The sequence below is a fragment of the Xyrauchen texanus genome, chromosome 46 (assembly GCF_025860055.1).
Source record: "Xyrauchen texanus isolate HMW12.3.18 chromosome 46, RBS_HiC_50CHRs, whole genome shotgun sequence".
Classification (NCBI taxonomy): domain Eukaryota; kingdom Metazoa; phylum Chordata; class Actinopteri; order Cypriniformes; family Catostomidae; genus Xyrauchen; species Xyrauchen texanus.
The window spans coordinates 20,723,915-20,795,404 of record NC_068321.1 but is presented as its reverse complement, the minus strand read 5'-3'; the positions used below and the strand labels follow the sequence as shown (position 1 = coordinate 20,795,404).

The window sequence follows — 71,490 nt, the reverse complement described above, 5'->3', positions numbered from 1 at the left end:
TGTTTGTGTGTGCTAATTCTTGTGTGTCTGCTCAGGTGCTTCCCCCATTACGAGATGTCAAAAACCGACCCGAGGTTGGTCATGCCCTGCGAAACAAGCTGGTGCGTCTAATGACCCACATAGACACAGACGTGAAGCACTGTGCCGCTGAGTTCCTGTTTGTGCTGTGCAAAGAGAGCGGTATGCTAAATTTCAATAAAATAAAATATTCGGTTTGGAAAGTTCACCCAAAAATGAAAGTTATCTCATCATTTACCCTCATTCCATAACAGATGTGCAGGGGTGTAGCAGTCATTTTAAAAGTGTGTGTGTGTGTGTGTGTGTGTGGGAGGGGGGCACAGTTGTCAGTAGGTGGTTCGCACAGACCCAACATTTACAGTGCAGTATTAATACATTACAGTATATATTAATATATATGTATTATTTTTATATATATATATATATATATATATATATATAGATATAGATATATATATGTATTATTTACTTTTAATATTTGTAGTATTTTAAAGATTGAAGTGTTGCGAAATCTGCTGCAAAATAAAGGGCAGCTTTCACACATAACAATAAAATACTGAGCACAACCTGGTCCTGAATAAATTATTTAATCAATTACAATAATGACAATTGTGCATGTGCACAATTTTATTTTTTACTCTGTGCTTGTGCATTGTGGGATTTAAATGTGTGTAGTGTTTTGACTACATTCACCAAAATTCGTTCAGATCCATTTAATTATACAGTGACCATTTCTGGTGATGCCAGAAAGTGGTGAAAAATGAGCATCTTGTGTGGAATTAGTTAGTCACTAAATCAACGATCAAACAGACTTACAAAGAGACTTTAGTAGAGGTTTTAAGTATTATAAGAACAAAGCAAATCTATCATATCCCTACAGTTAGTACAAACATAGAGGTAAAAAAACAGGATCTGATATTAAAAATAGCTTTACATATTTACCACGGATCTAGTAGTCTGCTTAAATTGGCAAAAACAACCAATCAAACTATTACCTCACAAACAATGTAAAAAGCATAACTTAATGAAGACTCATGTGCTGATATAAATTCCACTTACAATGTATGCTTAAAAGAAGGATTGTCCCTTGTTTGTTTTCTGCAGTGCATTTCACGTAATACGCAAGATCGATATGCAGATAAATAACTCTTGTTTGTGTTTCTCATCTCTAGATTATTAATTTAGATCAACATCAATGCAGATAATTTTTTTATAAATAAGCATTGTTGAAAGTAACTTTGTAGAAATGAATGGATTCTAACTAACGGCCTATTATGTAAGGGTTGTTTTGGCTCATGAAACTCACCTATGATTGGCTGGATTGTCTCTCAATCAGCCCAAAGTAACAAAACGCAAAGAATACTGTATACACCATTTGGACTCGTATGGGTTTAGCTTGGAAAAGTGTGGGGGACAAAAAGCATCTTTTTAAAGAGTGCGGGGGACGTGTCCTGCGGCTGCTATGCCCTTGCTGATGTGTATGACTTCTTTCTTCTGCTGAAGTCAAATGACATTTTTTTGAAAATATGATAGGTGTGGGTGAGAAACAGATCAATAACTTTTTCCCAATAAATCTCACATTCACATTCTTCTTTTGTTTTTGGCAATTCACGATCTTCGTGTATATCGCCACCTACTGGGCAGGGAGGAGAATGTTTAGTAAAAAAGGACTTAAATATTGATCTGTTTCTCACCCACATCTATCATACCGATTCAGAAGATTTGGATTTAAACACTGGAGTCATTTGGATTACTTTTATGTGGCCTTTATGTGCTTCTTGGACCTTCAAAGTTTTGGCAACCATTCACTTGCATTGTATGGGCCTTCACAGTTGAGATATTCTTCTAAAAATATGTTTGTGTTAAGCAGAAGAAAAAAAGTCATACATGGATGGCATGAGGGTGAGAAAATGATGAGAGAATTTTCATTTTGGGTAGAACTATTCCTTTAAAGGTGACATGTGTAATTTTTACATTCGAATAATGAATTAGAGCATATATAATTGCGTACTAGGAATTTTCAAGGAAGGTGGAGGTTCATAATGGCTCTCTGTTCTGTCATGTATCAGTTTCCAGGTTTATCAAGTATACAGGTTACGGTAACGCGGCAGGGCTGCTAGCCGCTCGTGGCCTGATGCGAGGGGGTCGAGACCCCGGACACTACTCCGAGGACGAGGACAGCGATACTGAGGAGTACAGAGAGGCGAAGCCTCAGTACGTCACAACCAATAAGATGAAAGTGTAAAACAGTATTTCCTGAAGTATTTTATTGATACAAAATTTACAAGATTAGCAGCATCCATTGAGAGCTACTTAAAGGAATAGTTCACCCAAAAATATAAATTCTCTCATGATTGACTCACCTTTAAGCCATCCCAGATGTGTGTGTCTTTCCTTCTTCAGCAGAAGCAAATTGAAGATTTTTATGTCCATACAATAAAAGTGAATGGGTGCCATGAGGCTGCTGGCTGTTTGACGGTCTAAAACACATATTTATGCAGCTTAAAAGTAATCCACATGACTCCAGTCAATCAATTAATGCCTTCGATAGGTTTGACCAAATCGATAGGTTTGTGTAAAAAATAAATCGAAAATTACAATTATTAACTTTTAAAAAAACGCTTCCTGGTATCAGTCGACCCATCACCGAGCTGCCGTGTGACCAAACATTCAAGGGTATGTAAACTTTTGATCAGGACCATTTGGGTGATTTCTGTTAGCATTATGATTTAAAAAGGAGCCAAACAACTATGTGATAATAAATGGCTTCATATTATCACTATCCTTAAATAAAGGAAATTATTTTTTTGCATGATCAGTTTATTTTCAGAATCAATGCAGGATGTGCATATATAAAATATTATATACTCTGTTACATTCTCTAAACATAACTAGATAGCAGCTTGTCCTCATGCAAGATTGTAGGATGCAGTAATGGCCACCTGCAAATGTAATGTAAGAGATGTTTGTTCTTTGTGCTGTACAGTATCAATCCTGTAACCGGACGTGTGGAGGAAGAGCAGCCCAACCCTATGGAGGGAATGACTGAAGAACAGAAAGAGTCCGAGGCCATGAAACTAGTCAACATGTTCGACAAACTCTCCAGGTTACTATTTTGGAAAACCTAAACATTACAAGCAGGAATTCTAACACATGTATTAACAGTATAATGTCAGCTGTCCAAACAAGTAATTGTAAAAATTGTTTTTTTAGGGAGCAAGTCATCCAGCCAATGATAATTGGAGCTGATGGTAAAATGACCTCATTGGAACCACAAGAACTCCAATTTTTAGCCCAACAACAGTTTGGAGAGCCCAATAATTCTGAAAGCGACAGCGATACAAACTAATGGGGTGTACCAGAATTACTATGATAGGATATTTGGAATGTTGCAGTTCAGTAACGAGCACTTGAGTCCTTTTACAGGACAGATTATTTAATGCTTATTTAAACGTTAACAAAAACTCTTGGTGAATCATATTAAAGAATCAAATCTTTTGACACAACTTCTTGATTTGTACTCATGATGAAAACACCTGGTGATGTTTTTCTCAGTTCATTTGAGGTTTATAGTGTTGGTCTGTTTTTAGGTAATATATTCTGTACAAGGACACTGAAAACGTGGTTTGGTTGTACAGCGCTAGAGTTAATTTACAGTAATGAAACTACCACCATATGATGTCATGGAAGCAAAAAAAGACAGAAAAAAATAAAGAATGTGGCCTAAGAATAATGTTACAAGATGATAATGATAATAATATTAATGATGACAAAGACAAAGCACTGCTATTTATTTATTTATTGGTTTAAGGATGAACCGAACTGAGCATGGAAATACTTAAAGTTACGATAAATAAAATAAACAGAGTTTACAAGATATATCATATTTTATGAGAATCATTCTTCCTTTTAACTTAAACATTTAGATTTTTAGGCCTCCTGTGTTCAATTCTGTTCTGTGGCAAGATTGTCATTATTGGATCAACTCAATTCAACATAAATAGTGATTTTTGATGGTAAATGTTTTCTGGAGTTGCTCTATATTTTTGTAGATGGCCATAGTGGTCCATTGGTAAAGATGTCTGTGTAGTATGTATGAAAAACTGAGAGGAATGTTGTATTTAAAATTATTTGGATCATAATTCAGTTTCATCTGGGCAAATGTGTATTTTGTAACGATGGATGGATGGATGGATGGATGGATGGATGGATGGATGGATGGATGGATGGATGGATGGATGGATGGATGGATAGATAGATAGATAGATAGATAGATAGATAGATAGATAGATAGATAGATAGATAGATAGATAGATAGATAGATAGATAGATAGATAGAGCAAGCGAGCGGCCGTGTCTTTCCTCCGTTCCTCTAGGTGACGGTAGCGCTCAGTTCTCCTCTGCGTGTCAATTGGTGAAGAAGATCGAATCGTGACAGCAGCGAGAGCTTCATTCTTCTGTTTAAAGACTCAAACATCCACTTTCAAGATGAAAGATGTCATCGGATACCTCAAACAACAACAGAGCAAGAGTCCGACGCCTGAGATGGCCTCGGAATGGCACTCACTGGATGATCTTTACAACAGAAAGTATGAAATATGCGTGTTTATTCAGTGAATGTGGGCTAGCTGAGTCATTTAGCATGCTAAGCTAAAGCAGTCTTACTTCACATATACTAATTATTATAATCAGCTTTGTGCACTTTAAAATACGTTTTTAGATAGTTAAAGCCCTTTTATTGTATAATGTTTATATGTTGTAGTTATTTGAAAATTATCGCTAGTATGTTTATAATCTACTGCTTTAAAAAAAACGTTTTGTTTTGTTGTTTTGAAGGGTGAAAATAGTAAACCCAAAAATGAAAATTCTCTCATAATTTAGTCGCCCTCATGCCATCCCATATGTTTGTGTATATCTTCTGCTGAACACAAACTAAGGTTTTTAGAAGAATATCTATGCATTTTATGGAGCTCTGTAGATCCATTCAATGTAAATTAATGGTGATCAGGCCATTGAAGCTCCAAAACACACAAAGTCAGCATAAAAGTAATCCATAACACTCCAGTGGTTTAGTCAATGTCTTCTGATGTGACATTGCAGTCATTAGGCACAATCATGATTTCAAGGTCTATTACACTTCCTAGCGTTTGATGCATGAGTGTTAGATGGTGTTAAAGGAAGTTTAATCAAGCTTGAAATCATGATCGCCACGAAGAATACTGTCAAAAACAGATAAAAAAAAAAGTGGTTATATTTTGGTCTGTTCTCGCCCAAAAGCAACTGGATTGCTTCAGAAGACATTGACTAAACCACTGGAGACTTATGGATGTTTATACATATCATACACATCTCAGATGGCACGAGGGTGAGTAAATTTTGAGATCATTTTAATGTTTTGGTGAACTATTCCTTTAAGAGGTTAAAATAGCAACCATACAGTTGATATCTGGAAAGATAGATATATAGACACTCTTAAACCAATCAGAACAATTGCAGAAAAGTTTGACAGAATATGACACAGTTTGTTCTTGCTGATGTGAATGTCTGTTTATTGAACACTTGTTTCCTCTCTCCTTTGAAAGATTGTGGCATCAGTTGACCCTGAAGTTGACCGTCTTCGTTCAGGACCCGTATTTCGCCAAAGGGGACGGTCTCATTCAGGTATGATATCGGATCAGAATTTGGCTGGATCTGTACACTTCATACATTTGATCAGAAATGCTTTAAACATCTGATTCTAATTTGTTTTCCACAGCTCTATGAAAACTTCATCAGTGATTTTGAACACAGGTAAGACGCTTTTCTGATAATGAGACATACCTCTGTTACTATGACTCTGAAACAACTCCGTAAGTGTATAACCAGTAGAGTTCGACCGGCATGTTTTTTTTTTTTTTTCTATTTCTTTATGGCTGATGCTGATATCCAGAGAGCAGGTTGGCCGATATAATGCCGATATATCACACGATTTAATATAAAAGTGAATTACATGTACATGAATTGCCAAAAACAACATTGCACACAGTAGTCCAACAACCACAAACAGGATGTGTGCATTAGCAATTGCATTTTCTCCAAAAAAGAAACATTTTACATACAGTTTGTATGACATTTTCATATAGTGCATGTGAAGCGCCTATACTTTGAAGTTGCTCCATCGCACCTGTGCGGATCTAGAGCAAACTTCTGTCTGCTTCCGGTTTATTTGGCCTGGATTGCCTGCATTAAGTGTCATGGACTGATAGTCACGTAACATTCTTGAGTCAGTGGGACACAGTTTTGATCCAGGCTATTATAAAACAGGCTTGAAAGGAATATTTGCGAACGCTCCACAGGAGAAATAACAGATTTGCGCAAGTTTTGTAAGGTTTATGAATTTAATCAGTTTTAAACTGATTGGAAAAACTAATCGGAAAACGGGAAAATGTATCTGCCAATGCTGAAAATGTAACAATTCTTAATATTGGCCTATTTTTGTTTGACCACTGATAATCAGTGATCATGTACATGGGCCTTAAAGGTATAGTTCACCCAAAAATGAAAATTCTAATTATTTACTCAACCTCATGACATTCCATATGTGTATGACTTTTTTCTTCTGCAGAACACAATCTCAGCTCTGTAGGTGCTTCAATGTTGGCTAGAAATTTAAAAGTTCAAAAAGCATAAAAAGGCATCATACAAGTAATCCATATCCCCTCCAGTGGTTTAATCCATGTCTTCAGAATCGATAGGATAGGTGTGAGTGAGAAACAGATCAATATTTAAGTCCTTTTGTACCTCACATTCTTCTTTTGTTTTTGCCGATTCACATTCTTTATGCATCTCGCCACCTACTGGGCAGGGAGGATAATTTAAAAAGGACTTAAATATTTATCTGTTTCTCACCCACACCTATAATATTACTTCTGGAGATATTCAATTTAACCAATAGTGTCCTATGAATTACTTTAGGCTGCCTTAATGTCCTTTTGGAGCTTCAAAGTTCTGAACACCATTCTCTTGCATTGTATGGACCTTTAGAGCTGAGATATTTTTCTAAAAATCTTTGTTTGAGTTTAGCGGAAGAAAGTCATACACATCTGGGATGGCATGAGGGGGACTAAATAATGAGAGAATTTAAATTTTTGGGTGAACTGTACCTTTAAGTATTTTCCTGCAACTCTAAAGCAATTGATCACTTTAGAACATCAGCTCATTGTAATAGTTTCATATTTCTGAAAAGCTATTACGTAATATATATATTGAATACAATTTAAAAAATGTAATATATTCATGTCTTTGTTTTGACAGAATCAACCCACTGTCCTTAGTAGAAATCATCCTTCATGTTGCTAGACAAATGACAGGTAACAGCTGTTAGCTAGAGATCTTTGCGTTAATTTTATGATAAATCCATGTATGAGTGACTGTTCGGTTCATTCTTTTGTGTAGCACATAACAACAAAAATAGTGCTAGTATTCGTAACAGTAAACTTTTTTATAATTATATAATAATAATTAATATCTGCCTTGTTTTATCAACAGATCCAAATACTGCCATCACCTTTCTTGAGAAAACAAAGGAGAAAGTAGGAAGTTATTTCACTGTCTGAGATTTATTGTCAAGCTCTTATTAGAAAAGAGTTGAAGACTAGATTTGCACCGTATTGAAATTATTGTTTGTTGATTTACCCAATCAGGTGAAGGCCAGTGATGAGGCTGTCATTCTCTGCAAAACCTCAATTGGTAGTCTCAAGCTTGACATCAACGATCTCACAGCAACAAAGGTCATTTAATTTTTTTAGTTTACAAATTTGTATCTATTATTTTAATAAGTACTATAGAGTTCTTCTCTTACACGATTCCCACTTTTATGTGATACTTGGGAAAAGAGAGAGATCTGCACATTTGTTTAATGTTCAAAAAGTCTTATTTATAATATTTTTAATAATTTTGCAGAAATTAATAGAAGAAGCAGAAGAGATGCTGAACAATCTACCAGGTGTGACATCAGTGCACGGGAGATTTTACGACCTGTCAAGCAAATATTACCGCATCATTGGCAACCATGCCCTGTACTATAAGGATGCCTTGCGGTACTTGGGTTGCGTGGAAGCAAAAGACTTGCCAGGTAAACATTCTAACTTCTGTTAGATGTTTACATTCTAGTGACTTACTTAGGAAAGCATCGCCCTCTAGTGGCAGCTCGACATTTTTACAGAAATCAATATATAGTATTGTAGGTGTCATTACAGGTGAAAATATATAAAGATGCTTGTACAATTAAAATTTTGGTTAAAATTTCACTATCACATTGTGATTATTTCACAACAGAAGCAGAGCAGCAAGAAAGAGCTTTCACATTGGGTCTGGCAGGCCTACTCGGAGAGGGTGTGTACAACTTTGGCGAATTGGTAAGTGCCTACAATTCACTGTTTGTATTGCAGTGTTTCCCTTAGAATTTGTTACAGCACGGTGCTTTTGTGCATGTCAGACCCATATTAACGTGTGTTGGTTAAATAATACCTTGATGCGGGGTGTCAATTTCAGCCTGGGCCACATTAGGGTTTATTTGTGCCCTCAAAAGTCCTGTTGAAAATGTAGCACCAGCACCTGCTTTGGTAGCACCCTTGCAATTACCAATCATATTACATGTTATGTGCATTTAAATGCACATTTGACAGTACAGCATTGATTTTGAGGCTGGGATGCAGATATTAACAGTGGTAACATCTGTGGGAAAAATCAACACCTAATTTTATATGGTTAAATTGAAATATTCTGACAGTGTGACTAAGTTGGGTCTACTTTACAGATTCCTTTGATCAGGCTCCTACTGATAAAACTACAGCCATGTCTTGGAATTTCTGAAGGCAAACAAAACATCTTACATTTTACTACAACCAGAGAGCATTAGAAAAGGACAGATTTTACACCGATGGAAAACTGATAGCTTGGTCCATAATTATGAAAGTGCACCATAGTTCTTCCATAGTATCCATAGTTCTAACAATGATATTTCATGGTAACATAGGCAAAACCATGCATGGCTCTTCACTACCATGATTAGTACTGTGGGTTCTATATAGCCTTGCATCTCACTGGTTCACATACGCATAATCTGTGTGGTTGAGACCAGTCCGCAAATTACCACACCTGCTCTGCGCTCGTGCTGCTTTATCCATGATTGAGCCGTGTTGATAACTGACCCATGTAGTGCAGTTTCATTCAGAGTTTTAAGCGACCAAAATGCACTCAAAACTTACAGATGGGAAGCAAGGCTCATTAATATTCCAGAGGAAAGCGCTAATTGATTGTAAAGTGAAACATTGCGATCCCCTGCCATCCTACGTTTCAGAAATTGGCTCGCTGGCCACTTGAAATGAAACGAGTTTGAGTTATGCGGTGACGTCACTGTAAGTGGATGTATTTGTGTGTGTGTGGTGGGGTGACTTTCGCAGTGTAGAAAGCGCACATCTGACTGGGGCTGACAAGTGTTATGTTGTGTAAAGAATATTAAATGAACCATGTGAAATCCCATTATTTGTGCGGAACCTCTGCAAAATGCATATAGGGAAAACTCTGAACTGGATGTCATTTTATAGTCAACTGTACTTGGACTGAAGCAAACTGACTGCCTGGCACAGTAGATGATTTTGTATGTTGTAACAACATGAATTCGATATTCACAGCTGATGCATCCTGTCCTGGAGTCATTGAGGAACACAGACAAACAGTGGCTGATAGACACGCTCTACGCATTTAACGCGGGCATTGTGGAGCAGTTCCAAGCCCTGAAGACTGCCTGGGGTCAACAGGTGAGCAAACAAGTTGTTATATTGGAAGCATCATAATTAGGCTCAGCATTTAAGATATGAAGTTGTTTTCCACTGCATATGTATTCAAGAGGATTCCAAGTACAATGGAATTGTACATTCTGCATGACTTTATATTGTGTTAACAATGCATTTTGTTTCTCTCCAAAGCCTGATCTTGCAGCTAAAGAGGCCAATCTAATGCAGAAGATACAGTTACTCTGTGTAATGGAGGTATAAATGTTACACGTCTGAAATACATTTTGTAATTGGCTCCAAATGGTTATATGGTCATCGAGTTAATTGGTACATAATTATGCGTTAATGTAAAAATGGTAGAAAAGTTACTATTAATGTAAACGACTATACTAAAAAATCCTAATGATTGATTGTCTTCATTCGTAGATGACTTTCACAAGGCCGGCCAATCACAGGCAGCTGACTTTCCAGGAAATTGCTAAGAGTGCCAAAATCCAAGAGAATGAGGTTTGTTTTTTTCCCCTCTTTTAACCCTTTAAGCTCAGATTGGCCTGCCGGCAAAAAACACAATTATCAAAATATTAATAACTTTAAAGCTGTACTTTACAATGCATGTAGGCATTATAACCAAATTTAAACAAGTGCTTTGAAATTTGCTGACAAATCTGAAGTGTTCCATTTTGATAATTTATTAATTTTGCATTGTACATATTATTGTAATCTGTAAAAACATCAAACTGATCAAATAGCCATGTGTCATATGGTGTTGAAAAGCTATCAAAGAGTAGAATACAACCAGCCTATTTGTTTTACTCAAAGACAAAAATATAGCAAGTATTAGCTAAGTATATGGTTTTGACATACATGTAAGCAAGTGTTGCTTATATACCATTACTTAGAGGAGGTGATTATCTTTAAAACAAGACCACACACAATGTAATCGGATACATGGATCATTAGGTTATCCACACAAAGCCCAATGCGCACATGGCACATATTGTGCTATCTGGCTAAAATCAGGTTTGCTTTCATGGATCAGATGGCTTCATTGGAAATTATGTAGTATATTGTCCAGCATCATTGAATGCTAAACCAGTCATATTAGGATTCAGATCATTGCAACCAGAGATGGAAGTCATCCAAATATGGGCAGAGAGGATAATTTACTCTAATTACATATGGCCTCCAGGAGATGGCGCCAAGTATGTGGCACAGACTATAATGGCTCAAATGACACAAAATGAATCTGAATGAGATCTTGTTACTCATGATATCAAACACTTGACCCTTCTTGTTTTTTTTTTAGTTATAAGCCTTACATTTTGGATATGCCACTGAAACAGGATATTTTAAAACAACCTCAGAACTTAAAAGGTTTTTGTTTTATTTCTTAATTTTTTTTTTAAATGAACATTTTTATGTCATATTCATATTGGATTTGTGTGCATTAGTGACTTCCAATTAAAAGGTTTTCTTTTTTTTATCGCTTCTGAAGAGTTGTTACTTCTTTGGCTAATCTTGTTTTCTCCTCAAACAACCAGTTTTCCAGACATCGATTACACCTGTTATTAATGATGGATTTTCAGTCACCAGTGATCCTGGGCTAGTCTTAATCTATGTCTGGGAAAGCTATCCAGACATTCCAGTGATTATCCTCTTCCTCAGGTGGAGCTGTTGGTGATGAAGGCTCTCTCTGCTGGACTGATCAAGGGAAGCATTGACGAGGTGGACCAAAAAGTTCACATGACCTGGGTTCAACCCAGAGTACTAGACTTGCAGCAGGTACTTCTTGCCTTAAAGGACTTGTGGAGTAGTATTTTAGTGTTATTGGGTTTTTAGTAATTTTAATATTTAGAGTTTACCAAGTTTTCTTTCCCATCTCCACAGATTAAGGGCATGAAGGATCGTCTGGACTCCTGGTGTGGAGATGTTAAGAACATGGCCATGCTGGTGGAACACCAGGCGCAGGATGTCCTCACTTAGAAATGCTCTGTACACTGACCCAACCAAAAAGTCCCTTATATTGCATTCTCTCCGATTCTCCAGTTCTTTGCGTGATACATGTCAGTATCTTTAATATGTCATTAAAGCAACTTGTTTTCACAACTTGTTTTTATTTTTTGTGTGCATTGGGAAAAGTCTGACTTTTTCTCTGCCCTACTGATATCAACTTTGCAAATGTAACAATTTTACAAAAGGCTTGTGAGCACAACTATGAATGATTAATATGACTCATATGAATGATTAATGAGAAATGTGTGTTATTTGTGTATCGGCGGCTTAATTCACCAGCATTACAGAAAAGCCAGAATATGGTTTGGTTCTGAGAAGAGTGTCAAAAAATTACTTTTCCTTTCAAGGGCATGCTTTACCTTTTATAAAGGAACACATTTTCTAAAATAATTTTTTATTCTTTTATTAACATTTTACAATAAATGTATTTATTATCTTATGTCATGCAAAATGTATATCTAGGCCTAAAATAGAATATTAAGAAATATATCTGATACTATAAATACAGAAGAACACATTATGATGGCTTTTTTGCCCCACATTTCGAATTTTTGTCCCTTTACATTTGGTGGCATTTTTGCCCCAAGCCCCCATTATTTTCTGACCCTGGTTCAGAACTTTTTGGAATATATGACCTTGCTGATTTCTGAAATCTTATTTAAAATGCAGTTACTCCCATGCACAGGAATTACAGTGCCCACTTCCTGTCCTGAAACAATGCAACTCGCAGTACGAACTCTCAGTTTTCTAAGACTAAAATGAAACTATGCTTTTATCCATAGGCCTACTATTGCACCGGCCAAATATATTTGTCTTGGTCAAAGCTTTCTGCGGGTATTTTTCTGGTTAGCTTTGATATATCTGATTCGTCTTTGTATCTTTAATGTCTTTCGATTGTCTCCGAAGAGAGGTCAGTTTGGGGTAATGAGCTACCAATCTGTTGTCTAATAATATTGGATTACAGTATCAAAGCACTTAAGACTTTAAAGTCTTATCATTTCTTGTATTGTAGGATCATCTGATGTTGTATTATGAGACCAACGTTACCTAATTTTGTTTTTAGTAAAATTAACACAGGAACTATTTTAGGAATGGATGCCATCACTCAAGTGCATGACATAAATGTCCTCCTTTACATAATTTGGGTGAAATATGGCTACTATAATGCAACTGAATTTGAAGGTGTTTACTGAAATGCTGACCTACTGCATAGTTGTGCATTTATTGGAGGCTTTTTTATTTTGTCTAGATCTAAATATTTTACTTCTTAAAGGTGCACTCAGTAACTTTGTGGCATCTTGGACTTACACTGACACCTAGCGGCTTGAATGCAGCATCATTTAAAATCAAAAGTTTTCAGTTTCAGATGCTGTTATAAAAATGTTATAACAGGCTAGATATTTTCATTATTTCTATTTTATATTTTCATTTTCACCAATTGAGGCATTTATACACACTCATTTTAATTATCAAATGTTAAATAGGCTCCATAAGGAGGAATGCTCAGAGACAGACATGTTATTCTTCAGCAGCACCAGGAAACATGGTCATCAGCATGATAACTTGCTCCTGCATCAAGATCACAAGGCAAATCATGAGCTTTTGAACTGTATTAGTCAATAATGGACTTGCATAAGAATGCATAAAACTTCAAACTTGTTTGTTAAAGAGGAACTTGAATGGGATTTATTTGTAGCACTTTACAATAAGGTTCCATTGGTTAACATTAGTTAAAGCATTTAGGTATCATGGGCAAAGGATGAAGGGTAATATTTTTAAAGCATTTATTAATCTTTGTTAATGTTAGTTAATAAAAATACAATTGTTCATTGTTAGTTAATGTAAGTTCATTAGTAATGTTAACATATATAACAGATAATTTTGATTTAAAAATTGTATTAGTAGATGTTGAAATTAACTTCTTCACCTCAAATTGCCAAAAATGGATCCCTCAAAGATATAGATATTCATATTTTGTAATTTTCAGATTGTGCACCACACCCATTGTTTCATGGAATATATCGGCATCAGAGTGGACTAGAAGCTCAATGGTGTCATTAGGCATCATTAGAAAGCTGAGATCCTCATTGTTGCTATGATTTATACTATCATCAATAGTCAGTAACATATATTTCCAATTTATATATAAATACTGTATGTATATATATATATATATATATATATATATATATATATATATAAATATATGGATTATTCAAGCAAGCTCACAGACAAGTAAGAAATGGCTAATTTCTTTGAAAACTGCCTCAGGTAAAATCAGATATAACGTTTTTAGCTATTTGGGGCTTAAAGCAGCAGTGATTGGTGCATAAAATAGATGTTTGCATTTTATTATATTTCACTTAGAGATTCTTTTGAAAATCTTTCAAACTGATATAAGAGCAACAAAATAGACTTTTGCATTCCTGAGAATGAGAGCTTTCATTTGATATTTAAGTGTTACTTAAAAGACTTTTATATTCATATTAATATTTCTACCACATAACTTCTAGGTGGCGCTGCTTTTTTCAACGTGAATTTTGTCAGGCCTCATTTTGTTATTTTATGTAACATTCATTCATAATTGATGGTTATTTATAAAATGTATTTTCAAATGATACCCCAAATGCCTGACTTATGTATTCTGAGACTTGAACATTTTAAGTGTAAAATTTTGTCGTGACATAGCGCCCCCTTTTGCACCCACCAGCAGGTCTGCAGAGTTGAAAAGATGAATTAATGCTGTAGAAGTATTGTTCATTGTTAGTTCATGTTAACTAATGTTAACAAATGGAACCTTATTGTAAAGTGTTGCCGATTTATTTTACTAGCAAACATGATGGCATTGACTTTATCAACACTGACCATTTAAATTATGTAATATTAATCTGTGATGCCATTAAATAAAATATAGCAAAGACAAGCATATTTAAATTTAATTGAAAGCATTTATTTTACATTTTTGAGTTTATTTGAAGATACATACAATTGCTTCATGAGGAGATAAAAAACAAAGCAACAGGCTGTAAGATACACATGATGTTCGTATTATTGCTTTTCCAAACTACCTTTTTCTCCTGATTTCCACACTTATAAAATATATTGCATTTAAAGCAAAATAGCATAAGATGGTTGCATTTTTGGTGCATTTTCCCCTATGGATACACTGCAATTTTAATCCGTGCACAATGTAGTAGTGCAGAACTATGTGACTTTATTTGGCCACAACAGGGTCATTAATTCTGTTCTCCAGAAAGATCTACTTAAGCCGAGAGGGCACAAAGAATAGATATAAACAACTTTAATTAAAAACTATCAAATTGATTTCCCCAATTGTATTGGTCTATATGAATCTTTTAATAGGCTATGACAGGAAAATTCCTCACTGTAGCCTACTTGAGAGCGCAAACACGTTCAGTGGCGTTAATAATAATTGAGCATTACTTCTAGCTCAATTATGCTTCCTTGCATTTGAGGCATGTACAGAGTGCTAGTTGTGCTAAAGGAAGTGTAATTGAGCTTGAAATTATGATCGCCAGGACAAGACTGCTGTTGTCAATATTTCTAGTGAAAAAGGAGTTATAATTTGGTCTGTTCTCACACAAAACCAAATGGATTGTTTCAGAAGACATTGATTAAACCAGTCTTCAGGATTTTATGCTGACTTTACTTCCTTTACAGAGCTTTTGGAGTTCTGGTCACCATTCACATTCATTGTATGGACCTACAGAGCTGAGATATTCTTCATAAAAATATTTGTTTCGGTTCTGCATAAGAAAGTCACACATCTGGGTTGGCACGAGTGAGTAAATTATGAGAGAAATTTCATTTTTGGGGTGAACTATTCCTTTAACCCACACATAAAAAATAAATAAATGTATGAATGCATTAGATATCAATGTATCAATCAAAGTGAGATCTGCATACAAATGATGCTGTAGATGTTTTCTCAGAACTAACATCTCTTTTCAAGTAATTTTTGCTGGTCCCAACACCATATCAAAAGATGTATAACGTCAGTTCCCCTCAAGTTTAGAGAAATGCCCTAGCAGATTAACCACAGGTGTAGATTATACTGTAACTATTGACATGTTCCTCTAAATTTCACAACCAGTAAGTATAAAAATACATCTTTCTTTTGAACAGAATATCTATTGATTTAGAAGTGTGCTCATTCTATCCTTCTTAATAATTAATGCCATGATGCAAGAAAGTTGTGTAACTCTGAAGAAGTGAAACTATCTTCTGGCTAAAAGCACGGGGACAATCAAAGTATTTGCTTACTTTGCAGGTCAGTTTTGAGTCTGGGTCCTCACTCACTGTAATAAAATCTGTCAAGTCATGTGAGATAGTAAATTCCACTGTTATACTAAGGACATACTGTGGGAAAGTATTGGCATAAAGTTTTAATTGAACACTGTACAGTAGTACATGTGTATGTGATGGGAGGGAAACCATTTCTCTATGAGTAGATACCACATTTGGCTCACATGACCTGATCTCTCATTTTGCAGCTGTTGGACTATGGCAGAGAGGAAGAGGCATTTAAGGTCATAATGAAATATCTCAGTTGCCTTGTCTGAAATGTCTATGTACAAGCAATGACCACTTTTGTTTAACTAAAAGTGTAAAGCAACTGAAATTAATCTATGAGCAAAATATAACTATATATAACTATATATATATATATATATATATATATATATATATATATATATATATATATATATATGTATATATATATAACTATATATATATATATATGTGTGTGTGTGTGTGTTACGATCCCTTGTTGTCCGCCCCGTGTTTCACTGTCCTTGTATAAACTACACTTCCCTTCATTCCCGATCCTCTTCACTGCCGCCTCTGTGTTATTGTCCGCACCTGTTTGTTATTTTGTCATTATCGTGTTGTTATGTATACCCTGTCTTGTTCCACTGTTGCCCTTTTGTTTACCATTTTTGTCACTTTTGTACTCCTTAGTTTTCACTTTTGTCCCTTTTGTAGCTCCACAGTCTTGTTTTCCCTCGTGTTCATTGTTTTCACCTGCCCTTGTTAATTTGCCTTTGGTTTCTGTTAATCTCCTTGTTATCTTGTTTGAGTCCTGTTTGTTCATTGGCCCCTTTGTCCCACATTTATGTTGTGTTCCCTGCCTGAGTTCTCTGTTTGTGTTCATCGTGTTTAGTTTTCAGTTTTATGTTTTATTTCCCCATTGAGGGTTGTTCCTTTGTGTTTACTTGTTTGATATTTAATAAATTCTTAACTGCATTTGGATCCGCATCTCCTCGTCTGCCTCTCTGCTCAAGCGTTACAGAACGACTGACCCAACAATGGATCCAGCGGTTCTCCGGGCAAGCTGCCGCCTCCTGGACCTGAAGCAAGGAAGCCGCCCGGTGGAGGATCACATTAGGGACTTCCTGTACCTGGCGGGCGCCACCGACTTTCCTGACTCCTCCCTGGTGGTGTTTTTCCAGGCTAGCCTGACCGGTTCGCTCCAAGAGCGGTTGCCCACGACGACGCGTGGCTGGACGCTCGGCGAGTTCATGGAGGAGACACTTCTGGTATGCGGCTCGCTGCTTACTGTGGGTGTGGTTGAGGATCCTGCCTCTACTCCCACGGCGGTGACCCTCCAGTCGTCCTTGGCTCGTCCTCTTCCACCTGCCCCACCAGTCAGCGAGCTCGCCCCCACGCCTGTCGTCGTCCATGAGCCAGCACGGTCAACTTCGTCCGCCCAGAGGAGGAAAAGAAGACGGGTTTCCGCCTCCCGGCCCACGCCTGCCCCGGTCTGCGAGCCAGAGCCCACGCCTGCCCCGGTCTGCGAGCCAGAGCCTACGCCTGCCCCGGTCTGCGAGCCAGAGCCTACGCCTGTCACCGTGAGCGAGCCAGAGCCTACGCCTGTCACCGTGAGCGAGCCAGAGCCTACGCATGTCACGGTGAGCGAGCCTGCGCCCACGCCAGCCACGGCCAGCGAGCCTGAGGCCACGCTGACCAGGAACAGTGTCCCAGCTTCGCCAGTCGCATCAGCCCGGACGAAGAGGAGAAGGGGAAAGGTCTCTGCTCTCCAGCCTCCGCCTGCCGCAGCCCCGTGCCCTAAACCCCTCTTGGCTCTGCTCTCAGCGCCCAGCGAACCCAAACTGGCGCATACCACGGTAACCCAGCCAGTGCCTGTCACCTCAGAGGTCAGTGAGCCAGTGCCTGTCGCCTCAGAGGTCAGTGAGCCAGCACCTGTAGCCTCAAACGTCAATGAGCCAGCGCCTGTAGCCTCGACCGTCCAAGAGCCAGCGCCAGTAGCCGTGACCGTCCAAGAGCCAGCGCCAGTGGCCGTGACCGTCCAAGAGCCAGCGCCAGTAGCCAGGACCGTCCTAGAGCCAGCGCCTCTCGAGCCTTCCAGGGCTCCTCCTCCCGAGTCTTCCAGAGCCCCGCCTTCCGAGTTACCCGAGCTTTCCAGAGCTCCGCCTTCCGAGTTACCCGAGCTTTCCAGAGCTCCGCCTTCCGAGCTTTCCAGAGCTCCGCCTTCCGGGCTTTCCAGAGCTCCGCCTTCCGAGTTACCCGAGCTTTCCAGAGCTCCGCCTTCCGAGTTACCCGAGCTTTCCAGAGCTCCGCCTTCCGAGTTACCCAAGCTTTCCAGAGCTCCGCCTTCCGAGCTTTCCAGAGCTCTGCCTTCCGGGCTTTCCAGAGCCCGCCTTCCGAGCTTCCTGAGCTTTCCAGGGCTCCGCCCCTCAAGCCTCTCGAGCCTTCCAGGGCTCCGCCCCTCAAGCCTCTCGAGCCTTCCAGGGCTCAGCCCCCCGAGCCTCCTACGGCTCTGTTCCCAGAGACCCCAGAGCCTTCTAGGGCTCCGCCTCTGAAACCTCCTACGGCGCCACCCCCTTCGGCCCCGCCTCCAGAAACTTCCAGGTCTCCGCCTCTTCAGCCTCTTACGGCGCCACCTTCCTCGGCCCCGCCTCCTGGGCCTCCTGAGCCAACCCCGGCTGCGCCTTCCTCAGCCCCGTCTCCTAGCTCTTCCAGGGCTCCGCCTCCAGAAGCTCCCGAGCCTCCCACGGCTCCGCCTCCCGAGCCTCCTTCAGCTCAGCCTCCTGCGGCTCTTCTCCTCGAGCCTCCCACGGCTCTGCCTCCCGAGCCTCCCACGGCTCTGCCTCCCGAGCCTCCTACGGCTCTGCCTCCCGAGCCTCCTACGGCTCCACCTCCAGAGCCCCCTACGGCTCTGCCCCCAGAGACTCCAGAGCCTCCTACGGCTCCACCTCCAGAGCCTCTTAAGCCTCCTACGGCTCCGCCTCCAGAACCTCCCACGGCTCCACCTCCAGAGACCCCAGAACCTTCCAGGTCTTCGCTCCTAAAGCCTCCTACGGCGCCGCCTACCTCGGATCCGCCTCCTGAGCCTCCCTCAGCTCCGCCTTCTGAGCCTTCTAAGCCATCACCTCCCTCGGCTTTGCCTCCCGAGCCTCCCTCGCCTCCGCCTCAGAGGTCCTCCTTGGCTCCGCCGGCCTCCCCAGTGGCCACTCCTCCTCCCAGGCCCCCTGAACCGGCCCTTGCCCCACGGCCATCTCCTAGGCCACCAAAACCGGCCTCTATCCTGTGGCCCCCTCCCAGGTCCCCTGAACCGGCCCTTGCCTTATGGCCAGCCCCCGGGCCATCTAAACCTGTCCCTGCCCGGTCAATACCACCCCAGCCTCCTAAACCTGTCCCTTTGTGCCCCCGTGGACTGCCTAATTGCCCCTTGTGCCCCCATGGACCGTCTCATCTCCCTTTGTGCCCCCGTGGACTGTCTCATTTCCCCTCGTGGCCCCCTTGGACTTCCTGCCTGCCCTTTGTGCCCCCTTGGACTTCCTGCCTGCCCTCTGTGCCCCTTGGACTGCCTCCTTGTTCTTGTGCCCCCCCTGGTCTGTCTGTCTGCCCCCGGTGCCATCATTTTGTTCTCTGTGGGTTTTCTGTCTTTTGTCTTGGGTTTTTAGGATCGTCTGGAAGCCGATCCTTTGAGGGGGGGCTCTGTTATGTATACCCTGTCTTGTTCCACTGTTGCCCTTTTGTTTACCATTTTTGTCACTTTTGTACTCCTTAGTTTTCACTTTTGTCCCTTTTGTAGCTCCACAGTCTTGTTTTCCCTCGTGTTCATTGTTTTCACCTGCCCTTGTTAATTTGCCTTTGGTTTCTGTTAATCTCCTTGTTATCTTGTTTGAGTCCTGTTTGTTCATTGGCCCCTTTGTCCCACATTTATGTATTTAAACCCTGTCTGTTTGTTCAGTCTCTGTCAGTCGTTGTTTGTTAATGGAGGTATGTTGTTAGCCTGGTATGTGTTCCCTGCCTGAGTTCTCTGTTTGTGTTCATCGTGTTTAGTTTTCAGTTTTATGTTTTATTTTCCCATTGAGGGTTGTTCCTTTGTGTTTACTTGTTTGTTTATTTAATAAATTCTTAACTGCATTTGGATCCGCATCTCCTCGTCTGCCTCTCTGCTCAAGCGTTACACGTGTCTGTTTATTTAAACCCTGCTGTTTTCCCTTTGCTTTGTCGATCGTTAACGTTTCATGTTCTTTGACGATGTTCCTTGTTGTTCCTGTCTTCCACTCGTGTTCGTTCGAGGTAATCTTGCCCTTCGTGGATGTTTAACCAACCTGTGTTCTTCTGTGTGTCATTTTGTGTTTGAGTTTAGTTTTTTCCCATCGTGGACTTTTCCTTTGTTAATGTGTTTTGTTTACTTTGCTTGTTAATAAAGTGCCGCGCTTAGATCCAAACCTCCCGTCTGCCTTCTCCTGCATCCTACACTATCATAACAATATATATATATATATATATATATATATATATATATATATATGACACCCAAAACATGTGATATGGTTCTCAGAAAGCATGTTAACATATCTGGTCAAACCAGAGAATTATTTATTACTTTAATTTATTAATCATGACCGACACTGTCGAATTAACACACAGAAATTATGTACATGAACTTGAACCAAAAAAGCAGTATAGTTGATAGAAATTATCCGATGCTATCTAAACAGTAGACATCCTTACACAGCATACAAAAAACTAATTTCTTTTCCCCCAAATATCTGACATAAATAGATTTATTTTGAATTTAAGACATTACCTAATATGCCACACTGTACACAGACGCCCTACTCCAGCTAATGGAAAACAAAGTTCTGTGTTGTGAACATCCCTGATGGTTTCCTTGCATTCAACAAATTCAGTTTTTGAAACCCTGAAAACACAAAGTCAAGATTAAGGAAGGCAAACTGAATCAACTCAAAAACTTACTTTAACAACAATTTCACACAATAAGGTATAATAGGTTATTGATTCACACCTTTTAGAACTGCATACCAGCTTTTCAACCCTGAATTAGATATTATGTCATCAATGTCAGGGACATACCGTCTTCCATCTAGGAAAAAAGAAACAGTACATTCAATCCGAATATAACCTGGATGACAACAAAAAAAACTAGACACATGTATCACATACATGCATTTTTATTTGTATTTATAATGCTCTATAATCCAATCACGGTTACATGGTTACAACACACTGAAGATAAGCATTAAGAGGCTATTGATTTGATTACTCTAAATGTATTAAGGAAGCCAGACAAAACTCACGTTTTCCCTTTAGGTAAAGCATTGACTGTGGTCCCCAGTTCTTAGACAATGTGGTCTGTTATTACAAGACATTTACAGTACATGCATAAGAAAAAAGGTTTCAAGGTAAATATGTGAGGTAGTCACTACTGAAAAAAATTACCTTTTGAATGCAATGACACTCAAGGACCAGTAGAAATAGCACAACTGAGAAAGTCCATAAAATCCACATTCTTGATATCTATATGCAAAAGGGAAGTATAAGTATGGATAGATACAAAATTATCTAGCACTTCTTATGCTAATGTATGCTAAACACAAAGTAATATGAATATGCATATTTACCATTTTCATCTGATCAAGAATCGTTTATGATCAGAAGAATTCAACGATCTGACCGGTCCAGTTATCTTCTTCTCTATATATTATGTCCTTCTTCAACAACAGGACCCAAGGTTCAATAAACCCCCCTGCGAGAGACATCGCTTGCTTGTACCTTCTCCTATCATGGGAACTCTCTCTACATTAACCTTCACAAATGCTTGACGTCAAGAGCACCACTGCCATAATGAAGATGAGGTTTTCCTGACAACTGTCTCTAAATTCGGCACATGAGGAAAACACTCTATTTTCTATCAACCTTAAAACTGAAATGACATAACTTGCTTGACTTAAAGGTGATGCAAAATGTACCTTTTTATTGAATAAAATAAGATTTTAAAAATAGGGCAGGATGTGAATCTATTTATATAACAACATACGGTAACATTTATGTAGAAATACAGCAAATGTCACTTGATGCATAACAATGTAACAGCTCTATTAAAGAAAAACAACAAACAACTAAATAAAAAAATTTAATACATGAACTGTGAGTAAAATAAAAGAGGAATGAATGACACTGACAGAAATTCCCTTAGAAATGCTGTTACTTGAATGTCACATGAAAGTCACATTTCTGCACAACAAAAACATTCCAGAACAAGTATTAATAAATGTGGAAAAAAACATGTAAACATTGTCCCTGGACAAATGCTTAATGTTTGAAGTTGTCAAAATTACAGCTTTTTAAGGATGTAGAGAATATAATATATACTCAAAAATATATTCTATAAATAAGCAATCAAATAATACACAAACATTGGTGGGAACAGATATGAATAAATATTAAATAAATAAAATGTGCAGTCAAACTCTTGACAAAGTGGTTGTAAATGTGCAATGTAAATTCGAGCCTCTTTTAAAACAACTTTTAAAACTGAACTTCGAATGAAATGAAAACAGAATCACTTGCTGATAAACTGTATGGTAAACATTTTAAAGTAAATTTGGATCTCTACTCTAAGCATGTTGTTCCCAAGCTACAACTGCACATTAAACTGCACATTAGCTGATTTGAATATCGATCGGACAATTTGCGTCAAGCACTGACCGAACTCCTCCAAAATCATTCTCTCAGCATGAGGCAAAATGTACCCTTCCTTCTCAGCCTCTTCAGCCTGGGCGAGAAGACAGCCACATGTGGCTTCCACTACATCAGGCGTGATGCACGCTAGAGGACACCTATCACAGGAGACACCCTCAGTGACCAAAGGAATAACAAAACCCTACTGCTCTCATTTACTAGCATTTGAAAATAACAAACAAAGCACTGCAGAAACAGCAGCCTGTAACCTCAGTCTTGTTGGACAACATCAGGAATAGTATAAAATGTTGACATAAATGTACAATAGCAATCTTATAAATCCATATTCAATTTGCCTTTAAAGTGAAACATTGACGATTCACATGATCGAACACGATCTATGGAGATCTTGAAAGACTTAAGCACTTATTTTTGCAGTTTAAACATAATCAATATAGCAATCAGCTGCCATATCACGAGGGTTCCATCACTGCCATGACTAACACTAATTACATACATGTATGTGCTTGCAGTGTCACACTGGCCATGCAGAACGAGTGGTGGTTGAAGGGAAATGCCTACTAAATGAGAAATTGGTTACGGGATTTAAAAGTAGTAAGGTTAACCAATATATTGCTTGTTTACACTCTTTAAAAATACCACTTGAGGATAGAAGCTGTTTGTGTGATGAAAGAGACCATACATTTAGAAGTGTTCATGCTATTTACATTCTGTTTAGTTAAGTCATACAAACTGTGGCCAGAACAACATTCTTTCAGACCTGATTTAACTGAAAGAATGCTCATCTGCAACATGGGGCAAAACGTTTTGTCCAATGCAGAGATCAATTTAATGGTCTTTAGTCAGAGTAACACTGTGTTCTAAACAGAAATTAGATGCAACAAGCAAAGAGGGACAGTAAAATTGTATAAATTGCTAGGTTTCTATTTCTACGGCATGTGTATTACAGAACAGTGTGTATGTTAGTGAATTCAAACATTTGTAAATACTGTGGCCATTCAAAAGAAAAGTGAGGAACTTATGGTCATTGCATGTTCTTGCTGTCATTGGATATTCTTTTGTTAATCAAAGCGTCCAAGAGGTCAAGAAAAATGATTTGTCATGAAGCTTGGGTGCAAAAAAAAAAAAAGGCACAAGCCTGCCATTAGGAGCAACTTCAGTGTCTTGCCCAAGGACACTTCGGCATGTAGAGTCATGTGAAAATGTGGACCGGGAATCGAACCACCAACACTGCGATTCGTGGCTGACCACTAATGAGAAGTTGTATCATTACCTATAAATGTATATATTGATGGTATGTGTGAACAGAGCCATACGATTACCAGTTTCAGTTTGTACGAGGTCAGGACATGATGACATAAGAAAGTTCTGATGGAGATGACACAATTACTTCGGGTCGTAACACCGGTGAATTGGAAGTAAGGAAAATGTCAACAAATTTGTAAGATAACTGAAACTAGAGCACTTCTCTTCATCTGAACGGAACAAATTTTCCAACAGCTTAAAGGAACAGTAAGCATTTCAACGATTTTCCTGTAATTTACCTGGTTGCATGGTTGAAAGGGGCTAGTTATATACTTCCCTTGATACAGGAAGAATCTTCAGAGAAATGAACATGATGCCTGAAGTCTTTGACCGAAACATTGTAATCTAATAAAGATTTGTAAGCTGCTACAGTGTGCAGGGCTATTTCTATTCTTTCTGTTGAATTATGTATGCACCTGCCCACGACATATGTTTATTTATAGATTGATACATATACTGAACTATTGAAATCTAAATTATATAGCTCATATCAAATGAAGAAATTGTCAAACCAGTCAAGTTAGAGGGTATTTATTTTTTAGAGAAAATCAAACACAAACTACTTCCCACGACCTTTTCGCCCCATGCCAAGCACTTTTTCTGGAAGCAGAGTTGGGAACAAACTACAGAATACTTTGAAGAAATAAATGCAAGCATCAAAGATTAATATATGCTATTTATTAAGGTTAATTTCACTCATTCAATTATTAGTACACAAAAAACTTTCAGATGTCTTACGCATGCTTAACACATGTTCAGATGCAAAATTTGTTCTGCTCGTGTTTCATGAGTGAGGCCCGTTGTATGCATTAAAAAAACATGCAATTAAAATTGTATGGTGACTGAGGCTAACAGTCATCTCCTTTTGTGTTGTTCCACAGAAGAAAGAAAGTAATTAAGGTTTAGAACAACATGAGGGTGAGTAAATTACAGAATTAAATTTTTGAGTGAACTATCCATTGCATCATTCTGGTGGTAAGTCAAACATGCATGTGATCATTTTTACTTAAACATATTATACCATAAAACCCTAACATTTCTAGTGTGGTGGCCTTACTTTGCTGGAAAAGTAAGCGCAGAGTAGTTCTAGTGAGAAGACTAGCATTTCTGTTTTATATTCATCAAATAAAAGTAATCTTAAATTTCACTCAAGTCTGCGAGTCTTCCTGATATAACTTGTCACTTTTTTTTTCACCAATGAAAGAAAATAGAGCTTAAACACTTTTAATTATTCATAATTATTTGCATACGGTTTCACATTATTACCGTGTCTTAATGGTCTCACATGTACCTGGTTGGGTAGTAGATGCTGGATTCAGGGCTGCGCCATGCAGTGCTATTCTTCTGAGGACTTCTCTCATAGTTCCGACAGCCCACACACTTACAGGTGGAAGTGCACATGATTTGGGCCTGTTTGGGGTTGCAGTGTAGGGTGAACCCAAGTAACTCACACTTCTCCAAACATGTAATTGGTAACACCGTACAATAATGTTCCATTTGTTAACATTAGTAAATTAATTAGTTATCATGAATTAACAATTAACAATATATTATAATATAATATATTTGTTACAGAATGTATTAATCTTTGTTCATTTGAGTTAATAAAAATACTACTGTTAATTTTTTGTTAATGTTAGTTCATAGTGCATTAACTAATGTTATCTAATACAACTTTTGATTAAAAATGCATTAGTATGTTAAAATTAACATAAACTAAGATTAATACATTCTTAATAAGTATTGTTTATTGTTACTTCATGTTAATTGATGTAGTTAACTAATGTTAACAAATGGAACCTTATTGTAAAGTGTAATTTAACAAAGACCAGCTGAAATAAAACAGCATAGCCTAGTTACCTCATAACACTCGCAGTAGTTCTTCAGGCAGCCCGAGCGCTTGCAGTTGCAGCCTTTTGTGTGACAACTCTTAACATTCCCTTGTTTCCTTTTGCCGATCTTAGGTCGAAAAGCCCCTGGATTCCTTTCCAGACAGACCTTAGGAACAATGAAAATACACTGATAAGAAATGTATGCCTGTGTTTTTATATATATATATATATATATATATATATATATATATATATATATATATATATATAGGATGGGATATATTAAATTGCCAAGATGCTACAGTATATATACAGTATATAAAGTTTTATGTGTTGTAGTTCACCTTAATAGCATGGCACCTCTCTGATTCATGCTCAGTATTATTGAAGCAGTTAGTGCATTTGCAGTTACTGCATACCTCCCCATTGGCAAAACATTCACAGTAACTGCCAGAGAAATTGTTTGGTAAGAGCTAACACAGTTGGTTTCATTGTTCAGAATTATCAGTCATTATGACAAATGCAAGCAAAATCTGACATGGTGCTAAATAAAGATAATGCTGAATAACACAACCATGACTCAACAGAGGTCACATTTATCCAACAAAAAGCCACATTTATTTACTCCAAAAAAATATAAAATAATAATAATAATAATACAAAAAAAGTACTTACAGTTTTAGACATTGAGATTTTGTGCAGTTGCAGGGTCGCTTTGATTTTTCCAAGTTCACATTACTAAAGAAAGATCAGATAATTTATAGTCAAAATTGTTGGATTGTCAAAACATGTACAGGAGAGCTATGAGGTTTTACTGAAATGATACTCATACTAGGGATGGGCATTTCAAGTGTTTTTTTAGTCGAGTACTCTAACATGTATAAAAAAAAAAAAATAATAATAAAAAAAAGAGTAATCGATTATTTACAATTTTGAATTTAAGTTGAACCTTTAACTTTTTGTTAAATCTGTTTTTCTTAGGAAAAAATGTGCACTATGCATAAACAAGATCTAGATTAAAAAATGAATCCCAAAAAAAGCATTTACACTCACACATAGAAACACATACAATCATGACAGAATTTTCATTTTGGGAGAACTAACAGCAATATTTAGGTGAGAGAAGCAGTTTTCATGTTGCCCACGGCAGGCAAAGGCCCAAAGGAAAATCAAATTGCAATATTCATGTAGTGTTTTACTGTTTGAATATTTAAAGCTGAATGAGTACTCAATTAATCGATTACTTCTGCACATCTCTGACTCATACCGCTCACTGCCTTTGGTCTGACCTTCCTCTTCCTGCCCAACAGTCTGAGGTTGTGTAGGGCAAATTGTCTGATGGAGCTGAAAAGGTAAAAAAAAAAAAATTAAATTAAATACTAAAATAAATGTTTAGATGTTTGACTTTAAATAACATTGTAAAGAATGGAATTGCCAAATCTTGAACAAATTACAATTCACATACTTTTTGACCAATTCATTTCTATTCATTTTTCATGACCTTAATATTGACCTTAACCACTCAATATTGAGTTCCCGGGGCTAAAACTTTACCTGTGAAGCATAAGGTCCTGGCATGAGGTTAAACGTGACACCTGGGGATTGCAGGTGTGTCTGAGAGGGTCCAGGTGACACTGTTTTCACTCTATGTCCTGCATCTGATGGCAGACCGGAGCCAGAGTGATGATATGAACCAAACCTATTTCACTTACCACTTACACTTTGAAATGATCAGTTATCAAATGAAGCACACATGTTCATCCATAATGACAGATATGTATGTATTACATATTTATGTATTCAAGCTATGTATTTTATGCATTCCCTGGAAATCAAACCTGTGACCTTTATGTTCCTTGAACCATGCTCTTCCAGTTGAGCAAGTAGAACCACAAGCAATCTATGTGTCAGAATGTGTTCAGAATTTAAAGGTTAATAGCTAATAGTTTACCTAAAAATGACAATTGACCCTTCGCTAAGCTCTCCCCCCTTGGTTAAGGTCGCTCGCTCTGACAAGCTCTGCACAACTCGCCATAGGCATGAATGCGAGATTGTTGTGAATGGCACGGTTTTTAGCAAAATAGTCTCATAAACGGAATGGACAACATTCTTAAGTGGGCTGGAATGAAGAGTGACATTGTAAGGCATATTTATCTAACGTTGTTTGTAACAGAAATCATTAAAATACACAGTAATTTGATTGAAAACTGTAGAGACTGTGAATCTGAATAAAGAAATCAATTATCAGTCATTTGAAAGTGATTACATACCTGATAACATTAATGTAAGTGAACAGAACTGTTCATAACATCTCATAACACACTCATTATGTTGTGAATTGTTTATTTACTATAGCTTTTACTATAACATGAATAAATACATAAATTAATTCAGTTATTATCTTTAATTTACCTTGTAAAAAATCTAGGTGTCCCCGCTGATGTTATTCATGCTCATTTGGCAATGAAGACTGACAGTTTAATCAATTGTATGCTCTTCTTGACATTTATTTAACTATTTTGTTTTTACCTCATACTCTCTGGAGACCTCATGTCACTATTTCAAGTGACCCAGCTACATTGTGCTTTACATTTTTTGGATCATTTTGATAAAATCCCTCTCAAAACTACTCAAACACACATTACTCCCGAAGGCTCTCATAGGAAAATAGAAAACATGTGTAAGATTAATGGCAGCCCCGGCAACAGTTGGTAAGACAGTACTGGTCAGAAACGGGGCCTAGCAAAGGGTCACTTCTGTCATCATTTACTCACCCACATGTCGCTGTTTCTCACTAAAATATACTGTATGCCTTCAGAGCGAAGACTTAATATGTGATATATGCAATACTTCTACTACACTTTTGGGCCATTTTTTAGCTTTAAAGTGAGGCTATAAATGATCATTATATGGAAATCTTCAAATACTTCCTTTTGTGTTCAGCAGAAGAAAAAAGGTAAGGGTTAGTAAATGATGACAGAATTGTCATTTTTGGGTGAACTATTTCTTTAAAGCTATTCAAAGGTATTAGAGTATTTTTCACCTTTGCCATGGGGTGGGCGGGTCTCTGTAGAGCAGCTCTGGACTAATGGGTGTGGCAGAGACTCTGTGCTGTGATCTGACATCATTTGATGTGGACCACAGTGGTTCAACATGACGACCTGCCCTTCACCGTTCACATCACACACAACCTACACAGACAATTTCATGTCACTGAAATGGGTTGAAAACCACTGGCCTGTATATGTTTAAGAGTTTGCAGGTCAGTGTATCAAACTGGTTTAACTGCGCAAATGTAACTTCTAGAAATGATTATGCAATTTCTCAGTATGTATCATTGAAGAGGTTTCATTCATGCTGTCATACCATGGAAATACATACTTGTAACTGGACATTGTGTAGACTCTATGAAAGATACACAATACAGTTGAAGTCAGAAGATTACATATACCTAAGCCAAATAAATGTAAAGTAAGTTTTTCACAATTCCTGACATTTAATCATAGAAAACATTCCCTGTCTTAGGTCAGTAAGGATCACTACTTTATTTTAAGAATGTTAAATGTCAGAATAATAGTAGAGAGAATGATTTATTTCAGCTTTTATTTCTTTCATCACATTCCCAGTGGATCAGAAGTTTAAATACACTGTTAGAATTTGGACAAATTGCCTTTACATTGATTAACTTGGGTCAAACGTTTTGGGTAGCCTTCCACAAGCTTCTCACAATAAGTTGCTGGAATTTTGGCCCATTCCTCTAGACAGAACTGGTGTAACTGAGTCAGGTTTGTAGGCCTTCTTGCTTGCACATGGTTTTTAAGTTCTTCCCACACATTTTCTAGCAGACTGAGGTCAGGGCTTTGTGATGGCCACTCCAATACCTAGACTTGTTGTCCTTAAGCCATTTTGCCACAACTTTGGTGGTATGCTAGGAGATATTGTCCATTTGAAAGACACATTTGTGACCAAGCTTTAACTTCATAGCTGATGTCTTAAGATTTTGCTTCAATATCTCCACATATTTTTCCTTCCTCATGATGCTATATATTTTATGAAGTGCACCAGTACCTCCTGAAGCAAAGCACCCCCCCAACATGATGCTGCCCACCCCCATGCTTCAAGGTTGGGATGGCGTTCTCCGGCTTGCAAGCCTCACTCTTTTTCCTCCAAACATATTGATGGTCATTATAGCCAAACAGTTCATTTTCTTTTTTCTTCAGGCCAGAAGACATTTCTCCAAAAAAAATAATTTGTCCCCATGAGCACTTGCATACTGTAGTCTGGCTTTTTTATGGTAGTTTTGGAGCAGTGGCTTCTTCCTTGCTGAGCAGCCTTTCAGGTTATGTCAATATAGGTCTCATTTTACTGTGGATATAGATACTTGTCTACCTGTTTCCTCCAGCATCTTCACAAGGTCCTTTGCTGTTGTTCTGGGATTGATTTGCACTTTTCACACCAAACTACATTCATCTCTAGGAGACAGAATGCATCTCCTTTCTGAGCGGTATGATGGCTGCATGGTCCCATGGTGTTTATACTTGCATACTACTGTTTGTAAAGATGAACACGGTATATTCAGGCATTTGGAAATTGCTCCCAAGGATGACTGAGGAGATCCACAAATTGTTTTCTGAGGTCTTGGATGATTTCTTTTGATTTTCCCATGATGTCAAGCAAAGAGGCACAGAGTTTGAAGGTAGACCTTAAAATACATCCACAGGTACACTTCCTATCAGAAGCTGATTGGCTAATTGTCTAAAGGCTTTACATAATTTTCTGGATTTTACAAGCTCCTCAAAGGCACAGTTCACTTACTGTATGTAAATTTCTGACTCACTGGAATTGTGATATAGTCAATTTAAAATCTGTCTGTAAACAATTGTTTGGAAAAATTACTTGTGTCATGCAAAAAGTAGATGTCCTAATCGATTCGCCAAACCTATATTTTTCTAATATTAAAACTGTGGAATGGTTAATAAATTAGTTTTAATGATTTCAAACTAAGTGTATGTAAACTTCTGACTGGGTAGAGTAAATCATCTTTGTCTTTTGATAATGATTTTGGTCTAATTATATGGAAAAGTATGTGAGTTACCCTCAGTGGCACGAAAAATTTTTGAGCAGCCTCTAGAGGCGGCATAGAAAATAAATGTTTTGAATTTTAAAAAAGCGCTATGTGTTTGTTAGATGCGTCCGGTGTGCGACCTCCTTTAATTTACCCTGACGCTCCAAATTTATGTTGAGATAAATGTTTGAAAAGACAGACTATTGTGCAATGAGCACCCCTATTTTTATCTGAAAACATCCTGTTATATATCTATAATCATCAGGAAAGTCTTCTGATTATAATTTTGTGAAAAAGGCATAAATTCCAAGCCTAGTTGTTTCAAACCCATATGACTTTCCTTCGTGAAACACAAAAGATGTTAGAATGTGCAATGGTAGCCTGTCACAAAAATATGCAATAAAAGTAAATAGTGACTGAGGCTAACAATCTGCCTAACATCTCCTTTTGTGTTCCACAAAGCAAAAAAGAAATTTTTGTTTAGAACAATACTGATGGTGAGTAAATGATGACAGAATTCTATCACTTTAAATGCCACAATCAGAACTCATTACAGTGCCCCTTTAAACTCAAACAATTTGTTTCGTATTTTAAAGGTGAAGTGTGCAATTTCTTTGCCACAAGCAGAACCAAACGGATTTACAAAAGTCATGACTGTTTCCAAACACACTTCCTAAACACTTCTACAACCTCTTTTCTCTGGCTTCCTGTCAGGCCCCAAATTCATTCCCTTGGTTGAGTCATAAGATGATATGTTGTATCACTCAAATCAAACAAACCAAGTAATGTTTTTAAAGTACCATATTAGAGCCACAGTGTTTGTTTATACTCATGAGGAAGTCAACCAACAAATGTCTTACTTATAGTTGTATCTGCATATTAAGCTGAGATAGAATGAGAACTTTTTAACTTTAACAAAAATTACAATAGTAATTACACTATGCATACACTAGTCACAATTACAGCTATTACAAAGGTATTTGAGAAATGTTACCTGACAAATGTTGGACGTCTGAGCAGAAAGCTTCTCCCCCAACTGGTGCTGGTCATGAGGCGACACAAAAACAGCATGTGGATGATTTATCTGAAAAATGACATACACAGAATCCATTATAACCATTTGTACAGAGTATGTTACACCCAAACATGCACTCACACACATTTGTTAATTTACATTGTGTCTGAACCCTGCAGCAGCTTGAGTTGAATAACCCTCCAGACTGTAGCCTTCTGCTCCGTCCGAACTGATGCTGGCAACGGCTCGACAGATCTCACTCTTTGAAAAAACAAACAAAAAAGATTTGAGCAAATCAAGCTGCACCTGAATTCAAGACTCAAGTGTTTAGGCAATGTAGAGAGATTTGTTACGAAGTTGATCTTATTCAAAGTTAACATGAAACAAAAATTATATATATATAATTATATATTATATATATACGTTTTTGGGCCAAACGATTGACATATTTATTTGTTGCTTACGATAACGTCACAGTGATGTAATTTTGTTGTATACAAAAAGTCATAGAAGTACGCCAAAAATCATCCAAATGCCTTTATGCATTTTAAAGATATGTGAAATCAAGCATAGTGGCTCTGTTTTTTGGGAGCTATCCTGTATTATATATTTATGTGCTCCTTGTTTTATTGTGAACTACTCTGTCCTGTGTAAAAAAGTCCCACCCTAAATTTTCATCCTTGTTGAATATCCTGTTTCAATCCATGTTCCAATACAGACCTAAAATTGGTTATGATTAATGTTTAATGACAAACAGAAAATGTTAGTGTAGGCTATGTGATATTAATAAGTTTAACAAAAGTGTTATAGCAAGGCTTAAAGACCTTACCCTGAGACTTAGAAAAGTTAGAATTGCCTGGACATAATGTTTTAGTGTTGAACATTGCATCAGATAAATTACATATCTATGCACTCACTGATGGCATCCCATAATGAAAAGTGTCCTGTGATGGCCAATGCCCGCCAATTGAGTTGTACGATTGGCCTAGCACATGTTGATAATGGCTAGACTGTGCCAGCACATATTCGGGATAGGATGTTGTGCTGAACTGGGTTACTGGAGGCAAATGGTCACATGTTAGTGGACGAAGTATGCTGTAAGTGGCATAGTCATCCTCCCTGAGGGGTTCTTCTATCCTGGAGTAACTGGGTCCTGAGTGAATGCTGTGACTGAAGGGATTTGCCACTCTTGGACTTCCATGAGGGTTATGTAAGGGAATCAGAGACCCTTCAGATAAGTCTCTTCTGTAGCCATACTCATGCCCCTCAAAGTCATTCATTCTCCTAGTACAATAATGTGACAGTGGGGGCGCTGCAGTCACAAAGGTGTCAATGAAAAAAGAAAAAGAAAAAAAACACATTACTTTTCACATTTTGTATGCAGAACTGTTTTTTTTATAATATAAAATATCCCAAAATGATCAACTAGTTTATACAGAGGAGTGGTAATATTTGTTCTTGTCCTTATTTGGTTTATTTACTTTGAGGGATACCTGAAACAATACTGAATACAAAGCTAGTCATTTTGTCCACCTCAAGACATAGAACACATATATAGTTTGTATGACACTTACCAGTTATCTAAGAAAGTAAGGGATATTGGACGATATAAATAACCAATATAAATCGACTACACCGACTTATCTGACATTTGAATATGTATTTTAACGGTTCTCAAAAAAGGGCGCGAAAGTGGAACATACGCTCGCGCATTTACCACTGTCAGCGCGAGAGGGCACGCGCATTCGTATTTTACATTATTAAAAAAATGTAAGGTTTGATTTATTCTTTATATTTATTTTAAACATGTTATAAGTAATACATTTAGGTAATTCGTTTTTATCCTAATAATGTTAACGTATCACACACATACATTGGGAATCATTTTAAATTGGCCGCCTGCGTTGTACTTATTAATCACAAAGTAAGCATTACTCAAACATAAAGTAAGCATGACTAAAGAGGGGTTGAAAATGCAAAGTGTACATTTACGCTATTGTTCTTTGGAGGTGCATGTCATTCTTACGAAACTAACTAACCCCGCCTCCAGCTGCACTTGAAGAACCTCTTTAAAGAGTGTGTGTGTGGACTACTTGCGGCATTTTGAAGATGATCAACTATAGCAAGTGTCACTCGGTGCTCATCACGGGCGCGAGCAGAGGTCTCGGACTGCAGATGGTCAAGCAGTTGGCCACTGCGCCGGAAAGACCAAAAAAAATCATCGCAACCGCCCGGAATCCAGATGCTGAGGTATGTCAATAACACAAGTCTGAGCGCAGCATTGTAAAAAATGCCAGAAAACATTGGACAAGTTGCTAACGAGTTATCATCGTTTGATTTCATGCTAGGAACTGCAAAAACTCGCCAAATCGCATCATGGGATTTATGTCATATCGCTAGGTGAGTTCGTTTGTTTGTCACGTGACTACTGTATAAATTACGCAAAAAAAGTGTAACGTTGTGTATCTAACATATACGACCAGCTTTATAAAATAATATATAAAACAAATAATACCAGTAACCTTAAATAATTATGTATTGTAAAAACTATTACTGTTTTTATTTATTTATTTTTGCTTGTGAAGTGCAATTCTTACTTTTGTCCTGCAGGTGGAGACAAATGATAAAAGAAAGCCAATGAAATTCTATTTGACTCACTGACACATTTACTGTAGAACTTCAGTTTAAAATATCAGATAAAAAACAAACCAGTCTTTCATTGAGGGGTGAGTTTTAATAAATGTAATGCTAATATGGCAACCTTTTATAAATTATTTTAATAAATCTGTTCTGAGACCACCTAGCTAAATATGTGAATCAAAGTGTTGTGAGTGCATTTTACATTTTGATCATATGACGTTTTCTATATAACTTTGTTATTATTTTGTTTTTTAAAAAATATCTTAATTGATCATAAATGTTGCTCAAATTAATATTTAGCAGATATATGCATTTAAAATTCATTCTTTTCCAGAAAAACAGACAAAAAATATTGATGACTCATCTTGCACTCATGGGCGTGTCCTCATTTTTTGTCCTTTTTAGAATGACAATATCTCTTTATCTTGATTAGAAACAAAGATGTAAAGGCACCTAAACTCTCCTAAAATGTCTTTTTGTCCTCAGATATCACCAGTGACACCAGCGTGGATGCAGCAGCACAAGCCGTGGAATCTATCGTGGGTTCTGATGGGTTGAACTGCTTAATTAATAATGCAGCAGTTAACATCTCCAGTGATCTAAACACAGTAACTCGAGATGTCATGATGAAAACCTTTGAGAGTAACACAGTGGCTCCTCTTTTTGTCACCAAGGTATAAATATGCCTAGAAGATGCTTTTAGTTACCAACAATATACAACCATAATACTCTGATACTCTTTGTGAGTTAAATAAACTTACTAAGTCTGCAGAGCTCATTAGTATGATTCATCTGCATGTTGTTAAACAGCACTTAAGATTTTCTTAATGCTTTCTGGTTTACTTTATTGCTTTATTCTCTAAGATTATACTTTATGCTATACAGTATATTATATACTGTTTATGTGAAAAATAAAATATTTTGTTGTCATTCCTTAAAGAGCTGTATTAATAGAATTTAAAACTCCGGAATAAGTTCAGTACTCTATCAGCGAGGTCCGAATTAAAAAATGAATCGAATTGTCAGTGCTAATTACTTGTGTCTTTTCGCCATTATTCTTACTAGGCCTTTTTGCCATTATTGAGAAGGGCAGCAGCTCAAGGGATTGGCATGGGCATGGGCATGCACAGATCAGCAGTGATCAATGTGTCCTCTGTCCTGGGATCTGTGCAGCTCAACTGGGGTGAGGGAGCGAGCTTCAAGAGTTACGCTTACAGAGCTTCAAAGGTGAAATATATTGTTACATTAATTAAGCTGCCTAATTTGGGAAGTAATGATTTTGGTTGCAGTTATTGATATTTGACATGGTTAACGTGTGTATTTAAAAATGTTATAGAGTGCCCTGAATATGGTTACAAGGTGTTTGGCCGCTGATTTGGAAGAGGAGGGAATCTTGTGTGTAGCCCTTCATCCTGGTTGGGTACGCACTGATATGGGTGGACCAATGGTAAGTACACGTTTTTCTGTCTTTAAAGGGATAGTTCACCCTTGTGTAGTGAGTCATCATTCTCTCATCCTCATGTTGTTCCAAAACTGTATGACTTTTTTCTTCAAGGATTGTGCACAAGTAATCGAGTACTCGTTCTGCTCCAACTACTCGAGTATTAAAAACACTACTCCAATATCGCAAATTAATTTTCCTTTACGCATTTGCCTGCAATTAACCGTTCTTTCTTGGTAACGTGAAAAAAAAATATAGGATTCACATACAAGTCATACTTGGAATTTTTTACTTGCATTTTAATTTATGAGTAAGCGAGTACAAGTTTTTTGAGGGTTAGAGTACTCTACTACAAAATTACTTTAAAATCCCATCCCTAGTTTCTTCCTCAGTCACCATTCACATTCATAACATCTTTTTTTCTAATGTAACTAATGTGGATGTGACTAAAACTAAAATTCTACCCAACATCTCCTTTTGTGTTCCACGGAAGAAAGTCATAAAGGGTTGGAACAACCTGAGGGTGAGTAAATTGAGACAGAATTTTGAATTGAGTGAACTTTCCCTTTTATAATGATATTTTTCGGAAATTAGATGGCTAATAATAAATTTCTTTGTTTTTGCCCATCTTTCTATTTACTTACTGCTTACAGGCAACTTTGAGTCCAGAGGAGAGCATATCATCCGTATTGAATGTAATTTCTGGATTAACAAAGAAGGATCATGGTGGATATGTGGACTACACTGGGAGCAATTTACCCTGGTGATCTCCATATTGTGGTGTGTGTGTGTAAAAATATATAGTTATATAGAAAATCAAATTTTTTTCACTTCTCAATCATAGGTTTGCTGAATATTATATATATATATATAACAGAACTATATACTGTTTGTTACCTGTAAGTCTGTGTTTCCCAACCATTGTGCCGTGGCACACCTAGTGTTTAGAGAGTGAAATTTATATGCGTTATGGGTCTTTCACATGACTCGCGTCAGCGCTGCAGAATACATTGAAGTCTATGAAGTGATGCCACATTACACAACTGTTTTTCACAAACATGTTTTTGCTTCACCAATAATGTCTTTGAGAGTACTAAGCAACAAGAAATATTTAAAAACTGTCCAAATTTGTGGAGACATTGAATGTCTCATAATTTATTTAAAAAAAAAAATAATATTACCTTATCGTTTAAAAAAAAATCAGAGACCCCATTTATTTAATTAATTTAAAATCACCAAGAAAATGCCAAGAAAGAGTCCTTTTATTAGTTTCTGCTATCAAAGCAACTGCAAGCTTTTTTTCATCTCTTCCAAATACGTTTTCAATGTTTATTGTGCACACCTCCCACTTTTTTGCGTGGCAAACTCTTAAAATCGCCCTCTGTGATGCTTTCTGCAACTCTTGTCACGTGGAAGCGATGCGGTGCTTGACACTGGCGTTCAACACATTGACGCCTCTACTGAAGTCATGTAAAATGCGTTTTACATTGACGAAAGAAAATCATTGAAACACAAAATGATTATTATTTGTCTATTATTGTGACCCTTTCTGATAAAAGCCATGCTCAGCAGTTTAAATAGGCTACTGTAGGAAAAATCTAGTTGTGTAGTCTCATGTGGTTCTGTGTTTGTCCTATGTTGTTTTATGTAGCACCATGGTCCTGGATGAATGTTGTCTCGTTTTGCTGTGTACTGTACTAACTGTATATGGTTGAATAACAATAAAAAACACTTGACTTGAATATAAAGCTTATTCTTTAAAAAAATGTCCCTAGAAATATATTTTGTGGACCAGTAATTGTCTTACCTTTTTCGCCCCTCATGAGTTTGCATCCCTGTAATTTGCTGTGGCATTGCAAGAACAAATCTACAAATTAGAAAAGAAGCAAATTTGTTGTTTTTTCATTACCCATTTAGTACTCTTGCCACATGTGACCTCACACAGCATAGCCTGTGGTTTTTTGCATAGCTGAATTTCAAATATTACAAGTAAACACGCTACTCAGATGGAGAGAAAACATAGACAAGTTCTTGAAAAGGAAAAATACAGACGATGGTTAGCCTATGTGGGATAGTGGTGTGCCGTAGAATTTTTTAGTCTTAAAAAGTGTGCCGTGGCAGAAAAACGGTTGAGAAATACTGCTGTAAGTAATAGTCTGTCATGGTGTTTGCCTTTTCATGAATATAAAAATAAAGACAAAAAATAGGGTGAGTGGAATGCCATTTATAAACTTTATTTTTTTTAATCCATCTCCACATCAGCCATTAAGATATTCTTATAGATTATAGAAAGTTACGTTGTGATATTGACAGTTTAGCTTGTCAAGAACAGTGCAATGGAGAAGACATACAACATAAGACAGCCTCAGTGAGGGAATTCAGTGTGTTCAGAGTGTGTAAATGCTGAATTTGGTCCGTATTACAGTTGACTGATCTCCTCTGATGTAAGAGAGGATGGCAGACTGTCAAGAGCTCCAATTTCTGCAGGACGAAGCAAGTAAAAAATGAAAATGAGAACAATTTACTTCTTTCTGTCAAGATACATTAGATGACACAGATCAGTGACAGCTCTCTTTTGAATAAACCTACATACTGTAGATGTTAATTATCAGGCTGAAGCAGGCTGTACCTGCCAAGTCAGCAGAAATCTATGCAGATTTCTGCTAAATTAGAATGGTCATTTAAAAATGTGGTTTTCACTTTCCTAATGTTAGCATCTTTTTAGCAAGTTAGTTCACTCTGCACCATTTTTGGAATGCTCTCTGGTAACTATTTTTCTATGTAAACAAGCATCATACAAGTGCATCTCCTATCTACTTGAATGGAGAAAGACTGAAATCTCCAAATCAGTTGGTCAAGATTATGATCAAAAAACATAATTCAAATCAGCAGATAAATCTGACAGCACTGGAATCATAAATTGTGCTTCTTCACCTCAGATTACATCAAATTAAATGCTGGCTTGTATAGCTAATGTGCATGCATTTTGTCGAGTTGATTGACAGGCGAAGTCTTTATCTAAAAGGTAACTGGCTCTTTTACCTGTAAGGTGGGATTTCCTTTCTACATTTGTTGACCGTTGGGCTTTCCAATTTCTCCTATTCATTTTAATAGAAGTGCCCAGTCTCTGCTAAATAGTCTCCGTTAAGAGGTAATGGATTTCATTTTTGAAACGCTACGTTTTCATTGGAGGAAAACACCATTCTAGTGTGGTTAAGAGGCGTAAATGTAGCTAAATGAATGCATTTCCAGACTAAGACATTTCAGTACATTAATAATGTGGCTAAGACCATGTCCACACTGATACGTTTTTGTTTGAAAATGCATTTATTTGCTACATTTATGCCTATCATCCACACTAGAATGGTGCTTAATGCTCTCCTTTAGAATAGAATAGAATCCTTTATTTTGGTCACACATTATACACACAGGTTTTTGCATATATACAGTGAAACTGATTAGTTTTCACATATCAAGCTGGGTCAGAGTGCAGGGTCAGTCTTGGATGAACGAAAATGGATTAATGTGGACTTAGCTGATCTATATTTTCAGCTGCTAGTAAAAGTGAAGTACTTTTAGCTCTGTTTAACACATTTTACCATGTTGAAATCCATTTTGCAGATTTTCTCCCAAAATCAGTACCAAAAAATGCAGGAAAGAATTAGTACCTTCATTTATGTCCATAATTAAATGCAAGCAAAACCTCCAAAACATTTGCCATCATACCTACCTTTTAATTTAAGATAAGAAAGAAAGTCTATGATGGTATGTACAACATCTTCATCTGATATTCTCAGAGCTCCTAAAACAAGCAGAAACAGTCATTGCCAGATTTGATCATTTAGTTACCATCTTATTCTTTTAAACAGAGATCATGCCCTAGATGCACCATCTGTACATGAATGAAAGAAAATGAATGATTGAAAAACAGCTAAATAAATAGACTTTCCAGCCTTAACAGAATATAAAACATATTGATAAAAACTAGCTTAGTCAGAACTGGTGTGCCTTGCCGGTGGTGCATGCTTCTTACCTGTCTTAAAATCATCCTCTATGGGCATTTCCCTCTTCCCTGCCAGTCCGTGCTTGTCGTTAAGGCTCCTGTGGTTATCAATGGCATCTGGTCACAAAGCACAATCACAGATAATAACATTTATCATTTAATCCACATACTGAGCACCTACGCCAAAAGAACTTGATGCCCCGGCTGATATTCATAGACCTGTCTGTGGCACATATGATCCAAATGGGAAAAATAATTATCAGGAGAATATCTTTTGGTTTTGTTTTTGTTTAGTTTTTTGGACAGCTTCAGTAGAGCAACCTGCAGGACTTGAGTCATGGAATTGCTTTTTGTTGCAACGCGAAGCACACGGTCACACCCAATGCATAACTAGAAAGAGCAGCCAGACGGAAAGGAGCACAAATAGCGATATATCACAGAGCAATTCCTCATTTGACTTCAATAACCTGCAGGAGCTATCTTACATTGACCAAGCAGATCTTCTCGCCCCCTTGCACTGGGAGTATCCTTAATCTGTATAAGGTGATCAATACGACCTGAAACACAGGGAGCTTATATAACTGACCTACACAGGTGTACCTTTATGAGCTCAACAATAGTGCACCCCAAGACATTGCATCATTAGTTCAGACATTTCCCCAAGGACAGTAAGCAAGCAGGTATTCTCCTGCATTAGGGTGTAACTAAAGGTTAAAGCGTAAAGATAAAAGTGGAAAACATGATTGGATATTTTTCAAGATTTTAAAAGTGGACCTGCAAGCTCTTTCCTATATTTCAAGGTCAGAAATCAAGCAAAAGTAAACTAATAATGAAATAAATGCACAATTTGTACATAGAAACAGTTAAATACATGATATGTTACTATTGTAAACAAATATGGAGGAAAAATAATGGAGTCATGACACAGGAGTTCACAAAAGATGGCAACAAGAGCATCTGGAAAACTTACGTGGACCTAGAAGATACCCAGCGCTGTTGAGTGTCCATCCTCTCTTTTCTTTTGCCTGTTTCATAGAAAGACAATACAATTGAATGTATATATGTGTCATAATGTGAAATGTTAATGTGCAATTGTAAGGAGATATTATCATACCTTTAATTATGAATTTCATTGATTCAGTCATATTTTGACTTGAATAAATCCAATTAGCTTAATTTAGAAAATGCTTGCACATTTACTGACACATTAAAACATATGAATAACTACACTTAAAATGATGAGCTTAAAATGAGTTCCTTTGAGGAAAAGGTCCTAATGATTTCACAATTCAACCTGTTCAACAAGAGTCTTTAAGCAGTTACATAGCGCTACTGGCCATCTTAAAAGGGTTCCGTTTTATAGAAAAGAAAATTATAGATTGGGCTATCATCAATTCAAAAAAATCTTTCCTCGAGATGTTTTAGTGGAATGTTTCTTGCTTTCTAACAGAAATCACATCCCGTTTAAAAAATTTTTTTTTTTTTATTATTTACCGCCAAAATATATGCACAATATTTAAAACGAACACGTTCTAATTGATTTGCTTTAACGCACATAGTTTTATCAAATTCAAAAACCCTTTAAATACAAAGAAACTTTTGGTAACTTACCGCAATTACCATTCCGAGCGTCTCCGTGAGAAACGCGCAAAAAATAAGAGACACGCAAACTCCACCGATACACCTGTGCATCTGAAAAGAAAAATAATTTCATTGATGTGAAAAAGTCATAACTATCAAAACATCCCAAAAAAAAGTAAAGAAAAAGAAAGATAGAGAGAAAGAGAGGAAACTGACCCTGAGTTTCAGCTTCTTTGGGGAATAAAAAACTAAAATGTTACTGTATTCCTTCTTCTTGTAGCTCCTGGTCCTCTGAGGGTATTCTTGAATCGGACGCCTTTTATTGAAACTGAGAATGCCTCGCTTCTGACGTGTTTACGTCAAAATTGGTCATCGTCGTCAGCCTCTTCATCAGGAGACGTCACAACTGAAAGTAAGTTAGGCCTACTAATGATCGAGTCTTTCATGATCATCAGTTAATGTCCATGAGATCAGTTGATTATGATTGTATCGATTAAAGTCATAATAGTCACATATAACAAATGGCCATGTGTGGTCTTCGTCTCATCGATCTGCATCTACAGTACTTCGTCTTTATGATTAATGTCAAGGAAATTAAGTTATGGATTTTTGCATTTCATAGTTAGAGATTCGCTGGACAGCATAGGTTATTACAACATTTTAAAGTAACAGACAATTTGAAAAATTTGCTTGATTTTATTCATAATCCAAATAATGTCTGTGTAGAGTACAATTAGGCTATTATTTGTAGGAGATGCATCTGTTGCATTCATTACCATTTTCTCCATTAAAGGAATATTCTGGGTTTAAAACAAGTTAAACTCAGTCAACAGCATTTGCGGCATGATATTGATTACCACAAAAATTATTTTGACATGCCCCTACTTTTCTTTAAAAAAATAATAAAATCTGGATGTGAGACACTTACAATGGAAGTGAATGGGGGCCAATCTGTAAATGTTAAAATACTCACTGTTTCAAAAGTATAGCCTCAAGACAAACAACATGCATGTTAACATGATTTGTGTGATAAAATCTCTTACTAACCTTTTCTGTGTAAAGTTATAGCCAATTTTACAACATTGTTGCCATGGCGATGTAGTCAACAAATCCTAAAACCCTAAATTGACTGTATAAATGAAAACTAATTTTATTATAATTTTATTTGATCCCTTTTCACCCAGTTTGGAATGCCCAATTCCCACTACTTACTAGGTCCTTGTGGTGGCGCGGTTACTCACCTCAATCTTGGTGGTGGAGGACAAGTCTCAGTTGCCTCCGCTTCTGAGAACGTCAATCTGTGCATCTTATCATGTGGCCAGTACCACCACTCCCTATACGCATACTACGCAGTCTGCGTAGGGCACCAACTCCCTAGGGGGCACAATCTTACGTACATTACTCGCAGTTGCAGAACACAGAAGATCGCTTCACGCGAACCCCCCGGAGCACTGCTTAGGGCATCAAATTGGCCAGCAGCGGCCCTGCTTGTGGCTTGCTGTGCATGACACTACGGAGATTCACAGCATGTGAAGGCTCATGCTACTCTCCGTGATCCACGCACAATTTACCACGTGCCGGTTTGTGAGTGAGAACCACTTAATCGCGACCACGAGAAGGTTACCCCATGTAACTCTACCCTCCCTAGCAACTGGGTAATTTGGTTGCTTAGGAGACCTGGCTAGAGTCACTCAGCACACCTTGGATTCGAACTCGCAACTCCAGGGGTGGTAGTCAGTGTCTTTACTTGCTGAGCTATACCCGGACCCCCAATATATGACAATTTAAACAGCTTAACTGCTCAAAGAATACAGGAGTTTTAACAGAAGAATCAATGTGTGCTTTTATAAAAATTATAAGCTTTACATTTCTGCCTTTAAACCCCCCAAAATTTGTCCCCAATCACTTCCATTGTAAGTGCCTCGCTGTAACTTTGATTTTTGCTTTTTTTAAAGAAAAGGATGGATGAGTCAAAATAAATCTTTGTAGTAATCAACATTTTGCCACAAATGATGGCGACTGAGCTAAACTTGTACTGATCCTGGAATGTTCCTTTAATTGGGACCCAATATAGTAAAGGTGCAGAGGTTAATGTGTATTGATAAATGAAAGGACATTTGCACCTGCTAAGGTCACCCTTCACAAAGATTTTCATTATGGATTTATATCTATAACACTATTGACATTATACCAAATACAATACATAGACCAGAGAAAAAAATACCATTCAGATCAAAAGGGGACATTTGAAATGCTTTATTAAGTGTTGAAAGCAAATTCAACAATTATTCATATGGGTGGAAAACAGCAAACAGCAGTTTTGGAAAAGCCATTCATGCATCTTTCAAGATTCCATGACCTTGCCATACACTTCACATCCAAGTAAACATACTGGCTTGCAAACATAAAAATATAATATAGACTCTTGTTATCCATTTCTAGTTGGGTTTTAGTCCGTATGGCGGTTTCGACCATCTGCTTCTCAGTTTCTTGAGAGCTTCATTCTTGATTGAATGCATGACAGTGATGATGTCCCTTACCAATTGGATGGAAGGCGGAAGCTGTTTGTGATGGGGCCTTTGATGAAATGGAAAAGAGTGCACATGATTCATTTTGTTTCTTTTGAAGAAAACAGTGAAATGTACTGCTCTATCTGTCTGATTATTTATTATAACAGTCTTCATTCTCTTATTGTGTCTTATTTTAAATGAGAAAACCACTTCAATTGACTGTAGATATTTGTTAAATGGCAAAATTAATAAAATCAACAAGAACAAAAAAAACCTACCTGTAGCCTTGCAAGATATTCCCTGTTTAAATCTGGTTTTGAGAATGGATGTAGATTAATGTGTAATCTGAAAACTGATCGAGGATTGGACATTAAAGGGCCAAGACCAGGAATGTCATCTCTTTTCTTTAACTTCCCCAAAAAAAATGTATGCCATTAGGTTCTAATTTCTGTATTTCTCAATAACTATTTTCTTCTATAAGACAAACATTTAAAATGATTGAGTCTTTTAATATCTAAATTTAGCTTCAGTTATTCTGATGGGGTAGACAGAGGGCAATTCTACCAAAAGAATGAAACAAAATAACCTCTAACTTTTCAGACAGGTCCATCTGTTCCATTTCTGTGCTCATACTGTAAAGAGTCCCAGAACAATTCACCAACTGATTTTCTGGAGCAAAGAAACTTCCAATCAAAGAAACAGACAAAATCAAATCAAATGGTCTCTAGTGATGTTACGGTGCCAGTTTATATAGACGACATTAGGCTAAAGCTGGAACTAGCTAAAGTTAAACTAGCTCCCTAAATGTTTGCTTTTATTCTAACAGAAATGAAATTGATTTACTTGTTGGTTAACATGTTTAATGGGATTTCTTCAGGTATTTTTTTCGGGGTGCAACCCAAATCGTCTTTTTTAGCACCTAGCACCGTTCGTCAAAATTCTACGACATTTTAAATACATTTGAAACAAAATAATAAACTTTGTAAGATACATTTGAGATGGAGAGGCTGGCTGTTGCTATGATAACCTGGCGATTGCGAGCGTTTGTTTGGCGAAGCACAAAACTCTCTCTCGGTAATTTTCTGGGGCGCCAACCAAATCGTCTCTTTGTGTACCTAGAACAGTGCGTCAAACTTCAACGACGTTTTAGAGACATATTAAACAAAATAATACACTTTTTAAGATATACTTGTGATATGGAAATCTACAAACAAGTGAAAACAAGAACAGTCCCTAAGCACTGGTTACTTCGAACACAACTAAGGTCAAAACGTTCATATTTTTGTTTGAAAATGTAAAAAGATATCCAAGTAATATGTAGAATTTAACAGGGTTTTTTAACATTTAAAGACCATGAAAATCGTATGTTTTGACTTCTTTTGAGGGAGTCCAGTGGGAGTCCTCATGTTCTTTAATCACTTATTAAAATGCCACACTGTGATTTTGCAACACTTTTAAAAGTAGCAAGCTGGACTAACATCTTACATTTAAAACAGTCCATGTGGTTAGCTGTCAAGGCCTCTCATAGAGTGAGCAGCATATCCATTTCAACATCATTTTCCATTTTATTGACCAAGACCTGAAAGTGTTGACTTTTTGTGTGCTCGAAATAAGTGTGTTAACAGTTCACAGCTAATTACAGTCATAGGACTCTGTCCATTGGATCAATTATTAAACTAGGGTTCACAAACATCAAAGAAAACCATGAATTAAGTCATTATGACGCATGATGTGTAAAACCATTAGTAGCACAACTGACTCATTCTTATTCCAATCAATAATGGACTTTTTCTTTACTGAACATCTGAGTCTCTGACAGAGTTTAGTGACAGCACACCCAGCTTGGCATCATGTTCAGATCTTTTCAAACCTGCAGTCAACAAACAAAAAGCAAATTTACCATTCTTGCCATTTTTTCCCCTTCTAATTTGTTATTTTTATGTGTGTTTAGATGTGTTAAATGTGTATCAAAGGAGATGTTGTCTAACCTGGTGGGTACCATAAACCTTTCTTATTTTGAGTCTTTTAGCTGGTAGAGTATTTCCTCCTTTTGCATCATTAAAATGTATTGTTCATGGTTCATAACAGCTGTCCAACTCTCACTACTACTACCATGTCCTGATTACAGATTCAGCCACCTTTTTTCACATTTCAGATGGAACCTAAGACACTCCCTGTCCGCATGTAACTTTCATGGTGTTTTAGAGCAGGGACCGGATTAAATTACGAGTGAAAGACAAGGTAATATGAAACAAATGGGAGTCTTTTTGTCATGATAGAAAATGTCATAAAGAGAATTCAGCTTTTTTCCAGGATGATTACGGTTAATGTGTCAAATGAGGTATAATATAAGTTTGGAGTTTAACATTAGCGCTCACTTTCACCCATTTTTTATATGCTATAGTTTTTAGGCCACACATTCTACAGATCTTGAGGGCAAACTAATCTATTTGGTTACACAACATGAAGTATTGGAAATCATGACCAAAGATGTGTTGGTCATCAAATGGATATGAGGGTGATTCTCACAAAACCTGTCAGGAAAATGTCCTGTTCCTATTTTATTCAAAAATCAAAGAAACAAATAAGAAATTATATTTTGCATATAGGAAATAAAAAACCTAGATTTAGGAGGACAGTTACGCACATTATTCCCAATTCTCATTACTGCAAAGCAATTGTGTACATCACAGTAGTACTCCCTCAGTACTGACTTTACTGTAATATAGTTAAAACAGACTGTGTTACGGTAATGAGAATCATCATTGTAAATAATGGGAATAGCAAAAGTAAAACACACGGATGATTACGGTAATAAGAATTGGTGGTAAAAATGTGCTTAATTGTCCTGATAATACAGTCACAATGCCAAAAAAGTATGGCCAGGCCCTTTTCTTTGCAGTTTTCACAAGAATCAACTATGAAGGAGGTAAAAATGTTTAAAGAAAAAATTGTCGTTTTGTTTGTACTTGTTTAGAAGACATCTTCCAGGTGTGCTGGAGGGTGTGGCCATGCACAACACTATGCAGCAGTATTTTTTTTATGGAAAATTGCAGTTGATTCACTTTTGCTTTGAAAAATTGCATGTTCAGATGGTTATGCTGCTCTTGCCCTTTAGCATACAAACAAATAATTGTAAAATGTTTCTTGTTCCAAATTGTCCTCATTCAATATGATTAGGTTGTTCTGATTAGGTTACACTGTGAACAGGGTCAGGGAAAGTCTCTTGAATTAAATGAAACATAATCAATTGCTTGATTTGGTTAGCTGTGAGATATGGCAGGTTTATGAAGAGTCTTTGTACAAATAGTCACTCTGGTTTGTTTGTCCTCTGACGGTTTCTTGAGGAAGTACAGTTCAGGAGTGCTGCATAAAACAGCAGTAGGGAATAAATTGCCTTGATTTATTTTTTAGAAAATTCTAAAACGTACGAGTGCTTTTATGTCATCTTTAGTCTCCGCTGTGACTTTTACTTTATGTGCTGCATAATGCCACCATAACAGCTTTTATCGTTTGCTTTGTTAAAGGAATTTTATTCTGGGTTCAATACTGTTAGGAATTCCTTGTCTTGTTTCACTGTTGCCCTTTGTCTGCCACCTTTGCATTCCTTAGTTTTCACTTTTGTCTTTTGGTTAGCCTTCGTGTTCACTTGTCATTGTTTAGAACTACACTTCCCAGAATCCACCTGCCGTCTTCACTGCCATTTTGTTCATTGTTTTCACCTGTATCTCATTCAGTCATCACTCACTGTGTATTTAAGCCCTGCTTTTTGTTCACCCCTTGTCGTTCGGTGAATGTTGTTGTTAGCCTGGTATGTGTTCCCTGCCCGTGTTTTCTAGTTTTATGTTTTATTTCCCCATTGAGGGTTTTTCCTTTGTTCCCGTGTTTTGCCTGTTTGTTTACTTAATAAAGTTGAACTGCGATTGGATCCGCATCTCCTCATCTGCTTCGCTGCCTCCATTCGTAACAGAACGAACGACCAAACATGGATCCAGCGGTTCGAAAAGCGAGCTGTCAGTTGCTCAGCCTTAGTCAGGGAAATCGTCCGGTGGAGGACCACATCCGTGATTTCCTCGCGATTGCGAGTGCCACCGAATTCCCTGACTCTGACCTGGTGGGGTTTTTCCGGGCGAGCCTGAACGGTGCGCTCAAGGAGCGGTTGCCACAGGCAACACGCGGCTGGACGCTCCACGCGTTCGTGGAGGAGACTCTGCCTCCTGAGCCTCCCGAGCTTTCCATGGTTCCTCCTCCCTCGGCTCTGCCTCCTGAGCCTCCCACGGCTCCGCCCCCTGAGGCCTCTGAGCCTCCAGAGCCTCCCTCAGCTCCGCCTCCAGAGCCTCCCTCAGCTGAGCCTCCCGAGCCTCCTATGGCTCTGCCTCCCGAGCCTCCTGCGGCTCCGCCCCCTGAGCCTCCCAAGCTTTCCATGGTTCCTCCTCCCTCGGCTCTGTCTCCTGAGCCTCCCACGGCTCCACCCCCTGAGGCCTCTGAGCCTCCAGAGCCTCCCTCAGCTCCGCCTCCCGAGCCTCCCTCAGCTGAGCCTCCCGAGCCTCCTGCGGCTCCGCCCCCTGAGCCTCCCAAGCTTTCCATGGTTCCTCCTCCCTCGGCTCTGCCTCCTGAGCCTCCCACGGCTCTGCCCCCTGAGGCCACTGAGCCTCCCACGGCTCCGCCCCCTGAGGCCTCTGAGCCTCCCGAGCCTCCCTCAGCTCCGCCTCCCGAGCCTCCCTCGACTCCACCTCCCGAGCCTCCCTCGGCTCCGCCTCCCGAGCCTCCTGCCGCTCCGCCTCCCGAGCCTCCTACGGCTTCACCGCCAGAGCCTTCCAGGTCACCGCCTTTGTGGCCTCCTCCCAGGCCTCCTGACCCAGTGCCTGTCCTGTGGCCTCCTCCCAGGCCTCCTGACCCAGTGCCTGTCCTGTGGCCTCCTCCCAGGCCTCCTGACCCTGTTCCCGTCCTGTGGCCTCTTCCCAGGCCCCCAGACCCAGTCCCTGTCCTGTGGCCTCCTCCCAGGCCCCCAGACCCAGTCCCTGTCCTGTGGCCTCCTCCCAGGCCCCCTGACCCAGTCCCTGTCCTGTGGCCTCCTCCCAGACCTCCTGACCCAGTCCCTGTCCTATGGCCTCCTCCCAGGCCCCCAGACCCAGTCCCTGTCCTGTGGCCTCCTCCCAGGCCCCCAGACCCAGTCCCTGTCCTGTGGCCTCCTCCCAGGCCCCCAGACCCAGTCCCTGTCCTGTGGCCTCCTCCCAGGCCTCCTGACCCAGTCCCTGTCCAGTGGCCTCCTCCCAGGTTCCCCAAACCTGTCCTTGCCCGGTGGCCAGCTCCCAGACCACCTGAACCTGTCCTTGCCCTTTGTGCCCCCTTGAACTTCCTGCCTGCCATCTGTGCCCCCTTGGACTTCCTGCCTGCCATCTGTGCCCCCTTGGACTTCCTGCCTGCCCTTTGTGCCCCCTTGGACTTCCTGCCTGCCCTTTGTGCCCCCTTGGACTTCCTGTCTACCCTTCGTTGCCCCCTGGACTGCCTGTCTGCCCGTCGTTGCCCCCCTTGGTCTGTCTGCCCACCACAAGCTCCCCCAGTCAATGGACATTTTTTGTTTTATGTTGATCGTCTGGAATCCGATCCTTGAGGGGGGGGCTATGTTAGGAATTCCTTGTCTTGTTTCACTGTTGCCCTTTGTCTGCCACCTTTTGCATTCCTTAGTTTTCACTTTTGTCTTTTGGTTCGCCTTCGTGTTCACTTGTCATTGTTTAGAACTACACTTCCCAGAATCCACCTGCCATCTTCACTGCCATTTTGTTCATTGTTTTCACCTGTATCTCATTCAGTCATCACTCACTGTGTATTTAAGCCCTGCTTTTTGTTCACCCCTTGTCGTTCGGTGAATGTTGTTGTTAGCCTGGTATGTGTTCCCTGCCCGTGTTTTCTAGTTTTATGTTTTATTTCCCCATTGAGGGTTTTTCCTTTGTTCCCGTGTTTTGTGTTTTGCCTGTTTGTTTACTTAATAAAGTTGAACTGCGATTGGATCCACATCTCCTCGTCTGCTTCGCTGCCTCCATTCGTAACAAATACAAGTTAAGCTCAATTGACAGCATATGTGGCATAATGTTGTTTACCACAAAATTTATTTGGACTCGATGGACTTGATGTTCTGGATTTTGTTTTTTTAAAAATAAAAATACAAAAGAAATCTGGTTTCCAGTCAATTGAATACACTGTTCAACACAATCATCAAAATATTACTTTTTTTGGCTTATAATTGACTTCTGCATTATTGAATACATTTTGTTGATGATAGCGATGGCCATTTTTCAACTTATTTGGAAGTAAACTTCTGTTAAGACACATCATGACGACCACAGAACATCTCTGCCGTGTCAGGTCACACTACCTCACAGAGTCAGATCTCTTCTCACACACTCTTCCAATAACAAGCAAAAGCCTGCTGACTTTTAGTGCTTTTAGAGCAATCTCCACTGACGCTACCATCAAAGGAAATGGGACACATCACAAAATATAAATGATTAGGTCTGTTATGAGGGAGTATGAGGCTTAAGATCAGGAGGGCTTGGTGGATGTACCAGCCCATTGTCAGAGGAGAAAAACAGTGTGAGGGACAGAGGTGACGTCTCAAAGAACTGGATTACATGAACACAGAGGGAGACATTACCTCAAAGCTCCATTTCACTCTGTTTCCAAGAAGTGTGCATCTATTCAGAAGCTACCTATCACTGTATTAGCATTTCAATTGAAAGCTATTTTAATAATGGGGATTACACGTTGGAAATATGAATTGAAAAACTTGGTTTGCCACAACGAATGGTCAGGCTTTGTAGTGTGATGCACGACACAGGTAAATACTACTTAACATGATACCTGAAGTAACCTTCATGCAAAAAAAAAAAAGAAAAAGATTTTACATTGCAAGTTTACACCTGTGGTATCACTCCGGCCTATTATTATAATAAATGTATGATTTAGTTTAGGGTTATGAACTCTATCCATTCAGATTTTTACAGGAAGAGTATGTGCATCAATTGGTGTATGGGTGAGTTTGGGAAATAAGCTATCTTTATTAATCTACATTTTGTCCACAATTCTTGAGCAAAACTCGGTCTGTGCTAACCAAAATCAACTACTGCCCCAGTGGCTGATGTAGGACGTGTTGTTGAGCATATGGGCACATGTGAGCTCGAGTCAAAGTGCCTTTAGGGCAAGTCAGTCCACTCACAAGCCATCTTGGGAAGGCTCCCTGGCAGTTATTTTCTATGGATATGAGCAGCATATAAGCAGGTTAAAATGTGTTGGTATGGTCCGGTACGGCATTCCGTTACCTCTACTTCTATAGAGAATGGAATAAAAAGAAAAATAGTCCAGTCTTTGATGCTTCAGAATCTGTTTCGCTATATTTGCCTTTGCCACTGTTTACAGCGCACACACAGCTCAGGCCACATCCACACTTATACCTTTTCATTTGAAACACATTTTTTTCTCTCTGTGTTTTGGTCTTCAATCCACATGGAGATGCTACTTTTGACAGCGAAAACAGAGCTTTTCCAAAATGCTCTACCAAGTGGATAAATGTAAAACAGCGCACTCACGTTGTAGTGTGGACAGGAAAACAGACATTTCTGAAAATGCTGACGTATTTGTTGTCATGTGGCGCAGTCATGTGATCAGGGCTGGACTGGGAAGTGAAATCGGCCCGGGATTTTACATAACAAGTTCGCTGTCCTTTTCTGCATATCGCGGCACCGTATTGTGGTCCGTTATACATAACGCGGCGGCTCATTTCGCGGCCGACCCACCGGACCCCTCGGTTCTCCCGATGGATAGTCCTCCCCTGATCAGCCCCAAAGTGTGTCTGCCCACCGGGAAAATGCCCGGTATGCCAAATTTCCAGTCCAGCCCTGCATGTGATCCATTCAACTCAAAACAATCAAGATGGCGGCCCATATAGTTGCGGAGTTGTTGTGCCTGTTATTCACTTTGATTGCATTGTTAAAGATAAATGTTACTTTGTACAACCTTCACACTGCATACTTTCAAAAGCGATATGAAATTTACTCTGAATTTCTGTCCGGTGATGGAACAAGAGGACTATTGCGTTTCAGGACAATCCGCTATTGAGGTAGGAATTTTGGGTTTTCATGAGCTGTATGCCAAAATCATCAGTATTAAAACAATAAAAGACCTGAAATATTTCAGTTGGTGTGCAATGAATCTAAAATATATGAAAGTTTATTTTTTATCATTACATTATGGAAAATAATGAACTTTATCACAATATGCTAATTTTTTGAGAAGGACCTGTATACCTGCATGAAACACGGCTTATCTCAAACTTGATGTTCTGGACTTAATTAAGGATTAGCTCTGGATTTAATAAAATGTTTATTGCATTTTGTTAGACATTAACTGTGAGCGAATACACAAAGTGCATTCTCTGCCTCTTGTTAGTATCGACATTACTGTCGTTATGAATGTAGTTAAACCTGTAATTTCTATTAAATTGAGTTTCAGAGGTTAAAAATCAAAGTTTCATTTCAAATGGTTAAACATGACCTGCACAACTAAGGCACAGAAATGGATGCCTAAAAAACTTATTTAAAACATTTTGTCCTTTTCCATAACTCTTGAAACAGTAAACTTTATGAAACCACCTCATACCACTTTTTTCATACCACAGTGACTAATTTTGACCAAAGCACTATCCTTTACTTTAAATGTATTGTCTCCAATTTAATTATCTCAACCTTGCACACTGAACCCTCAAAGAGGACTTGAAGTAGATGAGCAAGTCCATTGACATGTGCAAATTACACTTGATTCATCAGTTATTATGACCTTATAAAAGCATAATATTAGCAATTTAAAAACATTATAGTGTCATACTGCAATTATGGGTTATTTGGAATGATAGGGATAATAGCTCACACACTCTGCTAACACATTTACCTTGTGATTTGCACGTTCGATATAGGGTACAAAATATTATGTGGCAGCAAAGGCATTGTAATTTATGTGATACTATTGTTCCTGCAATGCTATGAAGCTGTCCTATTTATGATTTTTTTTATGTGACACAGATAACATAATGTTTTTTCCTTTCAAAGAGTGCAAATATGGATGTAGCCATTAGTGAATTAGGCCTACTAATGTTTTACAATTATGAAATGAACTACAATTAGTTGAGGCTGATGTCCCCAGATACTGCGGTATTACTGTAATTCAATATCTGAAAATGTTGTGTGTGTGTAAGGTGTGTTCTACACACCAGCCTCCTCTCAGTCACACACAAACATCAAAGAGCTTTAGTCACCCTCCCCCTGAGCTGCAGTGATGACAGACTCTTGAAAGGAATAAATATGTCTTTAATGATATCAGTGCTGCATCTTACTGTATAAGACCTTGTCCCTTTGATATGTTCTATATGGACAGTACCTGGAAATCTTGTTTATCTACAGACACACACACACACACACAAAAGCATTTTCTGATGTTACTTGATGTCAAATTTCAGTTGTAATTAACTACCAGTTAAAAGTCAAACTTTATAGTAATGCTTACTTTATAGTGTTTTTTATAAGAATATTTCAGCTTAGAACATAGATATGTATATATATATATATATATATATATATAGAAGGCCCACTGAATGTATTATTTAAAGACACTCGTTTTGGGAATATTATTTTACATGTCAGTATTTTTAATGCTGGTTATGATTTGAAATACATCATTTATAGTTTAAAGAAGAAAACAAAAAAAAAGCTCAGACAATCGCAAAAACGCATTTGGAACGCATCGTAGAATGCAGTTGTCTCAAGGCGATTTTTTTTTTTTTACTTGACACTGCATCTAGAAACTTGACACAGTGGTTAAAGATGACAGTCTAGTTCATGTATACATAGAAAAACAATGGGAAAACAGGTCTTTTAAAACGGGCCTTGAGGCTCCTGTTCTGAGGGAGAATGACATAGCTGAAGGTCAAGCTCCAAACCACCAGCAAAGACATACAAAGCCATACACTCTGGAGTTACCCCACCGTCTTTAGGAGATTCTGCCCCCATTTGGAGGTCTCCGGCCCTTAGAAGTATAGGTTTCTACAGAACAGGAGTGGGTGTTTTCAAATCTGTGGGCTTTTTCAAACTGGAATGGGAGTTTCAAAACTATCCAATGAAAGTAGGGAATCTCAATTGTTTGAAAATGCCCTCTGACTGGGAAAAGCCCATTTTTGTTCTGCAGAGATATAAGTCTATATAAGAAATATAAGTGCTGGCACCTTCTGGAGTGGGCCAAACCCCCTTGTGGAGTAACCACACACTTTTCTGGAGTTTTCTCCACTTTTGGAGTTTCCGCCCCCAGCTTGGAGATCTCTGGGCTAAAGCATAGAACACAACAAATCAAGTAGATATAACTGCAGGCCGGAGACCTCTAAATGGGGGCGGAATTTCCTAAAGTGGGCTGGATTAGCCCAGAAGGGTGTTGCACCAACTCCAAAAGGGGGCATAACTTCCACTCACTGTTAAAAGGAATGTTCCGGGTTCAATACAAGTTAAGCTCAATCGACAGCATTTGTGGCATAATGTTGAGTACCACAAAATGAGGCACTTACATTAAAATACAATCTTTTTCAAAAGAATGGCCTCAAGACATAAAAATATATATGTAAACATGATTTTAGTTTCTTCACCTCTGCTGGTGGTTTGAGACGCATTCCATTTTAAATTCAGTCAAGTGTAAATGCATCTGGCTGTTCAAGCTACATATGTAAACTTTACTCCACCCAAACACTGCTACTTCACCATAGTGAAACATAAGAGCTCTAATTAAGCTTTTGCATAGGGCTCGCGTCGCACAATGAATACTAACAAATTAGAAACAGATGCACGTTATAGGAGGGAAATATTTTTTTTCAACATTTATCTGATGCAGATCACAGGCGAAACTGAAACTAAACACTGACCGTGAGTACAGCTGACGCACTTGATGCATCTTACCAACGAGAAGCCCCAAGTTGGAAAATACATGCATATACGTATGTTAGATGCAGTGTGCAAAGTCACTTTGCAAAAAATTAATTATCACATCTTTTAAATTGGCTGCCCAAAATTACCATAATCAGGGAAGGGAAGTTTTATTAGGTATATATCTCAGGAATTGAAGATTGGTTTATAGCGCTTTAGTGGAGACACATTGATGTGGCCAGTTGTAAATGGAATATATCTATTAAATCATTCAGCAATCCAACAAGTAAATACGCATGAAGTGAACAAGTGTAAACACCTGCAACTACATTACCTATTTACGGTGACCAAGAGAGGACATGTTTGGTTCACTTGGTTTTGTCGTGGCCACGACATATTAACTCATGGAAACGTCAGTGGGCAATTAATGTTGAAAATACAGCAAATTGACATCAAACATTGATGTCAAAAATCAGGTTAAATATGCAGATCAAACTGATGTCAAAACTTGACATCCATTTGACATCCGCACACCTATTCTAGATCAAAATAATGACACAAAAGTAATAAAATGTAAGAAAAGTTTTATTCAACAAGCTTCAAATTCAAAAATACAAGTGAAAACTGTGAAGTTGGCACCCCATATAATTAATATGAAAAACAAAAAAAAATATCTTTAAAATTCAGCTTTGTGCTGTGGATGGATTAGATAACTATTCTGAATCTGAACGCAGATCAATCGCCGTCCGGCCCTTTTGGCGTCCCATGCCCCCAAATCTGTCAGGAGCAGACCGGAGATAGTTCTTCATGTGTTTATTTATATCAGCCTCTGACGATGGTGGTTTTGACTGCTGAACAGTAGGCCTACCTGAATGAAGATGGAACAACATCACTCATTTAAGACCTTATAAAGTACAGCATAAATTATAAGATTTTCAGCAACCATCACTCGTACTAACAGCAATCCACCAAGTAATTAAATCTCTCTAAACAAGCATGGATAACCAACTAGATCAGTAATTCTCACAATTTCTTCCCAAGTGAGATGCACTAGCAGGATATCAACAGACGAGCTGCCAAAAAAATTTAAATACACAAAAATACACAGTATTTTTGCCTAGTACAATATGCAATGCAATTAGCCACTGCCATTCTAATAATAAAAACTGTTAACTACAGTAGGCTACTGACAGAACTGTGTACAGAAGTGACTTCGTCCATGTAACGCTCATCAATTAAATTATCTATTTGAAAAATTAAAGATAGAAAACTGAATTTTCTGAAATTGTGTTATTTTGGTTATCAAATAAATAGATAATTACGATTTTGGAATTGTTTTGGTCCGTGTGTGTTCATTTGTTTTTCAATGTAATTTGAAAGTAGAACATTTTGAAAATGGCACATTCATTCGGCTTGATTTTAAGTTTTTAGGTTCAGGGGTAGAAAATGGATTAACAGCTTGAAATTTTGAAAAATAACTATGCAATTTTTAATTGCTAAGAGCTCAGCACCTGCAGGGTGTGTTGTGGACATGAGGCAGAGCTGAGCTCCAGTGCGCTCCGGCCCAATTTAACCTCTGCTTATTGACATGGAATCCTTGTGCTATCTTGGACTCAGACGTTACAATCCCCAAAACAAATTTTAACCAATGCTAGGCTACTATAGCCTATGCAAGTACACAACAGATTCGGGAATGAATAGCATAGCGGGGTTGAATAGGATATTTTTATGTATTGCCGTTGTGCATTTGTGGTGGCTAAAAAGCTTGGCTTGCAATGAGAAACACTAACCTAGAAAAGCACACTATATCCTCTAATCATACTAGAAAATGATCTAGTATTACTTAAATACCTACTGTAACTTGGCAGAGCCATGTTTTGCCAAAAGAGTTCTTTGGCCCTGTGCCATCCATGTTCATCATGGCCATCTTTTTGTAAGAACTCTGCCAATAGAAAAGAGACAACCACGTGAAATCACTAACCAATATTTGTTTAGCTAAATGAACAATACAAATATGTGACCAGAGCGGATGTGCCTTCAAGCAGAGGAGGACTGTATTACAGTTTTTCTCAGTCACTTTAGTGTATTTCCCAAATCATCATTAATGTTTAACAGTAAGTGCATTGCTCGAACCAATTAGTGGAAACTGCACCACACAGTGTAAAATGCTTATGTTTGTCGCCAGATCATGCAATTCATTGTCATACAAGACTACACTGATTTACAATACAGCAATTCATTCTAGAAAAGTGTAATAGAAATGGCAAAATTATACAAGACAGACTGCATATGACAACTTGTTCAATACTTTTGCATATAATGACTCCAATGACCTAATACATAAATGTGACTATTCAACAGAGAACCTGTATAATGCATTTTGGCTGACATGACATTCGCGATCTGCTGTAAAAGACAGCAGAAAATTGGACACAAGCTATTGCATGGGTGTACGAAAGCATTTGCTGTTGGTTCGAAGAGATGAGAAATTGCTTTTATGATGTGCTGAAGTGAATAGATGATGTGAAAGATAATCTAGAAGTTTTGAGAATTTCAATTCTGAACTGAGAAATGCACCAAATCAACTGAGAAAACTTTATAATGGAGTTTAATTTACCTTTTCATCATATTTTTCACAAAGTCCTCAAGGTTTACCCCCCCAATTTTAACCAACCGAGACATCTGAAAACATTAAAAAAAAATAATATGACAATTTCTACCTATCAGGCACACAGAGAACACTGAATAGGATAGGAACAAAGCATTAATATTGGCCTGGCATAGTTAAACTGACAATCAGATTCTTCTTTCCTTCATCAGCCAGTTGACCTTACAGATTCTTGAGCTCACGCCTACTGTTTATCTTCTCCAGGCGGAACTGAGTGTCTGGGGGCTCACGGTTTTGGCCCACATGGGACAGCTTTTCCCGAATATCGGCCAGCAGATAGAGGATCGGAATGAAACAAAATATTTGGGACATTTGCAACAACACCACTGTCAGTGAGAAAATAATGTGGCATAAATACTTCCATTATCTAATGGGAATAAGTCACCGCCCACTCTGTGCTGGTTCCCCCTACGTGGAGTGTGGGACCACCGATGAGATAAGTGGGAGCGCTGATGTGGAGGGCTGTGGTGTGGAGTGTGGGATCTCTGGCTTGAAGAGCGGGATCTCTGGCGCGGTGTGTGGGACTGCTGGTGTGGAATGCTCTCGTGCGGAAAGCGGAATCTCTGACTTGAAGAGTGGGAGCTCTGGCGCGGAGTGAGGGACCTCTGGCGCAGAGTGCTGTGCCACGGAGAGTGGGATCTCTGGTGTGGAGAGCGGGAGCTCTGGAGCAGAGTGTGGGACTGCTGGTGTGGAGTGCTGTGGCGCGGAGAGTGATATCTCTGGTGTGGAGAGCAGGAGCTCTGGAGCAGAGTGTGAGAGACATGGAGGGTCTGTAAGACCTGGATCTAGAAGTCTTTTCTCCTGATCCTGATGCCTGGCATGACTTTTGTGGAACCCTTGGTGGTTTTGGCAAGGACCGACCTGATGGATGAAAGACAACCAAATGGAACATTTAGATGATGAATTTGCTGCAATTATATACACTTTCAGATAAAACTAAATATATAATAAAAGTTATAATGCTTAACATTTTGCTTACTGTGTTGTGATTTTGCTTCCACACCATCTGGGCTGCTTTCATCCTCATCTGTGTAAGAGGAGAAACAACAGTATTATACCAATACATAGTGTCACAAGATATAATATCCCCCAGCACCAGAAACTAGGGACCTGTCACAGTGTGCACATATTCTATACCTAAGATAAACCCTGGGTTTTTTTTTCTTCTTCGATACCCTCCTGGCTTAGCTCTGCAGTTGTTGTTTGGTCAAATGCTTCACACACTTCCCGCTTCTCTGAAGTAAATGGACAGCATGCTTTAGTTAACTAACTTGATTTGAGTAGTAGAAAAACACTTATTGAGCTTTTAAATATGGATGTAAATTTACTTTCCTTGATTTTGATTTCCAGCTGTGGAAACTTTTTCCAGCTGCTTGCTGGCTGTCGCATCTCTTCGACTGCTTTTATTACATTAGCCCCAGTTGGCCAGCGAACCAGGATGACTCCCTCCTCTTCTCCATTTGGCTCTGTCCAAACTGCCCTGACCCACATCATGAGACCTGTACAAGAACCAGAACAAATCAGTATGCATTATATATTTATTAGTAGTTATACCTATATATTTAAGTGCCTTAAGGAGGCACAAAACTTTTCTTCATATCTTGGTAGAGAATTTCTGGAACTAGTAACTTCTATAAACCCACCTGGTAAAGGAGAGCCAGCATATATGTATATATACACAGTACTGTGAAGAAATGTCTGGGTCAAATCTCACCTCAACTTCAAAAGGAAAAATAAAAGATAAATAATATTTTGCATTAATAATATAAAGTTATGTGCCTCCTTGAGGCACTTAAATTTGAAAGCTAAAGATATGTACTGTACTGTATGTGGCTTTTTGACATGAAGTGTGTAATTATTATACATGAAGTTATTAACTGAGAGACTACAGGGACTATTTGTACTATTAATAAATAATGAATTAAATTCTGACACAACTGATACAGAGTGTGTAAAGAAAACATTGTTTTTCTAATCCTCAGAGTCTGAAGCAGGAACAGGAGCTTCCACCTCCTGCTTATCTTTCGTCCTGTGGTCGTTTTTTCATGTTGTTCTGACCCTGATCTTCATCAACCTCCTCATCATCAAAGTTCAGCTTCTTAACCTTCTTGGCCGCCACCTTGTCTGCTTTAGTCAGAGGGGGCTCTGGTTCAATGTCCTCTACTGAAAAACAATAGTATCCAGCTGCAGACCCGCAGCAACACCAGTTTCAGAACCCCAGTTTCAGAACCCCAGCGCCAGAACCTGAAGTGAGGGGCGGAGCTTACGTTCGAAACCGAGTAGCGCCACCTAACGTTTTGGAGAGTACTTTGCTTTTATTACAAATGAAACGTCATACTTTATACGTATGTTATAATGATTCTTTAAGGTACAGTACAATAAGCATTTTAAAACATTGATCTTGTGTAATATAATTGTATATATTTATCCGTTTCATTGTATTATGAGAGTTACTTCCTGATCATGATGGTGAAAAAAATACTTGAAACTTATGGGCATTTTATATAAAATATACTTTATTTCACAAGAACATGTGCAGCATGCATTTTTCTTTATGTAAAATAAAACATGTCAAAAAACTAAAAAGAGAGAAAATTAAGCATCATTTTAAAAGAAACAATAAAAATATATACAACAAATGACCAATTCACCCCTAGGCCCATTTTATCATGACAATCCTGTATAAATTAAACTTAAAATGTATCAAATGAGGCATTCACTCTCAGGCCCATTTTGTCCTTACATTCTTGTAAAAATAACTCCATGTCATCCCTGAACACAAAATGAAATAGAAAGGGCTCTCTGGAAGCTTCTGACTGTTCCAGGAGATTGTTGCGGGCCTTTTCCTTGTGGTCTTCATTCATTCGAATGAAAAGAGGCTCTTCCACTGGACCCCTGAGCAGATGGCTGTTGGAATGGAGCCATTTCACAGCTTCTTTCATGTGCCGGATTATTGGGAGCTCCTTCATTACAGAATATTAAAGGAAAATGTGACTTTATAAATGTGACATATAAATTTATTATATGTTAAGAGATTATATATACATATATATATATATATATATATATATATATATATATATATATATATATATATATATACACACACACACACACACGCCTCACTGCTGCTAAGCGTAGCTTGTTCTTCACATGGAAGGGACTCTTGTAGGGTTTCTGCACTGGAATATATATATCTTGGTTAATTTAAAATTAGTTATTCTGGAGAACTTTGGGGTTTTCTCTGAAAGGTAGATACTGGACATTTACTCCAGCAAATGTAACGGTGGGCTGGAGTAAATGTCCAGTATCTACCTTTCAGAGAAAACCCAAAGTTCTCCAGAAGAATAAGAGCCCACCATCTCCGTATGTTTGGAAAGTCGCACTGGAAGACAAAAATAGAGAAATCTTGATATTTCAACTGCTACAACATCATAAAGGTCAATTACTTGAACTGGTAATAACTTACAGATGTAAAATCAAAGGGTGCTCCCAAGACAAGATGTAGAGCATACTGGAAAACAGCAAAAATTAAGGAACATTATCTCTGTAAACGTCAAATTAAAAAAAATCTTCCTTGTTCAGTATTTAACAACTTAAAAAATTAAAATAAAAACACCACCACACCAATCATTGGTTTAATTATATCAAAACAATGTCTCACCATCAACATGAAGACTCCACAGTCTACACCACCAATCTGTTGGGGGATATCCTAAAAAAAAAAAAAAAAGCATGAGTTTATTAAGGGTTTGACACTTCAGCACTCCCAACTTTAGCAGACTTCTTTATAACCAACCTTGTTTTTCAGTAGCACCCATGTGCCAGGTGCAATTTTGGCTGTCATCTTACTACAACAAAAATACAAAAATAATAAAACAGATTTGTTAATATGAAGTTACATTGTGCAGCACACAGTTTGAAGCTCTGAATCCATGCAAAAACACAGTCAACAGTATTTGGGTCTTTCTTGTAAACACTGTCACAGCATGCAAAATCAGAACATCATGCAAGTAACCATTAAGCAAGTTTATTAAACTCTTGAACGGCAAAACCTGAACACACACACATTTAATTTTTCATCACATGATGTCAAAAACTTTAGACAACGTTACACAACTCACCATGCTCTCCGCATGTTTTTTACTCTGGCTGTAGTCTCTAGGTCAAACGGTCATTGAGTTGAATGGAATTAGATTATTACAAACATTTACACCGCTATATTTATTTGAAAACAAATAAAATGTATATTTCACAAATAAAGCCTTGTGTCATGAAAGGGATATTTTTAAGAACATTTTATATTTGTTGTGATTTCATAATGTCAAATGGTTCAATTGTTTAATTGATTTATAGAGCTAATACATTTATGTGTGTGTATATATATATATATATATATATATATATATATATATATATATATATATATATATATATATATATATATATATATATAAATTCAGCTTTGTGCTAGGCAAAGTAAACCCATTCATGCATGTCTAAATTTGTTTGGCTTGAAAATGTGATTCACACGGAGAGTTTAATGAGTATTGTCGCGAATGTCAAATATAAAACTAACTCAACTGCAGTGCGTTATCCTGGAGGCGTCCGGGACCGTTCAACTGGTCACTAACGAATCCGAATATTTAATTCAAGCCAACAAATTTCCTATGGCAAAGCCCATTAAACTTAAAAATGCGCTTCAGGTGTCTTTCACTTATAACGTACCCAAGTATTAATGCCAGAGGCCGCACTATATCTTTACATGACAGTCCTAATTCAAAGTAAAATGTTATTTCATTTGTCATCTCCATCTCATGCCGATTGCTGTAGCTATGGTTACAGTGACGTAAGTCGTTCCCTCAAAATGAGATCTCATGGCCACAACTTAAGGATGTCATTACCTCGACAAAATTATATCGTGGCCACGACTTACTATCACGGTCACACGACTTAATATGACGTGGCCACAAAATAAAACTAAGTGAACCGAACATGTCCCCTTCCGGTCACCGTACCTATTGTCCAGCAGATAAAGCTTCACCAATCAGTGAACCGCGGCAAACCAAGCTCGCGAAACGTCCCTTGTAGTGACCGCGCACTCCCATGGCACTGTGAATGACATAATCGAGTCAGCGTCTCTTCACCCTTAAACTACTTATCTATTTGCACATTTGCAATAAACGTAAAATATATTGTTCCTGTACTTGGAATTAACAACCTAAAATCAATAGTTTTATATATTAAAAAATAAAAAAAATGTATTCAATGACATCATTCGCATTGCTTCATAGGATTGTAGTCCATGCCCTTATAAAAATGGTAAGTACAGTTGTACCGTTGTCTTACTGTCCGATTTTCAAATACTTTTAGATGCTGTTATTTAACTAGGAGCTGGTTGGTTTGGTTCATGGCTTACAACTATTTTATAAAGGATTTGATGAAAAGTATACAAGAACCCAGATGGCTGAATAAGTGGACAGGCGCTGTTTTTTGTTTTTTAACAAAGGAACACGTCCTACTTGTGTCGCACTTTACTTGAACGGGAATACATTGGTACACTGACTTTGAATTTTACAAGAGCGTAACAATTTTATGCATGGTAGCCTTTTGTTAGGCCTACATCTGTACGGTACAAAAACTGATTTAAATTAGCTGTCCAGAACTGGTGATATTCAAATGGTTGTAATATCGTATCAGACGATTGCAAGTGTAATAAACGGCTTCGATGATGACATCGTCACGTCACAAACTAGAACGCTCCCATTCAAACCAACGAATCTGTGATGATCGCGTAAACAGAATGTTCCCAAACGTTCGTTTATTCAGTCTGTGACGCAAGTCATAACAGCTACACCTAACATTGTGATTGCCCACTAAAAGCTACAAGTTAATATTCTGAATAAATTTAAGAGATGAAGTCTGTGTTTTTATCAGATTATTTTGGCATAGCACATGCACTCAGCTTTATACCAATTTTTTTTGTAATGGATGGAATTTATCATTAAGTAAAGCAGCTTACTAATCAGTATGTCAAGCAGTGCTGGTGCTAATGGTTTCACACGTCTGAAACCACCCTAACCGCATTATGACCAAAAATACTGTTTTAAAACCTTCTTAGCTGTTTTAATAGCGTCAGAATTATTATTTATTTTTTTATCTTGCCCAGTCGTCCATTTGTCTCTTTTGACTTTGCATTCGTGAAATTTGTGATTTTACTGCTACCTGTTGGCTTTAAAGCAAAAATGCACATATTCAAACCCTTACATATATCATTAAAGAGATTTTGGAATTATCAGGTTTGAGGTTTTGTGGATAAATCACCCCACCCCACACACAAACATAAATTTGACTAGTGTGTAGTACAAAAACCTATAATATAAGCCGATCACCGTCAACATCAGAGCTGACAGTACAGCAGAAAATCATTCCAACCAGAAACAACAGGTCACCAACTTTTGCAGTGACCTCTATACAAGCTCATAATATTTTTATTTGGAATTTGGGAGAAATTTTGTCAGTACTTTATAGAATAAAACAAAACTGTTCCTTTTTCTCAAACACATACCTATAAACAGTAATTCCAGAGAAATTGATAATTTTACAGTGGTCTCTTAAATTTTTTCCAGAGTTGTATATCAATTAGGATGATGCCAGCACATAACAGACCTAGATTGAAGAGTAGGTTAGGCCTTGCCCCGGTCAGGTCTCTGAAACTCTGGAATCACTGGTATGATCAATTTTCATTTAAACCAAAAATGTAGGTTGATTCATCTCACAGAAATAACATGTATTATTTGCTGGCACAGATAGCGTTTTATTACAAAAGGATGCATGATCATTGTAGCATTACCAGGAATATGTTACATTCCCATCACTCTTCAGGTAGAAAGGTTGACGTTTGTGGAGAAGAAAACAGGTATAAAAGTTAGGCCTTATTTAATACAGGCCCACAGGTAAGAATAACTAGCTACATGCAAATGCAGACCCATTAGTTTGATGCAGATTTGAATTTCGTCAATGGGGGTGGGATGTATATCTCTTAGTAACATTCCATTCTCTTTAAGAATAAATTAAGTTAAAAACTATACCTAAAAGTGGTTATTTTTGTCCAAATCTTGCTCATGTTGATAAAAGAAACATTTACATATAATATCTGTGACAAAATAAACCATAAATGTCTGAATATTTAAAATCAGTTTCCCCTAATGAAAAGCTTAATTAAAAAAAAAAAAACCAGACCAACATAGGTTTCCCATTTAAGATTTCTGTGGTTGCAGTTGCTTTTACTTGGAAATTAAATATCAGATTTCTTTGTGCAAGAGAAAAATCCTATCAAAAAGACAGCTTATGTTTTGGTCACACTATCATGTTCCAATGGGTATATTTCAGTTAATCAATCCTCTGTTTCTGTATACATTTGTCTTTTTATAAAATATTTTTTTATTCATACAATCATTTTAACTATAGCAACATTACTATTCACTTTTAAGTGGCAAGATGTCAGAGAGATCACCTCATAAGAACAGTATATAAACAAATAAGAAAAAAAAAAAAATCATTAGAGTAGGTTTCTCTTCATACAGTTCAAAGTTTCTGTACAACTGTCCAATATGAATATTGCTGGTCCTGATCTGGTGGCGTCAGTGCAGTGCTGGAGTTAGAGACAGCAGCAGCAGCGGCGGTGGTTCTGAGGGGGCTCCAGGCTGGCACTGGCCTCTCCAGTGGTCCTGGAGGAGGGGTTGTGTGCACGTGACAGGAGCTGACTGACAGTGCTACTCCCATCATGCTGGACCGTTTACTGCTGCCTCGGGGGTTGCCGTGCCATGCTCTGATCTGAAGGGAAAGTAAAAGATGGAGAGGGTTCTAATGTCAATGTTTGAGGACACACAAGATAGAGAGAATGGGAAAGTATGAAAGGGAGAAAAGCAGAACTTACTTAGCTTCATCAATGGAGGCCATCTCCTCAAGGGGGCCGTTAAGAGCATCACAAGTTGCTTTTGCCTTCTCTTCTAAGTGCTTTAGACTGAAACGAAAAATGCAAAGTGTAATGAATGGCAAGCTCTCGTATGACAGAACTTCTTGAAATTGACACAAGAGGGAGCCAACATATCATATGAACTCAATTAAAGAAATATTTCAGATTCAACACAAATTAGGCTCACTTGACAGCATTCCTGGTATAATGTTGATTACCATGAAAAATAATTGACTTGTAAAAGCAAAAATAAAGGTTACAGTGAGCCGCTTACAATAGAGGTGAATGGGCCAATTCTTGCAGGGTATAAAAAGGCAAGAAATGTGAAGATAATATTTTTTATAAAAGCACTTGCATTAATTCTTCTGTTAAAAATCATGTTTTTTTTGAGCTGCTACGTTGTTTAAATAGTCACTTATCAGGATTGGCTTTTAATTGAGCTTAACTTGTATTGAACATAGAACATTCCTTAATGTGCTCAAACAGCAACTACAATTTGGTTGACAGTATTTTTACCTGGCAGAAGAATTGTTTATTCCAATAACTGTACTTAAATTTACATATTGATTGCATACTAGTGTCTTAACATATTGTTGTTGCCACAGTTTTATAAAAAGCTTGCCCAAAATTAAAACACTGTAACGCATTAAATTGCTTAATATCTGCCAATACATCAGAATATCACTAATCTACCGGTAGTTACCCCACTCATTTCACTTATCATCATGAATTTCAAAGAACTGAAAGCACTCGTAGTGAAACTAGCTTATTTACACCTGTATATAAAGTCTATAAAAACAATGATCATACAAGTGATTCAGTGACTTATTTGGCCATTTGAGATTATTAGCATTAACCAATAATTAGCCAACAAAATAATTCTGTCTTTATGCCATCAACAGCCTTGTCAATAGACTATAAACATTCCTTTTCAAAGTTTTTAGAGAATCTTGAGTAAAACGTGATTATTGTGAATTTGACCAATTCGGTGTACATTTCATTTGCTATTAAATTGCAGATATACTTTTGATATCAACATCATAATGACCATCAGCCACTTTACAAGATATTGGCATCACCATATGGTCAAACACTAGGTCAGGGGTCGGCAACCTTTTCGAAAAGGAATGCCATGTTTTTATTTTCCAGGTCAATGGCTGTGCGATTAAACGACAGTGAAGCGCTGCCGGGTGATGATGTGCGAATGGATTGCACACGCAGCACGAGTATGTTGGGTATACTCAATCTAGTCACATTTTAACTTTTGTTTAGTCTCCCATTCAGCGGATAAAAACACGCTGCATGATCATGAGGAAGGATAAGATGTAGATTAAAATTCAGGTACGGAATTTTATATGAACAAAAAAAGCCTACTCCCCTCTCGCTGTTGCTGGCTTGCCAATGATTACCCCTCCACGGCCAGTGCTGGCACGCGTGCCATAGGTTGTCAACCCCTGCACTACACCATACTAATGACTAATTGAAAATTGGTAAACTCTGTTTGCAAAGACACTCACTCTGGTTTCTGACAGTTGCTTGGAGGACAATTACTCTTCTCCGGTTCTCCACTCTCTGCAACTAAACATTTTGCAGATGCATCTTCAGAGGTAGGTCGTTTCTCTTCCTCGCTACAGGATGAGAAAAGAGGAGAGCATTTTAAGAGCTTACATTCCATCCCTCTTTACATAGAATAAAACCCCAATTTAAATCCCTGGACACACATGCAGAATGGATCGGACCACACTGAAAGCAATGGGGAAAAAATACAAATAAATCTGAAATGTGGTTTGGTGGACAACTAAGATGATAGGATGAAAAGAGACAACAGTGTCTATTAGAAAGACCACACAACAGCTGGATTGGATGATGAACTTGATCAGTATGAAGGTGTGAGATGACAGTGAAAAATTCAGGACTGGTAATTTTCTATTTGCAAATTTTTTGCAGACATGGCCGCTGCTCACTTGGTGTATCTTTATTTACAATTTCAATAACGCTGCCAAGAAGGCCAATGTGAAATATAGGCACTGTCTTGATTTACTCATGTAAAAACAGCAATAAATGCATTCAAAATCACATCTCTCAGCTCGTTTTGGATGTGTGGCATGAAGAAACCTACACAAAAATTAGCATTTTAATGTTAATTCAATTGAACGAAATTAAAAAAGCAATTGAAATGTAACAGTCAAGTACATTTTTAATCGTGCAACCCTAGAAAGCAGCTTCCTCCATTATCAAATATACTACACAAATTAAAGTTATTGCACAGCCCAGATTTTGCACAGCCTACTTGTACTCATTAATTTAGCCCTGTGAAAGAGCTGTGGGACCAAACCGCAACAGAGCAGAAAGGAGTCGTCCATAAATCCCTGTTTGTGGTATTGCAAAGCCTGGAAAACATATGGGCTTAAATCTTTTGGGATCAGAGTGATCTACACCTATGTATGGTATTTCATGCCATTAACAACCAGTATCTGATATTACATGCAAATGGTGGAGACATTACCATTTAAAAAGAAACAAAGGAAACATAAGAATGAACAAAACATGGTTAAAAATTAAAACGCAGTGGCTGACATGAAGAAAAGGAAAAAAAAAGACACGTCAGATGTCTGCCCCCGATTGGCTGTACATACCGATACGATTTCAACACTCTGAAGCCACAAACACGCCAAAGAGAGAGAGGAAGCTCATGTTGTAAGAGTTGTAGTTCAAGGACCGATTTGTTTCTTTGTTTGCGTTCTCAAACAGACAAAACAGATGTTATAAAGCTCTGCATCGTAATGGCCCCATTAAAGTAATAGTTCACATTTTAGTTGACTTTCTTCTGTGGAACACAAAAGGAGATATATATTGAATAATATTAGCCTGTCAACATTCACTTTTAATGTATCTTTTTTCCCCCCATGCAATGAAAGTGAGGCTAACATCTCCTTTTGTGTTCCACAGATGAAAGGAAGTTACACAGGTCTAGAACAACAAGAGGGTGAGTAAATTACAGAATTTTATTTTTGGGTGAACTATCCCTTTAAAAAGACTGGCTGGCTGGCTTTGGGTGCAGGAGGATACAAGACAAGGTAGAGAGATACTACATATACAGAGTGAAGTGAAGCTTGTGTCTCAAAAGGGAAAGAATGGGAATAGAGGAAGTGATACAAGGCCCTCTGTTTGAAATCTGTGGACTCACCTTTTGAAAACAGCAGTTTCAGTTTTGGCATCTACAGTAAGGCTGACCGTCTCCTTCATAGAGCCGTTGGTGACCGTTTCAGTGATGCGGTCACTTACAGGCTCTTCCTCAGGGTCTGAGTCGGCCCCAACCTTCCCTCTGGGGGAAGTCGGGGTGGTCTCATTGGAAAGCCACTGATCTATGTCTAGAAACAAAGGTGGTTTTATTCTCACCACTGTAACTACAGTGTTTGAAAATGTATATGGAACAGATGAATGGTAAGAGGGTCTATTCTTACTTTCTTGCTGCATGGGCGCGTTGACTCCCAGAGGGTCCACTGTTTCTACGCTTGTCTCCATGGCTACAGGGGAATTGCTCCTCAAATGATCCTTGGGGCTTAATAAGAGAACAAAATTAAAAATTATGATTTGATCACATTTATTTCACATAGTGAAATCTTCACTGTGGCATTAACTAGGGTGGAACCTATGCAAGTAAACCTATTTATTAGGGGTGGGTATTGATGGTTACCCGATTAGATTCTGATTCAAAAGCTCTCGATTCAATTCCAATTTCAATACCGATTCACATGGTTACAATGCATAGAACTTGCTTGCATATAACAGAGATTGTCTTTCAGTGAATGCTCTTAATAATAAAAAGGAACCTTCAAGGCAACTCTTCTTGGTACAATGCATTTAAAAAATTCAAATTCAGTCTATTCCAGCAATTAATGTCTTGAAACTGCATATATATTTTTGTTACAGTTTTATTGTTTACTTGCATAATTTGTACCATTTACAAATTTTTACACAGACGTAGAACATGCTTAATCAGTACTGTCTCTTCAAGACTAGTGGCATCAGCCAGGAAGCGCATATAACGAGAGAAGATGTGCGTAATTTCTTTAGCGCATCCATGTGTGATTAGAATGAAATATTTATTTTTGTGTTGTCCCAACCACTTGTACATAATTTATCTGATTGTAAAGGGTTAATTGGCATGAGGAATAAAATTTTCCTTTTTCTTTTCACATAAGGATCATTATACTTATAGAAGGTCATTATACTATACAAACATACTCGAAGTTTCATAACTGAAAACATCCTTCTTAATAGAAAGAGAGCATTTATTTAAACCAAGCTGCAAAAACAGCTCATTTGGAATTTGTGATGTCACAGGGAGCAAATACATTTGCATATGCCTGGTTCTTCAGCAAGGCATCAATGCCCATTTTTAGTCCTTGCACCCTTGGCAAAGCCCAATAGTGCTCAGTCAGTCACACAGGTGAAAAGAGATAGGTCTTTCATGGGATATTCATCCAAAGTGGACTTACATAGGACACATTCATGTGCCTATCTGGATTTAAATGTTTGTTTTTTTTTAACATAAACATGCATGACTTTAACAGTTATCATGCATCGCACCTCGTAAAAGACGCGATGCCAAGTTATAACTCTAAAAAGACACCCCTATTCTTTGTGCTGTTTTGAAGGCGTCCTGGACCGTTTTTGCACACATCTGTGGTATTTTTAATTGTTGGTCGTTTGTAAACCTGGACTAGATGGACGTCTTTGGGCGCATTGATGAGTTTCTTCACAAAACCGGCAATACGCGCCACTTATTTAGAGCGGTACAAGAGCAAATTTTAAAACGTTCTGCTCATTCTGCTGGTGCCACTGAGAAATGCATGCAGTCCTGTGTGAAAACAAACTGGGAAAATGAGATATGTCGCTCTTGTGAAGACCAGCATCTCTGCTTTGGCCTGTTGAAGCATCTAACACCGTGGATTGTATTACACTTGTATATTCATATTCAACATTTCAGCGAGGATGGTGTGTGTTTTCGGCTCATATGAGCGTGTATTGCTTGTGAACCAGTCACAATATGATTCAAGCTTTGTAAAAGGAACTGTTATTGAAAGATGGAGCAGTTAAAATTGGACTATACAACAAAACACCACAAGTAACGGATTCAATTTATGAATGTTTCAAATGTCATGACATTTTGATAGTGTACGCTGTGCTTGTCCATTTTCACGAATGTCAGCCAATCACAGTGGGCATTTACATTGAAGTCTTAAAAGGACCAGACAGCTTAAAACAGATGACAGGTTGGAAAACTGTTATATAGATGACTCAATTATGACTGTTTTGGTGCAATCATATCAGTGGACCTCAAAGAGAAGATAATAAAATCACATAAAAAAAAAAAAAACAAGTGTATGTAATGACCCCTTTAATAAAATTCTCTGCATTATTTATGATTCCTTGTAGTCTACAGCAACAAATAATCCCTTTGCTATCAGACAAAATCAATCAGATCCATTAACAGTGTTTATAGTTGTACGGGTTTATGCAAATCAAATTGCTGGTGCGAGACCATTGCATACTATCACATTTTAAATATGCAAACAGCATAAACACACCTGACAGGTGTAAAGCTGGAGAATTCAGCCCAACTCTTTGCATCTGCATGGGAGTTTGGAGAGCTCCAACCCCCCGGATTAGGCACTGCAGC

General features: G+C 38.1%; 5 protein-coding genes and 1 long non-coding RNA gene across 15 annotated transcripts in view; 3 read left to right on the top strand and 3 right to left on the bottom strand.

Annotated features, from left to right (window-relative positions):
* ric8a (RIC8 guanine nucleotide exchange factor A) overlaps positions 1–3,897 on the top strand; it is a 12,650-nt gene extending 8,753 nt beyond the window's left edge. The window contains exons 7-10 of one of the 2 annotated variants that reach the window (XM_052119833.1): positions 36–180; positions 2,088–2,232; positions 3,005–3,124; positions 3,232–3,897. In XM_052119833.1, the coding sequence (XP_051975793.1) occupies positions 36–180; positions 2,088–2,232; positions 3,005–3,124; positions 3,232–3,367 (546 nt within the window). In that variant the 3' untranslated portion in view covers positions 3,368–3,897. Of the gene's footprint in view, positions 1–35; positions 181–2,087; positions 2,260–3,004; positions 3,125–3,231 lie in introns of both variants that reach the window. The other variant, XM_052119832.1, reaches the window with a different exon arrangement.
* A 521-nt stretch (positions 3,898–4,418) lies between these two features.
* Positions 4,419–11,994, top strand: psmd13 (proteasome 26S subunit, non-ATPase 13). The gene is made up of 13 exons (XM_052119830.1): positions 4,419–4,607; positions 5,601–5,679; positions 5,774–5,808; positions 7,312–7,367; positions 7,546–7,589; positions 7,701–7,787; positions 7,960–8,131; positions 8,335–8,414; positions 9,693–9,818; positions 9,987–10,049; positions 10,221–10,301; positions 11,460–11,576; positions 11,682–11,994. The coding sequence occupies exons 1-13, from the start codon at positions 4,507–4,509 to the stop codon at positions 11,775–11,777; spliced, it is 1,137 nt and encodes a 378-aa protein (XP_051975790.1). The 5' UTR covers positions 4,419–4,506; the 3' UTR covers positions 11,778–11,994.
* A 22,108-nt stretch (positions 11,995–34,102) lies between these two features.
* zgc:110339 (uncharacterized protein LOC550490 homolog) lies at positions 34,103–38,175 on the top strand. The gene is made up of 6 exons (XM_052120144.1): positions 34,103–34,278; positions 34,377–34,428; positions 35,155–35,342; positions 35,734–35,895; positions 36,005–36,115; positions 36,763–38,175. Exons 1-6 carry the CDS (start codon positions 34,138–34,140, stop codon positions 36,874–36,876), a joined length of 768 nt encoding a protein of 255 aa, XP_051976104.1. The 5' UTR covers positions 34,103–34,137; the 3' UTR covers positions 36,877–38,175.
* A 158-nt stretch (positions 38,176–38,333) lies between these two features.
* Positions 38,334–41,972, bottom strand: gal (galanin/GMAP prepropeptide). 2 transcript variants are annotated; one of them, XM_052120088.1, is made up of 7 exons: positions 41,910–41,972; positions 41,724–41,804; positions 41,083–41,137; positions 40,598–40,669; positions 40,143–40,229; positions 39,840–39,911; positions 38,334–38,590 (listed from the first exon to the last, which is right to left on the bottom strand). In XM_052120088.1, exons 2-7 carry the CDS (start codon positions 41,802–41,804, stop codon positions 38,529–38,531), a joined length of 429 nt encoding a protein of 142 aa, XP_051976048.1. In that variant the 5' UTR covers positions 41,910–41,972; the 3' UTR covers positions 38,334–38,528. The 2 variants fall into 2 exon arrangements, with proteins under 2 accessions (XP_051976048.1, XP_051976049.1); XM_052120089.1 differs by lacking the exon at positions 40,598–40,669.
* Positions 41,973–55,762: 13,790 nt separating this feature from the next.
* On the bottom strand, positions 55,763–60,041 carry LOC127638584 (uncharacterized). 2 transcript variants are annotated; one of them, XR_007969877.1, is made up of 8 exons: positions 59,837–60,041; positions 59,155–59,325; positions 58,964–59,061; positions 58,806–58,853; positions 57,953–58,687; positions 57,776–57,840; positions 57,014–57,100; positions 55,763–56,026 (listed from the first exon to the last, which is right to left on the bottom strand). It is a non-coding gene; the product is annotated as an uncharacterized LOC127638584 (long non-coding RNA). The 2 variants fall into 2 exon arrangements; XR_007969876.1 differs by having other exon boundaries at positions 57,776–58,687.
* A 4,305-nt stretch (positions 60,042–64,346) lies between these two features.
* The window catches only part of ppp6r3 (protein phosphatase 6, regulatory subunit 3), a 15,018-nt gene continuing 7,874 nt past the window's right edge, over positions 64,347–71,490 (bottom strand). For 3 of the 7 annotated variants that reach the window (XM_052119555.1, XM_052119559.1, XM_052119560.1), the window contains exons 19-25: positions 71,399–71,490; positions 69,269–69,366; positions 68,992–69,175; positions 68,441–68,458; positions 67,322–67,432; positions 65,766–65,852; positions 64,348–65,662 (exon numbers count right to left, since the gene is read on the bottom strand). The exon at positions 71,399–71,490 is cut by the window's right edge and continues 86 nt beyond it. In XM_052119555.1, coding sequence (XP_051975515.1) covers positions 65,611–65,662; positions 65,766–65,852; positions 67,322–67,432; positions 68,441–68,458; positions 68,992–69,175; positions 69,269–69,366; positions 71,399–71,490 — 642 coding nt within the window. In that variant the 3' untranslated portion in view covers positions 64,348–65,610. Of the gene's footprint in view, positions 65,663–65,765; positions 65,853–67,321; positions 67,433–68,440; positions 68,459–68,991; positions 69,176–69,268; positions 69,367–71,398 lie in introns of all 7 variants that reach the window. The other 4 variants (XM_052119557.1, XM_052119562.1, XM_052119561.1 and 1 more) reach the window with 2 other exon arrangements.

Excerpts from the sequence above, each read along its gene's own strand:
- psmd13 (XM_052119830.1), top strand. The coding sequence starts at position 4,507 with ATGAAAGATGTCATCGGATACCTCAAACAACAACAGAGCAAGAGTCCG. Across the intron at positions 5,680-5,773 it reads AAGGGGACGGTCTCATTCAG|CTCTATGAAAACTTCATCAG; the intron begins GTATGATATCGG and ends TGTTTTCCACAG. Across the intron at positions 8,415-9,692 it reads TGTACAACTTTGGCGAATTG|CTGATGCATCCTGTCCTGGA; the intron begins GTAAGTGCCTAC and ends CGATATTCACAG.
- zgc:110339 (XM_052120144.1), top strand. The coding sequence starts at position 34,138 with ATGATCAACTATAGCAAGTGTCACTCGGTGCTCATCACGGGCGCGAGC. Across the intron at positions 35,896-36,004 it reads ACGCTTACAGAGCTTCAAAG|AGTGCCCTGAATATGGTTAC; the intron begins GTGAAATATATT and ends AAAATGTTATAG. Across the intron at positions 36,116-36,762 it reads CTGATATGGGTGGACCAATG|GCAACTTTGAGTCCAGAGGA; the intron begins GTAAGTACACGT and ends TACTGCTTACAG.
- gal (XM_052120088.1), bottom strand. The coding sequence starts at position 41,804 with ATGCACAGGTGTATCGGTGGAGTTTGCGTGTCTCTTATTTTTTGCGCG. Across the intron at positions 40,670-41,082 it reads TGGGTATCTTCTAGGTCCAC|GTCGTATTGATCACCTTATA; the intron begins GTAAGTTTTCCA and ends CCTGTGTTTCAG. Across the intron at positions 40,230-40,597 it reads AGAAGATCTGCTTGGTCAAT|ATGCCATTGATAACCACAGG; the intron begins GTAAGATAGCTC and ends CTTTGTGACCAG.